The sequence below is a fragment of the Pleuronectes platessa genome, chromosome 9 (genome assembly GCF_947347685.1).
Source record: "Pleuronectes platessa chromosome 9, fPlePla1.1, whole genome shotgun sequence".
NCBI lineage: Eukaryota > Metazoa > Chordata > Actinopteri > Pleuronectiformes > Pleuronectidae > Pleuronectes > Pleuronectes platessa.
The window spans coordinates 15777634-15849467 of record NC_070634.1 but is presented as its reverse complement, the minus strand read 5'-3'; the positions used below and the strand labels follow the sequence as shown (position 1 = coordinate 15849467).

General features: G+C 42.8%; 2 protein-coding genes and 3 long non-coding RNA genes across 8 annotated transcripts in view; 1 reads left to right on the top strand and 4 right to left on the bottom strand.

Moving 5' to 3' along the window:
• The window catches only part of LOC128448263 (ceramide synthase 2), a 14609-nt gene extending 467 nt beyond the window's left edge, over positions 1–14142 (top strand). For both annotated transcript variants that reach the window (XM_053430843.1, XM_053430842.1), the window contains exons 2-11: positions 1024–1200; positions 4404–4521; positions 6824–6942; positions 7345–7402; positions 7680–7730; positions 9142–9234; positions 10078–10206; positions 11315–11421; positions 12102–12258; positions 12342–14142. In XM_053430843.1, the coding sequence (XP_053286818.1) occupies positions 1025–1200; positions 4404–4521; positions 6824–6942; positions 7345–7402; positions 7680–7730; positions 9142–9234; positions 10078–10206; positions 11315–11421; positions 12102–12258; positions 12342–12542 (1209 nt within the window). In that variant the 5' untranslated portion in view covers position 1024 and the 3' untranslated portion in view covers positions 12543–14142. The remainder of the gene's footprint in view (positions 1–1023; positions 1201–4403; positions 4522–6823; positions 6943–7344; positions 7403–7679; positions 7731–9141; positions 9235–10077; positions 10207–11314; positions 11422–12101; positions 12259–12341) is intronic.
• Positions 3729–6246, bottom strand: LOC128448264 (uncharacterized). Its single transcript, XR_008339719.1, has 3 exons — positions 6144–6246; positions 5836–6013; positions 3729–4619 (listed from the first exon to the last, which is right to left on the bottom strand). It is a non-coding gene; the product is annotated as an uncharacterized LOC128448264 (long non-coding RNA).
• Positions 14143–41505: 27363 nt separating the features above from the next.
• LOC128448382 (uncharacterized) lies at positions 41506–46005 on the bottom strand. 3 transcript variants are annotated; one of them, XM_053430993.1, is made up of 9 exons: positions 45948–46005; positions 45575–45872; positions 44430–44702; positions 43994–44326; positions 42712–42765; positions 42511–42621; positions 42382–42406; positions 42198–42291; positions 41506–41760 (listed from the first exon to the last, which is right to left on the bottom strand). In XM_053430993.1, the coding sequence occupies exons 5-9, from the start codon at positions 42746–42748 to the stop codon at positions 41740–41742; spliced, it is 288 nt and encodes a 95-aa protein (XP_053286968.1). In that variant the 5' UTR covers positions 42749–42765; positions 43994–44326; positions 44430–44702; positions 45575–45872; positions 45948–46005; the 3' UTR covers positions 41506–41739. The 3 variants fall into 3 exon arrangements, 2 of the variants coding, with proteins under 2 accessions (XP_053286968.1, XP_053286969.1); XR_008339735.1 differs by lacking the exons at positions 41506–41760; positions 42198–42291 and having other exon boundaries at positions 42303–42406; XM_053430994.1 differs by lacking the exons at positions 44430–44702; positions 45575–45872; positions 45948–46005 and having other exon boundaries at positions 43994–44353.
• A 7938-nt stretch (positions 46006–53943) lies between these two features.
• Positions 53944–54964, bottom strand: LOC128448679 (uncharacterized). Its single transcript, XR_008339784.1, has 3 exons — positions 54844–54964; positions 54531–54739; positions 53944–54093 (listed from the first exon to the last, which is right to left on the bottom strand). It is a non-coding gene; the product is annotated as an uncharacterized LOC128448679 (long non-coding RNA).
• Positions 54965–70283: 15319 nt separating this feature from the next.
• LOC128447572 (uncharacterized) lies at positions 70284–71297 on the bottom strand. Its single transcript, XR_008339641.1, has 3 exons — positions 71177–71297; positions 70863–71071; positions 70284–70426 (listed from the first exon to the last, which is right to left on the bottom strand). It is a non-coding gene; the product is annotated as an uncharacterized LOC128447572 (long non-coding RNA).
• Positions 71298–71834: the final 537 nt, after the last annotated feature.

The following is a 71834-nucleotide window of genomic DNA, read 5'->3' as shown; positions in this document are numbered from 1 at the left end:
AGTGAAAGGGTTAGCGGGAGTTAGGCAAATAACTGGTTAATTATTTACATCAATTTAATGTCCCCTGAAGTTGTCAAGACAGGACTGTGTATGCAGGTGTGTGCGTGCCCGCGCGTGTGTTTGTGCGCGCTCTCATTTTTGTTTCCTCTTTTGTCGATAAACACAAACCTTGTCAGGACCAGTGGACCTCATGGGGACCAAACCTCGGTCCAGCTCAGGCAAAACTTAACTTCTCCGGTAATTTGTGGTTAGGTTAGGGTTAGAGTTAGAGTTAGGTATGAATTTGTCATGGTTAAGGTTAAGGTTTTGGTTTGGCTCTCCACAACGAATGGAAGTCAATGCAAAGTCCTTATAAGGATAGCTGCACAAACCTGTGTGTGTGAAGTACTCCTTCCATGCATGCATTGCTGAGTTTATGTGTATTTGTTGGATACTAATTAGTTAAATGACTGAAAATAAGCAATTCATTGTTTCTCTCATTTTTCCAAGCAAAGCAAAAAATGTGTAGCATGCAGAGCCTCGGTTTCCCTCAGTCACAAATAAGTGTCTTTCGGTTCAGGACTAATTTAAAACCTTGGTCTGTGGGAAATTATAATTTAATTTCACTTCATTTCTGATACTTTTTAGACCAGGGGTGTCCAAACTACGGCCCGCGGGCCATCTGCGGCCCGCTATCCATTTGAAAGTGGCCCGCCTCAAAAAAAAAAAAATTAAAATAAATAAATAATAAAAAAAAAAACTAACAATTTAGTAGTACTCTAATGGCACTAACTTATAGCACTCTGTAGTTTAGCTCTATTTTTGAATATATTGTACTTTCTTGATTCTTGTTGTTCTGGGTTTGTACTCAAATGCACTTATTGTAAGTTGATTTGGATAAAAGCGTCAGATAAATGAAAGGTAATGTGATTGACTATGGCCCACTGTATTGCAGCTGTCCCAAAAAATACGAAGGTCCGGGCCACTCACCTCTCACTCACCTCTCCTCCTCTCCTCTCCACTCCTCTCCTCTCCTCTCCTCAGGATGGAGGCCCTGTTAAACGAGTGGCTGTGGCAGGAAAAGTACTGGCTTCCTCCTGGTATCCGCTGGCGGGACATTAAGATGAAGGTGGAAGACGGGCACTTCCCTCTACCCAGGGATCTGATCTACACCTTGCCTCTGGCCTTGGCCTTCATAGCCCTCAGATATGTCTTTGAGAGGTGAGATACAACTGCCTGATCTCTGTTGGACCAAGAAATCACAGCTTAATCTCACTTCCTAATTGTCTTCATAAACTTTGACGTGTGCTATGCCCCATTTAGTGGAGCATCAGTTTGTGAATATAGTCGTTTTCAGACATGAACTAAGGATAATGTCCTCGAGGGGGTCAAGGCTTCTCCGGAGTTTGCATTCCAGGAGATTCTCCACTCAGATGAGTTCAATACAGAAATTACTGGAGCGTTCAGGCGAGGGATTGTGCAGCATGCAGGAGGAAGGACTGTGGAAATCACTTGTGTCGTGTGTGTTTACAGCACTGACTCTGGCGTCGGCTCTTATCACCAAAAGCTCTTGAATTCCGCATTTGCTCTAAATTGACATCTTTGTGGGCGTCTCCTCCATGTTTGCCTCTTTTTTGTCCTTTGCCTGTTAGGGACATCATCAGTGTGTCCACTTGCTTGCAGTCAATCCTCAGGATAATCTCCTGCTGTATTCTCACATGGGCTCAATCTGACATTAACCAGATTTCTTATTCGGGCGATGGCAGGAGAAACTCCAGAGAATGTCCTCTTCAACTTAGTTAGACATTTGCATTCTCACATAGAGCCACTTCAGATACTTTTTGAGATTATCCAGAGTTCTCTGCAGGTCTTTTTCATGATAGGCCTGCAAGCTTGAAATTAAGTATTACAATTTTATAAGAGTCAGTTGGAGTCAAGTGTGATGCTGCTATTTTGAACTGTCTCCACGTGAATGAAAACATTTTAAAACATTAATTTCCTCTGATTTAATCTCATGTTGTTTTACTGACTGGCTGGTTTGCTGCTTGTAAAACTGCTTGTGTGGCTCAGGATAATGACTCCTCTCCTCTTCATTAGTCCTCAGAGTGCACGGAGGCTGCAGATCAGACTTGCAGCAGGAGACCGGCTTCATGAGTAGACAGTTTTAGCTGCTGACAGGGTAAAAACCCTTTCCCCTCCCAGAGGGATTGGACTGTACTGAGCAGATAACAAATGTGTGTGTGGTTTTTGAGGAAAAGGAGGATAGCTACTGTGATATGTGGCCGATGGGCCGAGATAAGGTTAAGGGGAGCTTTTTATTGTCGGTGACAAACTGATTAAACAACAGCCTATGAAGCCTTTTATAGTTAAAACTACCAGCAGAAGTCACGAGGTATAAAGACAGATGGGAAAAGGCTAATGTGAATCCCCAGTTGTGCTTTTATGAGAATCCTGCTCCTGAAGCATCGAGAGATTTCAAAATTAAACGTCAAAGCACGTCTGTGGTGACAATAAGAGGGAATTCAACCGTATCCTCTGTAAGAGATGGTGACGAGAGGCATGACAAAATGATGGGACTGGTTTCTGAATATTTGCGGATTAGCTTTGTAAAAGTAATTAATAGCATTTAAGGCTGCAAAGATAAAAAGAATATAAATCTATTCAACCTTCATATATTTTAGATTTTCTAGTGTTTTCTATCTATTTTGTGCATTCGATTGAAGTGCATTTTTGACTGTTGGTCAGGAAGATTTACGACATTTTATCAAGTCACCTTGAGGATTATATTCTGATGGGCAATAATCTTTAAGTGCAGCCCTCGAAAGACTGGTACAACACTTGGGTGATGCATGTTTCCAGGAACAACTTGATTCACCTGAGCACATGAAGGAGGTTTTCAGATATGTGATCATTTGATGACAGTGCATTTTCTGTTTACACCTTTATCACCTTCCCGCACCAGTGTATAAAAAAAAAGATGGTGGGATGTTATTGAACTGGAAAATGAAATCAGATATATTGAACCCCCAACATAATGATAATTTACTTATGTTATAACAAATTTCCGAATCTCATTATATTGAAAGCAAATACCACAAACAAGTCCGAAATTAGTCATCATTATTTATACAAATCGTATGCTTATACATTAGAAACAAGTAGTTGTGTAAGCTCATGCCTGTAAAGCTGGAAGACCCAACCTTAGAGTCTGCATGCCTGCACATTTACAGTTACTCGTTCTGCTGGTAAGTAGACAGGAATTGGAATGATGGAGACAATGTGCAAGAACATATGAGGGATGGTCTGATAGACTTGTTTTTGCAATCTGTCCCCTTATCAGCTATCTGTTCAAACTACGTGAGCATTTTTGGCTGAAAGATTAGTGCTACTGTTTGATTTAAAGCAAATTGTCATGTCGCCCGTTTGCTCGTATGAGTGGTAACATTCGTTCAGTCAGGAACCCATTGTCATGATTTAAACATTTATTGCAAAAATGGGAATACAGTTATGCTCCATTCTTTGGATGTTCCCTGGATAAGGCCAAGCAGCATGCTTAGATAAAACAGGGAACATGTGCAAAACCCCCCAGTGGGCATGGCAGGCCATATACATTTGTTCAAGATGAACACCATTTACCACAACCATGTTTGATGGTGTGTGCTGAAAGGCGGAGACTGGGGTGGTGGAGGCAAGTTGCCGGCAGCAGGGCGTGAGTGGCGGTGTAGCCGAGCAGTGATCAGTGAGGAGGAGGTCATATTTAAAGTGTGTGTGTGTGTGTGTGTGTGTGTGTGTGTGTGTGTGTGTGTGTGTGTGTAATGTGTGTGTGTAATGCGTGTGCATGTTATATGATGTTGTAACCTGAGACTGTGTTTGTCTCTGTCAAAGCTTTCCTGACCTTCTCATTCTCTCTGGTCTCCCCCCTCCCCGCTGACTTCAGGGAGATTATCACTGAGATAAATTTACTGTACACACGTGATCATGCACCTGCACATGCACACACACACACACACACACACACACACACACACACGCACACACACACACACACACACACACACACACACACACACACACACACACAGACACACACACAGACCCACACCCACACACACACAGATCAAAAAATCTCACCGGTACATTTACACTCACACACATGCAGATCAAATGTCTCTTGATGCCATATCACTTAATGACAAAGGCCGCTGGGCAAATGTCTCAGTGTGTCCCATACGAGCGACTCCACGGGCTGTCGGCAGCAGAATAATGAGCTATCTTGTGTCATTACTGTGCATTGTACTGTGATAACAACACACTGGAGAGCTGTTGATGTCACCTCACACTAATTCTATAATCTGTCAGAGAAAGATTGGATGTTTACGTAGAAAATTCATTTTCACTCTCTCTGCTGCTCTCTGTCCTCTCAGGCTCGTCGCAGTCCCACTCAGCAGAGCTGTAGACGTGAAGGATCCGATTCGGATCCGAGCTGCTTCCATCCCTAAGCTGGAGATCTTCTACAAGCAGAACAGTCGGCAGCCATCGCAAGTTTGTATTTTTCTTCCTCCTTCCCTTGTTTAGCTGATGACGGAAAATCCCTCTTGTCTCAAAGCAGTAATCTCCAACACCCGCTTTCCGACCAGCACCTGTGATTAAGACGTTGCAAACACGTGAATAAACTTTACAAGTAGCAGCAAAATGTCTTTCAGATGTTATCCCCCCAAATTAGCCTCTTAGACTAAATACAGGCAGCCTAATCTTGCTGGGGGCTACATGTAAGTACTTACATGTAAACATTTAGTATGTTTAATTACTAAGTACTTCACATTTCTGTCCAAACAACCTCCTCTGCATATTTCTGATGTGTAATATTTTCTTAAAAAGAAAATAGAATTTACATTTTTGTCGTCATTATTCAAAACCAAAATTATTAAAGTTAGACAAATATACACTTATTCTGAGGTAATTCTTGGAGCAGTAGAAAATCACAAATAGAATTCATTAGTCGAAACAATAAGTAGAGAGGAGGATTGTGATGTAACTATAGGACTTCTCTTTCATGTGGATGTGTTTTCATTGTCTCAGAACAAGGATCCTTTTGAAAAGAGAAGGAAGTCTCCACTGAGCTTCTGTAAATTCATGAGTCACGCTGAGGTAGATAAGTGGAAGATGTGTGACGAAGGTAAAATGATTATTCAACGCAGGAATTTTGGATGAGTTGTGTAAGGTGTGTTTACTGTGTCACTTTCTAATGTTCTAAAGTTTCCTCCTTTGAAGCGGCTAACGATAAAAGTAAATGAGCCTCTGCATCGGGGAAAAATAATTAGAAGGTTATTGCAGTTTTTTCCTCCTTTCCTCATACCAGTCAACAGGTGTGCACCAGTAAAAGAAGTGTTAGGTTCACATGGGAATTCTCCACCCTTCGTTTGGCGTTGTGTCACTGTGAGGACAAGCAGTGACATGATATGTCAAGTGAAAATCCACAGCTCCACTTGAGCAGATCTGTGCAGTGGTCCTGTGTGCATGCATGCATATGCGTTTATTCACATGCATGTGCGCACATTTCAGTTTTTTGTTCCTGCTGACTTATTTCCAACTCTTCCTCAACTCGCAGTAGGTCAAGTGTGATTCTTCTGCTGCTCCATGTAAATGTCAGGTCACAGACACAGAAAAATGGGATACCCGACCTGAGACCATTGGGACTCGTCGGTCAGGTCGGGCTAGGACAAAAACTTTGGAATGAAATCCTGGTTTTGGTCTGGCTTGGTTATGTTGGCTGGGATATCTACTTTTATTTTTTTTAACTGCACGTTCCAGTGATCAGGGAAAATTTCAGGGACGGGCTGGCACACACAAAAATACCTGAATGCCTGTTGGGTTCAGGGCGGTTTCAGCTCGGGTTCAGGTCGGGTTCAGGACGGGTTCAGGTCGGGTTCAGGTCGTGTTCAGGTCGGGTTCAGGTCGGGTTCAGGACGGGTTCGGTTAATTTTCTCTCAGGCTCGGACGAGCTGGGACAGAAAATCGTGGCCTGAGCCGTCCTCTACCACACATAGCAAAATGAAAATATTTTTGTTGTTAGGTCAGGCAGCTCGGGCTGCGCTGCTCCAATCATGTGACACACATCATGTGACATACCTCACTTGGCACAACCATCTATAATACACACCCACCTTATTAGGTTGTCTAATTAAGCAGAGAAAATATCTTGCCCCGCTGTTGCGTCAGCATTGCTCTCAGTTGCTCCAGCCCCTCCATCCCCTCAGCATCCACCTGTAGGCTCCAACTGGGGGGTTACAAGTATTTACTCCCATATCTATGTAATCATATCTGGGGGAGGGATTAGGTCGGAGCCTCGAAGCCAAACACTAAACCTGTTCGACTGTTGCTATAACCATTTGAACGTGAGTTGTCTGACTGAATAACACACTCTTCATTCAGTACAAGGATTCTTTCCACGGTAACACAACACTGGTTGCAGAAAGGGAAAGCAGACAGCGTCAGATAAACAGTCATCTGGTTACAGGCTCATCAGGTCAGAACAAACTGTTGTTCTATTAAGCACATGTAACATCGTAGGAATCGTTCATGTTGACGTTGGACAATGTGCTGCTTGTGCTTGCTAATGAGTTTTCCTGGGATGATATTAAAACACAACTGACAGAGACATCAGCATGTTGCTCCGGCCAGTGATAAATCAAATGTGAAATACTGCATCTCAGAAGTGAGAGGACAGGTCGCAGCTTTGCAGAGTCTTGAATCAGGATGAACATGTGAATAAAGTGCTGCATTCACCCTGAACCCACACCTGATGTGTAACCATGTGTGATTGTGTGTTTGTGTGTGTGCTCAGCGTGAGCTGCTGAGTCTGGGGAAGCAGTGTGGCCTCTCTCAGAGAAAAATACAGACGTGGTTCAGACACAGACGGAACCAGGATCGACCCAGCAACACCAAAAAGTTCTGCGAGGCCTCGTGAGTTCCTTTACCTAAACACATAAATGAAACAAACTAAGGCTGTTGTGGGTTAAATGTTTTGAAAGGGTTCACTGAGTGGATTTGTAGCTGAGACGAAGCATCACAACATTCAAACTCTTATTGTGTAGATATGCTCACAACAAACCGCAGGAACTGAGTCATTTTTTGAAAAGGAAACTTTCTGAAGTTTAATCACCTCCTCTTTCAGATGTTAAGCTTCAAACTGTTGTTGCTGCTACATTTTTTTTTAATTCTTTTGAGTCATCTATCCTTTTAAAATTGAAGCAAATTTTCACATTATATAAAATGTATATGTATGATCATCTAATATTTTTCCTATTGTATCTATTCGTTAATGATTATTTTCGGTCTCTAACATGTTCATGTTTATCTCTGCAGTTGGCGGTTCGTCTTCTATCTGTTTGCATTCACCGCTGGGCTCGCCTCTTTAATTAATGTAAGTCTGTTGGTCGCCTGCTTCTCATCTCACACATTAACATGTTCTTGTCCTGAATTGCACTTGTGAACAATTTATTCAATGTCTATGAATATAAATGTGACGATGTTGTTGTTGGTTGTGAGTGTGTTGGATTTAGTTTTTTACATATATGCTCTACATGTAAGTGTTTCATAATCCTAAACCTATATGTCCATTGTGAATGACCTTCTGTTTCCTCATGAGGTTTAAATCATGTCCACGCTACAACTGAATTGTTGTTTCCTTGATTCTGCAGAGTGCGTGGCTGTGGGATCACAGAGAGTGTTGGAGGGGATATCCCAAACAGGTGAGCAGGAAGCACTGGGATATGAGGGGAAAGTTTTCTTTGAAAAACAAGTTTGGTAACCAAATGATTTCAACTGAAGGGGATTTGTGTGATTGACATCAAAGAGTCAGTTAGACGCGGATATTCTGTTCTGGAATTTGTTTACAACAGAACTGAATTGCATCATTTTAGCTGGAAATGTTTTTGGGGATTAGTTAGATGTGCTCAACAGAAAATGAATGATCATCAGTCAACTAGAATGGAACTAAATAGAGCACATACCTTTGCCAAGTTCCAACAGTCCCCTTAAACTCAATTAGGCCTCAGGATGTTGCACATACTCATAGATATCAGTTCCCTAAACGAGCCTGATTTTATTCATCAAGATCAATGAATTGTTCCCTGGGATATTAGCGGAAATATCAACCCCTTCGCAATGTTAAAGCAAATAAAAAAAATCCTGGATCCTCCCTTTAAACTTTAATGGGTTCTTTCTTGGACCATGTGTCAACCAAGTTTTGTGAAAATTCCATCTCAACACTAATGCTAACAAAAAGTCAGCAGAACAAACAATAGCTGGGCGTGAACCAACATAACAAAGTCCTGAGTCTCCGCCGCAGATTTAGATTTCTATCACAGATTGGTGAGAGCTCTCCCTTCACCCACTAACACTCTCTCCATTCTCCATTCCTTTCACTTTCTTTACAGTCGGCCCGAATGCTTCTGTGTTTCTAGATGTTTTCCCCACAACTTATATCTCCGCGCTGATGACAGTTAGGTATGCCTGCAGGTTAGCATTCCTCAGGGGAGACCTGCCCTCCCCTGAGGGGTCATGACCACAAACGGAAAAAGAAAAAAAAAACAGTAGAAAAGAAAAGTGCAAAGCCACATATCTCTCTATCTGCTGTTGGACTGATTACAGCTCCTGCAGGCAATTCTGCTGCTGACCTTTTTTCCTTTTCTGAGCACTGTGGTCTCTGAGGATGTGTTTTCGGGGTTAAACGCCTCAGTCAACTTCCTGTCATTGTGTTGCTGCAGACTGAGTGCTCTGTGTTCTGCAAGAGGTGTTTGGATTTGAGATAGCACACCACCACTTTCTCTGAATCAAAACACTTCCAAATTTAGCTGTTAAACTGATTTGTTTAAGTCTCTATAGGAATGTTCAGGTGGTTTTTTTATATGACCATCCAGAGCTTTGGAAACACTGAACTGTGCATGTTGAAGGGGCCAAAATCAGTTCCAATGTCAGTTCATTCCATTCCTGTAGCGTTCACAAAATGCAGTGAGACAGTTCTGCTGCGCAAAAGCTCCAGGAAACTTCCACAATGGGTTTTCCTGAGGCGACGCAGATGTTGGAAATGCTCCTGCTGCAGCCACATAGCGCTGCACGTAGACTCTGGCTCATTGATTCTCTCTTCCTCTCATTTTTCAGCCCGTGGCCGAGGCTCATTACTGGTATTACATCCTGGAAATGGGTTTCTATTTGTCGCTGCTGATGTGCGTCTCTGTGGACGTCAAGCGAAAAGTGAGTGTGATTTTCCAAATCATGCACAACACACACACACACACACACACACACACACACACACACACACACACACACACACACACACACCGCTGAGTAACATCTACTTCAGTTTCCTCTGCATCTTCTCTTCTCTTTAGTCAAATAGTCAAAACCTAAAAAAAGCTAAATGTCATCACCTGCTCACTCAGTGTGATCCAAACCCTGTTTTTCTCTGGCCTGATTAAAGTTAATACGGATTATGTGTTGGATTATCTGCTGTTACGTGGTAACTTTGAGTTCTTTGCATTTGCAGGATTTGAAATAAAACACAGCAGAAGACAAAAACACAGCAACTATTCAGGAAACATTTGCTGTAGTTGCTGAACCTTGTTTTTGAAAGAACACCTTTAGCTTTTTGGGGCATTTTTTGAATTTACTGAGCGGACAGCCCCCTTGAGATGTGGCATCTCATTTTTGAGGGGGTCCTATCAACACAAATGCAAAGAAAAGAACGCATGTGAACACAGAATTTTATACGTTGCAAATATACAAATACAGATAACTCGCTCACCCTCTCCCCAAGACCTCAGCTGCTGTACAACAACAACAGCAACCACAACACAATTACAGAAAATGCAGCATATCGAGATTAGAAAATAAGGTAAAAAAAGAGTATGATTATTCCAATCAGAGGAAGCTTTGTATTTGAATGATCTACGTATTATTTCTCTGGAAATTCTAGGTACAAAGACACAGGAATATTGCAGTTATCTGAGTGGATATGAAGACCTTCAAATAAGAAGGACAATTATAATGACCACATGTGCTTCTCTCTCATGCTGTGTGATGTGTGTGTTCCAGGATTTCAGGGAGCAGGTCATTCATCACATCGCCACCATATTCCTCATTGGCTTCTCCTACTGTGCCAACTATGTGAGGGTTGGCACTCTGGTGATGCTGGTGCACGACTCCTCTGACTTCCTGCTCGAGGTAAAACACCAAGCTGTAATTTTCAGAATTTACCCATGATGCAGCTTTTCCACCCTGCTCCTCCCTCTTTCCATTGTCATCTATTAATGGTGGGTCATTGTATACATGTGTACTTTATAAGTTGAAGGAAAAGCAAGCAGGAAATACTGTTCTTCATTAGAATACATTTAAATGTGCAAGGCTTTGCCATTTCAGAAAGGAGGTTTTCTTCCTTTTACAACTCTACTCATTACACCCCTGTGTCTGGTATAACACACAGAAAGCATTATGGTCTGTGCTAAAAATACCCTTTAGCTGTAATATAATTCTTACCTCCTCTTTGCCCGCTGATACAACTGGCCCATTGTTTCTTGGTTTTATGATAGTGATTGTCTTGGTTGTCGCATTTCACTGATAACATCTGAAAAACCAAGATTGCCAGCATGATGTCAGAGCAGAGGAAATATGTGGAGCTCGTTATGTGAGCACAGACGTGACTGGGTGTCGTCTTGCATCTGATAAGTCATAGAGGGGCAATAATGTGGATTTCTAACCTCAGTCAGTGACTCCGCACAGACAGGAATATGTTTCTGATAATAATATCTTCAATAAAGTTTAAATAAATCCCACTGTGGCCTTTACTGTGGAAAGTCTATTTTCAACCCATCTGATTTCATAATTCAGACGTACAGATGATAAGCTTCAGAAATCTGAGGAAAAGCAATACATTTCATTTGTCGCTTTTGTTGCTACTAAAGCTTTAACTCCAGGTTTGAGTTGTATATTTAGAATATAAACAGTTACATTGCTCTCATTATTAAATTAAACATTTGAACATTTAAATAGTGGAGAAAATTCCTAAATAATAACAAATCCAGACTGATTGAAATCTTAGGGTAGGTACTGGAGACAGACAGCGAGCTTATCGTGAGATGATTGTGGATTGTGCTTAAAATCATGGGCGTCACTAAGGGGGAGGAACCCTCTTAAATTCTATGATCGGGGGCCCCAAAGTCCCTTGAAACATTCCTGCTTGAAATAGATTTGAACTCTTAATACAGTAAGTAGTCACATTTTCTGTGATTATTTATTCTTAACAAGAACTCTATCTTTCTTTTTCATATACAAGTCTGCTAAGATGTTTCACTATGCCGGTTGGACGAGGACGTGTGACTCACTGTTTGTCGTCTTCGCTCTCGTTTTCCTTTACACGAGGCTGGTGGTGTTTCCTAGCAGGTAGGATATTTTACTATCAGAGTATAATTATCTTTGCAGAAATATTCAACTAGATTTTTAGTTAATTTACAGGAGAAATTACGAGGTAAGTCCACCAGAGGGGACTGACGAGTTGATTTGTCCTCCGTCAAATGTCCACCTTGGTGAGTAACGTGGTCAGAGATTTTTGATTGATCAAAATTTTGATTATATAAGTTTATGTTTTTACCGAATTGTATTGGTGCAAATTCTTTTAGATTTGGAGTTGGATTGGTGTTACCCATTGTTGGAATTTGCTGCGTCAAACAAGTCATATCACACATTACCTCAAACTTGCCAAATTGTTTTTGTTGTGGTCATTTGGTTAAATAACTGGTTTAAAATGACCAGGCAAAATGTGTTTGTGCTCCATCATCCACCATCACGTTTTAAAACATGGTTTTTGTCATCTCTTCAGTCTGAACTTGTTGTGGATCTGCTCCTTTGTTCTGGATCATCACCAAAGTGTATCTCATATTTCCAACATGCATCTTCTCTCTCTTTCTCCCAAAAACTTCACACCACTGGTTTACAAAGAGTTTATTTGGTTACTTCGAGAAACAGAACGTCGGAGGTCGAAATGGTCTCAACTTCTCAAGTGTTGAACTACACTGGGAGCAGGTCAAAGCTGACTGTGTCTTATCACTGTTCCTTTTGTACAGAGTGGTCCACACAACCCTGGTGGTGTCTTCAGAATTCTTCCAGCCCTTCTTCGGTTATTACTTCTTCAATGCTCTGCTGTTAGTGCTGCAAGCCCTGCACGTCTTCTGGGCGTATCTCATCCTGCGCATGGTCTATAAGTTTGTGTTCTCGGGCAAGGTAAGAGGAGCACTTTGTTTAAACAGCTCCTTATGGGGCCTGGGATTACAAAATCATTCATAATCCTTTGCTTTTCTGCAAAGGTGGAGCGTGATGTACGCAGCGATGAAGAGAGCGAAGTGGAGGATGAAGAGGAGGAGCCTGAGGAGGAAGGGGACGAATGCAGCTGGGAGCAAAGGAAGGGTGCCATCAACTCCAAACTGGCATCACTGGCGAACAACTGTGTCCTGAACAACCTGACCCACCAGAGGAATATAAACAGCAGACTGCCTAAAGCCAGATAGTTGAGAACCCCCCCTCCTCCTTGTCCACCAAGCCTCACTGGATAACCAGTTGTTTCACCCATCGCTGATTGGAAATGAACTTGTTTGTGATGTATGATACACACACGTGGCTTGTGAACACATCACAAGGTCCATTGAAGATTTTAGATCAGGGTAGGTCTGCATCCTACTTATCTCTAAAAAATAAAGAGGGCAAAGCACCGATGATTGTAAATCTTAGGAAGATACACCATCATGACTGTCACCCTGACTTTTGTAAATTGGCAAGACAAGGAGAGAGTTTGTTTTAGTGTTGTTTTTCCAGATTTTATATTTTTTTGTTTTCATTGAAGGAAATCAATTTGTTTGTAAATACCTAAGTGTAGAAAACCGGCTATGATTATTTTATCCTTTCTTTGGTCAACAAGAGAAACTGAATATTTTATACAAAATCAAGCTTTTCTAATATGTGTTATAATGTTATGCACTCTCCCAGCTTTCACATGCACATAATGGTTGATTATACTGAGGCTGTTTAAAACATTGATTGTAATAAATGTCGACAAACCACTTAAAAGAATATTTATATGAACCACTAACCCAACAGATTTTTATTTTGTTTTAATCAGTGGCTGAATCCATAAAAGCTCTTTAGGAATGAAACAAAAAATGTTAATGGCATGGTTTAACTTGCTCTGTGGATTTAGCCTGTCTTTTTGAAGATAGATTTAGAAGAGATGTGGTGCCCCCTTGTGTGCAAAGAAGAACATAGATTAGTAGAGACTGCACTCCCCCATGTCTCAAAATGATGCCTTTGGAAAAAAAGTACCTAAATCAGGTGTATGTGTGTGTGTGTGTGTGAGTGTGTGTTAGTGTTTGTGGCACCACGAATTCTCAAAGATGCCTTGGCTGTTGTTTTTATACTGTTCTGTGACGAGCACTCGATATATGACGCTCTGTGTGTTGGTAGGATTGCGTTTACTGGACAAACACATGGACCAGGCCTTACTGTGACTGCTTTCAATGTTACTGAGCTGGTGGTGACACCTGGTTAAGCCATTATAAAGACTATATGGGAAAGACACAAGGGAAATGTTAAATACTTTGGGTAGAGAAGTTGTCTCCAAAGGTCAAATAGTTTAAGGCTCAGCTGAAGGAAAGCCTTGTTAAAATGTAAAGATTTAGTTGTTTTTATAAAAGCTTGTTTGGATACGACTAGCCAGACACTAACACTTTACTTGGAAAGAGGGATTGCTTGGTTTTACTTTTCCAACACACTGTAACAACGAGCTGACATCAGTCATGTTATATAACATGTAAATCATGTTGTTTGGCTCCAGGTTATCAATTCACTGCTCTTCTCGTGCACAGTTTGTCATCCACTACCATAAACTAAACTGGTACAGGACCTTAAAGGGCTGATCCACTGTGTGACACACCTGTGATGCGACAAAGATACTAATATTTATTACAGAGAGAAATATAAAGTGCATAACCAGAAAATGGGAGGAGACATGTCATGTTTCCATCTTTTGAGTTACATTTGGCTGTTCTCTTATGATTGTACAAGGATGCTCTATTGATCTGTGGAAGGTTTTAATAAATTCTGATGAAGAAATAAGCACTGGGCCCTTTCTGTTATCTTGAATATCTTTTATTTCAGTCCATATTTGTTTTTATTTGATTATGTTTTGGGTTTCCCAAACCCTCTTGTACCTCAAGTATGCCCATATACTATCTTCCCTCATGAAATTGTTATCATAAGAACTCCTTAATTCGGCACAAATGTTCCCTTACACTCGTGGATTAACCGAGTAGATTTGGGTGGTCAAAGATCAAAGTATAAGGTCTAAGTGGCCTGACACAAACCATGTTTTTTCCTCTTGAACATAAAATGAAACTGATTAGATTTCAGTGGTCAAAGGTCACAGTGATCACATATGAGTCTGGGGAAATAAACATGTAGACTGAAACTGCAAGAGTTGGCGGCAAGATGGTTTTCTTTATTTCACCAAGAAATCCCAACCTGTTACATTCTACTACTACTACTTGTTCTCTTCAATGCAAGAATGGTATTTGTATTATACAGAACTGCACACAGAGTATTTCATTCAAGTTACTATTCTCATGGTGACACACCCTCTGATAGGCACGGGGCAGGGTATGGCATCGTCTATCTCAATGCATGTGTCTATGTAAGGGTCCATCAGCACCATGTTGGGAAACGCTTTGTTACTCCTCCTCTCGCTGACCAGGTACACCTGTCCGCCCACTGTGGTGCAGCCACAGAAAAACTTCCTGTCCAGAGATTCCTCCTCCAGCAAAGTCCACTCATCTGTCTCCACGTCAAAACATAAGCTTTGGCCTCCAAACAGGTAGAGGGCACCGTTGAGCTCAGTGGCAACCAGGTCATACCTAGAAAGAGGTTCAAAATAAGGTTTATTAAAGAACAGGGCGTCATAGCGAAGAAGTGAGAAGTCCTTGCTTTATTGAAAATCAACTCACCGTGGAAATGGAGAATAGGAGACCACATACCTCTGAATTCCACTGTACACCTCCCTGTTATCATCTAGGCCGCACGCCACATAAATACATGACCCCAGAGCAGCAGTGGCCGCCCTCTCCACGGCCCTGACCAATGGGCTGACCCCCTCCCAACCCTCCTCTGACCCCAGGACCAGCCTTTCCACATCAGCCACAAGCCCTTCCTCCATGCTGCCACCCAGGACGTACAGGACTGAGTCCAGCCCTACGGAGCAGTGGCTGTGCCTGGACCTCTGCAGGGCCGGTGCATCCACCCATCGCTGGTTCCCACATTCGTACATCCTGACCCAGTCCACACTGAACCACAGCACATCCCGGAAGTAGCCGCCTGTCACAACCACATTGTCCCCTACGTAATGAGAATATCAACAAAATCAATACTTGAGGATTTCCTTGTCCAATGTGCTATGTTTGTTTATTTTTAGAGCTGTGAAAAATAACGCGTTAACGCGTTATGATTAAATTACAGGATTAATTCAGGTTTTTTTTAACGCATTTAACGCATGCGCAGAAGGACCTTCCAATTCCGCCGCCTCTGCACTAGTCGCCGCTCTAATGCAGTCAGACAGCAGCTGCCATTCAAACAAACAAACAACATGGATAATTCTGATGAACCGGAGGACCTTCTGGATGGGAAGATCGTGTTCCATAAAAACAAAGATCGAACATTCAGTAAAACAAAGGTGATATGCACACTCTGCGAGAAGACGTTATCGTTTCACCGTAGCAATACCCGCCTAACCACCGCCACGCGAAGCATGCGTTGGCGTTCAAGTGGAATGCGACAAACCAGACTCACTCGCAGGACACATTGTGCAAAGGAAGCGGTCAGCTTTACTGTCAGAGAATTTGAACAAGTTAGTTTGCCTCGCCAACTGGCTAAAGAACGACTAGCTAAGAGGGCCTTTAGAGGCATTAGATTGTGTCATGGTGTGGTTAATGGTTGTTTGACAACAAATATAAAAAATTTCAACCATCCTATGGCTAAGAAGCTCAAATAATTTCTGTTTGATTTAAAAAAAAAAAAGATTTATTCAACCACACAATGGCTAAGGAGCCCGAATTCTGTTTAGGATGAAGATTATATTAATGTTCCATATGGAATAGCAAAGATAACTGCTAAAGAACTGCTGAATTGCAGCACCGTTGTTTTGTTTATTTATGAATATAAAAAGAAAACATGTTTAATGTATATATCCGTCTTTTGTCATAAATAGTTTTGTTTTGCCAAAAATATACCGAGAAAATCGGTAATGTGATTAATCATGATTAATCCATAGAAACCTGTGATTAATTTGATTAAAAATTGTAATCATTTCACAGCCCTAGTTTTCACAGGATTCACCATGATGAGTTTATGTTTTATGGTTTAACATTCCATTTAATAGGGAATTTGAATGTTAATGTTATTGTATTCCCCAGCATTACATTGTACTGAAGGGAGGATGAAATTTTTCTGGGAAAGATAATAATGACGACACATTTCAAGTATGTAAATCAGCTTATATTGTATAAATAAGCAAAGTAAATAAATACAAAAACTGCAGCAGGTGATATACCTATTTTTCTTTATAAAAGGAACTTGAGGATTTTATATTATGAGAGGGAAAGCTCATTTCTAAACGATTCCACGGGAGCACTGATGCTGCACAGGGACATGTTCAGATATGTTCCCTCAAATTGGTGCCCCCCAACAAACACACACAAACTGTCATGCATCCCCAAGAACTTTTTGACTGTATACAGATGCACACACAGGCAGACAAAATTGTAAGCTATAAAAAACAATAATCCAGGAGGATGTTTTAGATGCTAGCTTGCCTGTCCACGGAGCCACGGGTGGTGACATCAGCAAATGTCCCTACTATGCTGCCAAAATGGGTAGGTTTTTATACTTCTCTTTGTATGCACCATGCTGCTATGAGGAACTGTTGTGAGGTTGTTGTTGTTCAGGTTTGTTTTTCTCTTTTTGTGCATCCAGCGGCGTCGAGCGGAACGGCATATGCCAGTCAACTTGCCATGGCCGTACTCCGACACCCAACGGGACAGGTTCTGTTTGCGACCTGGATTGCTGCTCTGGCTGGATTCGCTGCATGGTATCTGATGTGATCCCACCTCCAGCCTGTCATTCTGCTGCTGAGAGAGGGAGAGGGAGGAGAAACATTGAGGGAAGGCGAATACGGAGACTATTTCATAGTTTAATACAGACATTCTTTAGGGGTCCAAGCTAATTCAATATTGCACATTGCAAAAGACGGAAGCTGACAGGAAAAGTATTTGGTTTTATTGGACTATTAGCTCATCAGCTCATCCATCTCTCATGCTCTGCCTTCATGTGTTGTTTCTCTGCTTCCTTTGGACTATCCCTCCATTTTATGTCCCTTCAGAGTATCTGGTCGTACCTCAAAACCTTCTGGAGCTGTTAGCTGATATTGGCACAGGAGCACATTGTGTGAATAGTTGAATTTTATAATTTTTTTCAACTTTACTTGAAATTACTTTTGATGCGACCCACGTAAAAACTGTAACTGGCTATACAACTGACAATGATGCACCTATATACAATACACTGTTACACAAGTAATGTTCTTTTTAATTCTCTGCTTTGGGATTTTAAGCTATATTAGGATTAAGGTGTAAACAGAGACAGTTTCTCTGTTATAGAGGGAAATTCTCATCTTCTAATATTAATTGTTTATCTAAATTCTTCTAATAGACCTGTAGTTTATCTACTTGACAGTTAGCTATGTACGAGGTAGTTCTTTTAACAGCTCATTTGTTTTGAATACACAAGTATCCACCATCGCTACAACTGTGTACCCATCATCCATATCGTGTTGTGTTCGACTTTGACGGAAGTTTTCTCCTGTTAGTACAACACGTTTGTGTCGCTTGTACTGTATGTAGTGTAATTCATCTTAATTTTCACCCTGGCTCAGTATGATTGATGCACACATTGTACCAAAGGAGTTGTGTTGGTAGTAACATTTAAACCAGGATGCTGTGATCTCAACGCATACTGCATGTGACTATGCAGTATTCTTTCATTAGCAAAGCAGGACAACAGCTGGGGTGCAGCTGTTTGGTCACAGCCATGGAAACCTAAGTAATGATACTGATGTGTTATGTATTCTCATTTCTCAGGTTTGTGCTGCAGAAAGATTATAATATAGTATGTTGGGCATGGACTGCCTGATATACCCCTGTAGTGTCCATGTTTAATTCATGGACACTACACATACTGGAAATTAAAAGTAGAATGAAATGTTTCTAGAATATCTAAATAGTTGATGGGGAATTTACTGTTAGTCAACTTATCAATTCATTTATTAAAAGCTCATTTCCCCCTGCTACTTAGTTTATACGGTTTTTATATTGTGTTTTATTTACATTATATATGTTGGCTTATTTTTGTCGTGCACTGGTTGCACATCAAATTGCCCTTGAAGGATAATAAAGATTTTCTTTTATGGACAACTTTTGTTAATCACAAGCTGCACAAACCAAGCAGGAGCAGCAGAGGAACCCAGCAGCCAGCAGGGGGCAGCCTCAGGACATCAGATGGAAAGAAGCTGCAGCAGACTGTGATTCTTGTAAGGCGTCAGAAGACGAAGAAGGTTGGAAACTACTCTAACAATAGGTTTTTAAAGCATGTTAAATCATACAGTATCTAAAATCCCAAAAAGTAACTTCTAAATAAGGCTGTCAAATATAGACACACACACACAAGACGATAATATTTCCATCTTCTTCTTTGCTAAGTTCCTCGTCCAAATCAGCAGGCGGTGTGGCCTAGTCGGTAGAGTAATAGTCTTTAAATACATGTGCGCAATGGGCTTCTGCGCAGGATGTGCGCAATGGTCTTCTGCGCACATGTGCGCAGTGGGCTTCTGCGCAGGATGCTTTTTTTTTAATTTAATTTAATTTAATTTAATTTAAAAAAAAAATGAACTAATTAAATTAATTTTTCTGCAAAATAATAATAATCATTACAATTTCAATAGGGCCTCATTGTCTGTCAGTTCTCGGGCCCTAATAAATAAAATAGTGTGACATTTTTATCCCTCTCTCAGTCCATCACTTTGATTCAGATTAAAAGATTTCTGGTGAAGGATATCTCATGAATGCTGCAGAGCATTAGAGTGAAGTGTAATTTCCCTATTTTAAAGTGGAAAGAGTTTGAATTGTAGTAAACTAACAGAGTGAGAGAGTGTATTTTTTAAGGATAGGTGGAATTATGCTCAGTTTAATAACTGTAAACTGAACTACTTTATAAGACTGCTATAAGAATATTTGAAAATATGCACCGTTATCCCCAGGAAGACGAGACATAGTGTTGCATTCAGTTGTGCTTTTGAAAAGTGTTTGGTGATAAATGAATAAAAATAAAGCAAACTAAAAACAACCTTAAAAGACTGCGTGAAATGTGTTTGAAGATCGAATTGTGAAAGTTAAGTTACAAAGCTGGTTTTACCGTAATGAGTCAAACAGCGCGGTTCCATTTGAAAAGATTCCCTGAATACAGTCGAGATGGCGAATCTCTCTTTTGAAATGTTAGTGACACAACTGGTGCAACAGTTGTTTCGCCCTAATCCAAATCAGTTATGAGTTCGGACCCAGCTCCTGGGTCCACTGGTGTCCTGGTTCCACCCATGGCAGCGTAGTGGCGTGGGGCTGGCTCATCCCTGTGGCCCAGGGAACGCATTTCTCCGCGCTGGTTCAGGGGTAAATGATGCTGGTCTTCACAGGTGACTGAGCTACGCAAGCCTGTAGCCGCAGCCCCTGCACAGTAGATTATGTGCTTGTGTGTGTGTGTGGCCGCGGCGCTTCCCGGTTCTTCCCGGTACTACGCTGCCGGTGTGAACAGCCCAAGGATTAAGAGTATGATGGTGTGACGTTAATGTATTGTTTTACATTGCATGTGTCATGATAACTCAGTCTCTTGTGCCGCCATCTCGGTATTTTGTACAAGGAGCTGTCCCTCCCTAGCCTGGATGCCAGACGAATTTAGCCCCGCCCACAACATTTTTGGTCGGGCAGTTCGGTCTGGAGCATAGGTCTGGAGTCGCTCCGTTTGGGAAAAAATCATGGGGCGTGTTTCAACTGACCAGGAAGTAAAATTCCTCTTCGCTCAATTGGATAGACCTACAACCAATCAGAGCAACGTAGTATGTGACGTATGCTAAGCAACGCATTGTGAGTTATTTACTAACGCCGGGTTCACACCGGACGCTTCAGCGCAGCGCCAAGCCTTAAATAACAGCTGGCTCCCATCCACTCCCATGTTAAAACTTTGTGCCGGTCACACCGGAGGCTGAAGCACCGCGAGGCAGTCTTGGCGCAGCGCGGTGCTTCAGCCTCCGGTGTGACTGGCACAAAGCCGTGCAGCGATCTACTGGATCAACGGGTGATATTATTAGCGCTGCCCGGCGGTTCAGCGTCGCCTCAGTGTCCGTTGTGAACAGCCAAGCGCCGGGGAGATAGGGATTAGCGCGGTGCTTCGGCGTCGCCTCCACGTTCTGTGTTCCTCTTTCAAAATGAATGCGCTGTCGATGTCTTCTAAAACAGACTCAATGGCAGCATCTACACATCGCCAGTGGCAGGCATGTTTGTTGAAAACGAATTCAACCCAAGTGCACTTTGATGACGTGGTTGATTACGTCACCATTGATCATCTGTCAATCATCGTATAAAGCCCGCCCTGACAATCTGATTGGCCCGGTCGGGCCATAATTTTTTCCCAATGGAGCGACTCCAGACCGAACTGCCCTACCAAAAATGTTGTGGGCGGGGCTAAGTTCGTCTGGCATCCAGGCTAGGAGAGTACGACACCGTGGTCAGAAACCCCCCTAACAAGGCCTTCTGTCACCAACTTCCTGCCAAAGCTGAGATATGGTTTGCCCTTTAACTTTACTATTATTTATGTGAATGCACATTATGTGTCATTTGAGCTGGGACGACTGAACTAGGACTGCGAAATTCCAAGGTGGAGCACCTGTTCAGACCTGGTATGAACATCCTTCCTGAGTGACTCAATCACAAGTTCAGGTCTGAACACATCAAAATTCTTCTTCTTCAATGCATGTGGCCACATTATTTTCATTGTGTGGATACAAATGCATCCTGGGACATATATGAAGGACCGCCCACTCAGTTGACATCTCTGACCTGCTACAGTTTCACTTTGAATCAAATGTATTTTTACTCTTCTCAGTTACAATGTATTGATTTGTTTGTGGCTACATCAACACTGATCACCACATGATGAGCGATACTTTTCCTAAATTGGTCAAATCTTTCTTCAACAGCTGCACGAGATTCCTTCAGCCCCTGGACTCGTCTCTCTCTCTTGCTCGTGCCAACACACAATAATTGTCATCAAACCCATCTGTAAATCTGACGAGTAAGAACAACTACATAAAGTATTAAGTATGATATTATACATATAAATGTGGGAAGTGACATCTGATCACAAGTCACACATTCAGGACTCATAAATACAAGGTGTGAAGCGACGAACTGTTCACTTCTCATGGATCTCTCAGGACGCAGCTGCTCAAAAGAAAGTTTACTTGTAGCTCTTCAAGAAACAAACTTTATTCTTTTATATATACAAACTTTATCAGTGTCATGGAATGCATGAAAGACTTTAACTTGTTCCATTAACACATTAACACATGTTTAAAAAATTAAGAGTGCATATTTACTACACACATAAAACCAGCATGCATATTAGAGCAGGGGTGTCCAAACTTTTTATCCCGAGGGCCACATACAGAAAATAATTTGAAGGTCTGGACCACTCACGCCGCCACGGCCCCTTGCCCTGGAGCGGACTGTTGACAGTGCGCCTCAATCACGTCGCTCAGGGCGGGGGGCGTGGCGGCGTTCTGAGGGACAGCTGGCAGGTCAGGGGTGAGTTGGGCGCCAATTTAAAATGGATGGCGGGCCACAGATGGCCCGTGGGCCGTAGTTTTGACACCCCTGATTTAGAGGAATCTCTTGAGACGTTGAGAGGATCTGTTCACGGGGCAAACAATTAGTTTCTGAGGTCGCAGAGAGCTTGATCTTTGATTTCAGGTCATCCCTGAGTCCAAGAGAATGTTTGGCACAGATGTAATGAAATTCACTATGGGTGTTTCTGTTCACAAGAACATGATGTCACGTGACCTTTAACCAACCAAAATCAAATCAGTTCATCGTTGATTGCTGTTGGGCCAGAGCCCAGCGGGGTGCTAGCAGACACTGGAGCCGAGAGGAACAAAGGGTTGTTAAACTTTGGGCGGGAAAACATCCTCCTGCAGGCTCAAGAATCTCCCCCTGGTGGTGGAAAAATGTCCTGGGGTTTTTCCCAGAAACCCTTGCTCAGTTCCAAGCCCCGCCCACTCAGATCCATTTCTGACACTCAATTGGCTTAAAGCCAGCATCATCCTATGACCAACTCCTCAAGGAGGAGGACCTCTCAGGTAGAACAAAACCACTGAGACCCCAAACATCGCTGCCATTTTACCCTGCTCTGAAGACAACACCAGGCCCCCTTCGGGGCCTCCTAGCTGATTTAGTGGCTAAAGGGGGCAACCAGAGTTATTTTCTTACATTTCTTTCATTGTCTTTTATCTCAGTCGACGTTTTTATTTTCAAAAGGACTTTTGCTCTTTTAACTTGAAAAGACCAAACAGGAAATTGCACGCGGAACAATCTCAGACTGTTCCATTTTCCCCACTTTACTTTTCTTTTCCCAACGATCTACAAACGGCTTCCACAGCCGTCCCCTGCAGAAGCGCGAGATTCATTCCGCAGAGGAGCACGAGCTCCACATCCCTGAAGAAGAGACGAAGCTGAATTCCATTCCAAGAGCAAGAGAAGTTCGCTCGATTCGGCCCAGCGCTGATCTCCGTTGCAACCACGAGACCCACCGGAGCACCGCTTAAGAGGCCAGGACACTGATTTTGTTTTCCAGGAATCCGCCCGTTCGCACGCATCCTGGGGTTTAACGAGACATTCACTGGACTCCCGGAAATCCGCGCCCCACGCGCAAGCAACACCGCGGAGGTCACAGTAAGAGGCTTTATTGTCTGGGCAGATGTTAATCTAATACGTAGCGTATTGTTTTAATACTTGAACGTATTTGTTTTGTATGAGACCGCCGAGTCTCTAATGTTTAGCGGCGATTCGCCACTTCCGGTTTCCGGTTACGGCCTTGTGCCACAGTTTTTAAGCGCCGTGAGCAGCGTCTCCAGCTCATTGCGACCGTTTGAACAACTTTAAAGAGACTTTACCGTTCAAACCTCAGCACACAACGCCACTTGGGTGCTGAGTGGTAAAGTAAATGTAACTTGTCTCTGACGGTGCTTTTAAGAGCTTTGCTCTCTCCTTGTATGCTCTCTCTCTCTCTCTCTCTCTCTCCTTCTAAACCGACCTATACACACATACGATCTGTATTTAGAATACAGTTCATGTAACGTAGTTAAATCTATATTCAGAGAGGCTGGACACATCTGGAAGCCATGCGGCCGAACGCCAAAGCAGAGACAAAGAATTCTCTTTGTCTGAAAATCCCTTGGTGTAATTCATGTGACGACCACCAGTGTGAGCTCCGGCCACATGGTGTCATTAACATAGACTCCATTTTGAATAACGCAAGTTAACCCACCATTTTGAATCTGTTATTGCCACGCCTCCTCTCTCCCTCTCCTCCCATTCTGGCTCTAATTTCATAATGGCTCCGCCATCTTGTTTTGTAGTCAATCCGCCATTTTGAGAGTTTTTAGGCCTTGATTCCACGAATCATGATCGGCCGCCATCTTAGATGTGACGTCACCAAGTGACTGCGTCATCGCCACGCCCCCTTTCTTTTCTCTCTCGCTCTCGCTCTCTCACACACACACACCCACACAGACACAGAGACACATTGATAGACACAGACAGATACACACACATAGATGAATACATGTGTTTTTCTAAATTGTGATAAGCGGCTGCTGTTGTTATCTTTGAAATATGGGAGTTTGTTAAAATGATGAATCATTAAATAACACTAACTTTATTTCACATGCATACACATAGACACACACACACAGAGAGATACTTTGACACAGACACACACACACACACCGAGACAGACATACATAGGTAGACCGCCGGTTTTACATGTATTTTCTGAATTGTGATAAGTGCTGCTGCTGTGTTTATCTTTGAAATATCGGAGCTTGTTAAAATGATGAATCATTGAATAACATTAACTTTATTTCCCCTTTTTAATAAATGCTTTTGTAATTAAAGTATCTGTAGTCTGTGATTATTTGTGCATATGTATGTGATTGCAGCTGGATTATGATTGCCTGTGCTCGAACTTAGTAGCCTTCACTGTTAATTAAATAATTATTAATATTAAATATTGAGATTATTGATTTGACATTTATCATTATGAGACTGATAACTATAGTTTGACTCATTGGTCCCTGTAACCAGGGTGGTGCCCCGCAACAATAAGCAATGATTACAGATTTGTATTATTCTTAATTGATAATTTTATTGTTTTCATTAATTATTTTAACTATTATTAATGGATAACCGTATCATTTCTAATTAAATGTGTTACATTTCTTAATTAATAGCTTTATCATTTTTGATTATTTTTAAGAAATAATTGTTATTTTAATAATCATATTTCATGATTATTAATAATTAGCCAACGTCAATTCTACTCCTACTATTGCACAACATAAATGGTGCCCCGTGTGAGGGATTCTAACTCCAGCTGTATCATAATACTGTACAATAATCCAGATTCATTTTCCCCCAGAAATTAATTTTTGAAGAAAAAGATATTAATTAATTTTTTTCCTTCCAAAACTTTTTTTTTATCCCTCACAACATAAATGGATCCCCGTGTGAGGGCGGAACGCTTCACGCATGCAACATAAATGGTGCCCCTGCGTGAGGCTATCTAACTCCAGCTGTATCATAATACTGTGTACAATGATCCAGAAACAATTTTGAAAATTATTTCTCTGCAAATAATTTTTTTTTTTAATTTCTAAATTCCCCTGCACCTTTGCAACACAGGTATACTCGTGCCTTGCGTATCTGTGGTTGGCTGCAGAGTGCAATCGGTGGTTGTGTATTCGCGATGCACAATATTTATGATTAATCTCTTAAAGAGAAAAATAATTTTGGAAATTTATTTCTCTTTGAATTTTTTATTTGTAATCCCTTTGCACCTGTGCCAAACAGGTATACTATTGCCTTGTGTATCCGTGGTTGGCTGCTTATTGCATATTAGTGGTTGTGTCATCTCAATGCACAATAATTATAATTAATTTTCTTAAGAGAAAAATAATTTTGGAAATTTATTTCTCTTGTTGAATTTTCTTTATTCTTAATTCCCTTTGCTAAGCAGGCGTTGTGTATAGCTATGGTTGGTTGCTGACTACGTTTCAGTAGGTTAGTAATATTTTTATAGGAGATTTTCTGCATGCTTTTTAATTTTAAGGAAACAAACTAGATTTGAGAGACTAGTTTTGTTGAGACTTGTTTGTTAACCAACTAGGTCTTAAGGATTGAGCCATCGAGCAATCCTACATAGCGCTACTATATAGACACAGAGTGAAGCTCACCTGTGCATCTTGTGTAGTGTTTATTACATTTTTATCCGCTTTTAACCTAAGCAAGCTTGAGCGGCCCACCAGGCTCTTTTCGCACTCAGAAGATGAGTAGCATGGACCATCCTGGGGCAAGGGCTCCCTCAAGGCCAGACGACCTGTCAGAGACAGTCGCCAGTCTGAGCAATTTTTATAGAAATGCTATAATTGAGTTTTTGTCCGCTTTTATCTAAGCAAGCTTGAGCAGTCCACCAGGTGCCTTTTTGCACTCAGAAGATGAGTAGCATGTAACAACATGGGGCAACTGCTCCCTCAGGACCAGACGTCCTATAAGAGACTGTAGCAGTCTGATAAATTTTTCTAATGATGCGGTGAGTGAGTTGAGTGAGTATGATCTAAGTACCTGCGATCGTAAGATTAAAGAACTGTCCATTCACCTGATCAACCCCACTGGCCCGCATCCAAAAATACCCCATGCTCTGGGTCAACTGACACTCCTCTACCAGCAGAGAGCCGAGCTGCAGGCCCAAGAACATGCGAAGGAGCTCCAGGCCATGCCAGCAGCATGTCGAGCGGAGCAGGAGAAAAACTCCCACCTGCGGCATATCATCGAGACCCGCACAGAACAGGACCAGGCGGTGCAGGAGCACGAAGCTCTGCACGGAAGGTCAAAGGTCAGCAGAAAGGGGGGCACAGTCAAACAGAGCTGCCCCCCCTCGAGTTGATATCCCTGATGACAGGGCCAGGAGCTGACGTCATTCCCGGTGAAGCCAGCGGAACAGAGACACTGGGAGAAAAGCTGCGAGCACAGCTACGCAACCCTCTTGCAGAGGAAGCTTTGCTCTGGAGAGCCAGACACACCCAGCAGTCGACCGCTCCAACCCCCTCAACACCAAAGGGGGGGCCGGACTCAACCCCTAGACGTGCAGTGACCTGGGACCGCTATGAGGCACTCCAAATGCCTTTCCAGCGGACACACAGCATCCACTCCAGCCAGAAGGAACACATCCTGCACGGAGCCATGCTGATCCACACCACAACGACGGAAGGAATCCGTCCTGGAGGGCTGAAGGAGATTTCCCAGTCTGCCACTCAGGCAGGGGCGCACCATGACTCACGGTCGCGTCCTGGAGGGTCCTCCACTCCCGGTGCAAGAGATGGTGGCCACAAAGATGAATACTGTGGCACACACAATTCAGAAGACCCTGATGACTCAGCACCCCCTCAAAGAGAGGAAATCTGCACCCGGCAGCTAGAGCCCCTTAAAAAAGACATTTATCGCTTCGACCCAGACAACCGAGGGTTCAACGAAGACGACACCGTGGTTCTGGCAGTTCAAATCCAACTAAATGTGGACCCGGCGCTGGAAGATGACAACTTCCCCCACGCCAAGATGAACCCCAGCAAAGAGAACCAGGAACAGCGACCCTTCCAACAGGGCGCCCCACAAAACCAAGGGGGTGAGGATTTCAACCAGCCCCACAAACAGTTTCGACCTCAGCACCTGAATCCCTCTCAACAGAGGAGTAGGGGCTGGAACAGACGGAAACCCTATCAGTACCAGGAGTATAGATGTGGTGACCGAAATCCAACACATGGGATGCATCCTGGGACAGAGGAGTAAATACGGAGATGTGTGGATGAAGCAATGAGAGACATTGTGCCACATGTTCCTCCAGGCTCCACTGAGAGACCAGACACTGAACCCCATTGGCGAAACTAGGAGCAGACGCCCTCCTTCTCCACTCCCAAAGATGACTTCAATGACGGGGAAGGACCAAGGCGCTGCCAGAAACCCCCTCTCACCTCCACATCTGAAAAGGGGGGGAAGAAATCCCAACTTTAAAACAAAAAAACGCTCAAACCACTCACTCCATCAATAGCTGCATGCTTTAGACCCTCTGTCAGTAAATTGTATAACGTAGTTCAGGTAGTGAACCTCCTTAGACCTCGTTGAGGATTTTGAAGTCGTTACCACTACGGTTGTGCAGCCCTCACGGGTACACTTGGCAATTCAGTCTTGGCAGTGAAATTCCAATATCTGTAGATCTGAAAACCTAGAAATAGATTTATCATAAATTCACAGATTAGCGAACAACAGAACGTGACTCGCCGTTCTAAATGTTTTGGTTTGACAGGATAACACACATGTTTACCTCAAAACACCAGCACCTACTCAAACATTTTCTTCTGTTCGTGTTTCCACTTTTCTTTCATTTCACTCTTCACCGAAATTCATTGGTATTTTAACAATAACTGCCGATAAGTATTATGTGAAATTGAAAGTGTGTGCCGTGTTTTAGAATATATGTTATTTAGCCTGTCTGCCCAGACAATTACCTCTCTCTGTTTAGACTCATGCCTCGAAGACATTTATGCCTCTCTGCCTCATAATGAACTAACTTTCACTGCTTCAACTCCACTCAAGGATTACCTCTCATGGATTATCACTGGACTCTCGACCATAGTTTGCCCTGGAGACCGGGGTCACAGCCCACTCTCCAGACCAAAAGGGGGACTGTTGGGCCAGAGCCCAGCGGGGTGCCAGCAGACACTGGAGCCGAGAGGAACAAAGGGTTGTTAAACTTTGGGCGGGAAAACATCCTCCTGCAGGCTCAAGAATCTCCCCCTGGTGGTGGAAAAATGTCCTGGGGTTTTTCCCAGAAACCCTTGCTCAGTTCCAAGCCCCGCCCACTCAGATCCATTTCTGACACTCAATTGGCTTAAAGCCAGCATCATCCTATGACCAACTCCTCAAGGAGGAGGACCTCTCAGGTAGAACAAAACCACTGAGACCCCAAACATCGCTGCCATTTTACCCTGCTCTGAAGACAACACCAGGCCCCCTTCGGGGCCTCCTAGCTGATTTAGTGGCTAAAGGGGGCAACCAGAGTTATTTTCTTTCATTTCTTTCATTGTCTTTTATCTCAGTCGACGTTTTTATTTTCAAAAGGACTTTTGCTCTTTTAACTTGAAAAGACCAAACAGGAAATTGCACGCGGAACAATCTCAGACTGTTCCATTTTCCCCACTTTACTTTTCTTTTCCCAACGATCTACAAACGGCTTCCACAGCCGTCCCCTGCAGAAGCGCGAGATTCATTCCGCAGAGGAGCACGAGCTCCACATCCCTGAAGAAGAGACGAAGCTGAATTCCATTCCAAGAGCAAGAGAAGTTCGCTCGATTCGGCCCAGCGCTGATCTCCGTTGCAACCACGAGACCCACCGGAGCACCGCTTAAGAGGCCAGGACACTGATTTTGTTTTCCAGGAATCCGCCCGTTCGCACGCATCCTGGGGTTTAACGAGACATTCACTGGACTCCCGGAAATCCGCGCCCCACGCGCAAGCAACACCGCGGAGGTCACAGTAAGAGGCTTTATTGTCTGGGCAGATGTTAATCTAATACGTAGCGTATTGTTTTAATACTTGAACGTATTTGTTTTGTATGAGACCGCCGAGTCTCTAATGTTTAGCGGCGATTCGCCACTTCCGGTTTCCGGTTACGGCCTTGTGCCACAGTTTTTAAGCGCCGTGAGCAGCGTCTCCAGCTCATTGTGACCGTTTGAACAACTTTAAAGAGACTTTACCGTTCAAACCTCAGCACACAACGCCACTTGGGTGCTGAGTGGTAAAGTAAATGTAACTTGTCTCTGACGGTGCTTTTAAGAGCTTTGCTCTCTCCTTGTATGCTCTCTCTCTCTCTCTCTCTCTCTCCTTCTAAACCGACCTATACACACATACGATCTGTATTTAGAATACAGTTCATGTAACGTAGTTAAATCTATATTCAGAGAGGCTGGACACATCTGGAAGCCATGCGGCCGAACGCCAAAGCAGAGACAAAGAATTCTCTTTGTCTGAAAATCCCTTGGTGTAATTCATGTGACGACCACCAGTGTGAGCTCCGGCCACATGGTGTCATTAACATAGACTCCATTTTGAATAACGCAAGTTAACCCACCATTTTGAATCTGTTATTGCCAGGCCTCCTCTCTCCCTCTCCTCCCATTCTGGCTCTAATTTCATAATGGCTCCGCCATCTTGTTTTGTAGTCAATCCGCCATTTTGAGAGTTTTTAGGCCTTGATTCCACGAATCATGATCGGCCGCCATCTTAGATGTGACGTCACCAAGTGACTGCGTCATCGCCACGCCCCCTTTCTTTTCTCTCTCGCTCTCGCTCTCTCACACACACACACCCACACAGACACAGAGACACATTGATAGACACAGACAGATACACACACATAGATGAATACATGTGTTTTTCTAAATTGTGATAAGCGGCTGCTGTTGTTATCTTTGAAATATGGGAGTTTGTTAAAATGATGAATCATTAAATAACACTAACTTTATTTCACATGCATACACATAGACACACACACACAGAGAGATACTTTGACACAGACACACACACACACACCGAGACAGACATACATAGGTAGACCGCCGGTTTTACATGTATTTTCTGAATTGTGATAAGTGCTGCTGCTGTGTTTATCTTTGAAATATCGGAGCTTGTTAAAATGATGAATCATTGAATAACATTAACTTTATTTCCCCTTTTTAATAAATGCTTTTGTAATTAAAGTATCTGTAGTCTGTGATTATTTGTGCATATGTATGTGATTGCAGCTGGATTATGATTGCCTGTGCTCGAACTTAGTAGCCTTCACTGTTAATTAAATAATTATTAATATTAAATATTGAGATTATTGATTTGACATTTATCATTATGAGACTGATAACTATAGTTTGACTCATTGGTCCCTGTAACCAGGGTGGTGCCCCGCAACTATAATCAATGATTACAGATTTGTATTATTCTTAATTGATAATTTTATTGTTTTCATTAATTATTTTAACTATTATTAATGGATAACCGTATCATTTCTAATTAAATGTGTTACATTTCTTAATTAATAGCTTTATCATTTTTGATTATTTTTAAGAAATAATTGTTATTTTAATAATCATATTTCATGATTATTAATAATTAGCCAACGTCAATTCTACTCCTACTATTGCACAACATTGCAAATGAGCAATTGTATCAAATTTGAAATATTTCCCTCAAGGCTGTCTTGAGATATGATGTTCACAAGAATGAGACACACAACCATAAAACATAATGCCTCATGCCGCTGGCTGTCGCCGGTGCAGATGCATACCAATGTGAATATTAAGCCTGACTCGTTTTGAAGTGATGTAGTCAAGCATTCATTTTATTTCACTGGTTTTATAAAAACACAACAACATTTAGAAGTAAACCTTTTATTGGAATACAAAAAACTTGACAGTATTCAGTGGTTATGCTGTAAAATAGAATCTCTCTGTGTGTTTTTAACTGAATTTTTCACCAGTCTCTTATAAGTAACTTTACAAGTCAGGAAAAGTACTGAATGCATAGAACAAGTTGCAATATTCAAATTAAATATTTGCACAAAGTGATGGATGTGATGATTCGAGAGGTGCAGGATCTTCATGCCGTGTCATACTGTGATCTCCATGGTCTGAAACAGGGAGACACAAATAATTATATCATTATATCAATACCTGGTCTGTTTGTCATAAGAAAAAGCAGTTTTTATCTTAAAGCTTCTGATGGAGAGGTTGAAAGAGTTGCTCCATTAAAAGCTAAAAAATGTAAAAATAAAATTGTGGTGCTCTTAAAATGTCTTAATAGAATAATGCTTTATATCATGGGTCCATACATACAAAATCAGGAGAATAGTAGATTGGGATAAATAGTGAGAAATGTTTAACTGTTTAAATGTAAATGTTCTCTCAATTACATTAAAAGGTTTCAGTTATGGCTTATATGAAAACCAAACACATAAAATAACTTTAAAATCTTCACTTTAGTATGAAATTCTTAGACCCGTTGAGTAGAGTCACATCAATGATTTAAAATCATTACGCCAGTTGAAAACCCATGCTCTACAGTCTTATTACTTTCATTTGAGTGATGATCTTTTTACCTGTGACTCAGACCAGCACATCTCCACTCTCCACCCAGGGCCCGGAGTCATCATAGCTGTTCCTGACCCTGCAGCGGTAATACCCAGACTCCTCTGAGGTGAGCTTAGTGAGGACGAGTGTCTGTCCACGGTTGGCGAGGGCAACGTGAGTCAGGTCATCCTGAGACTGGGCGTCCACATGTGTCGCGGAGGCAAGGACTGAGTCGTTCAGGAGCCAGGAGATTTGGGGAAAGCTTCCTCTGCTGACCACACACCTCAGCCTGGCGGCGGCAAGCTTGGAGTCGGCTCTGTAGAGATATTCCACCTCCGCTGTCACGTCACCTCCAACTGGGACTGGGAGCAAACGTGAAGGAGAGAAAAACATTCATGAGGAGGAGGAGGAGGGGAATTAGAGGAAGGTAATGACAGAACCATCACATGTCTGTGTAGCTCATACCCACTTCCAGAGTCACAGGTTCACTCAATAACTCCTGCGTCTCAGTTTTCACCCAGCATCGCGCCACACCCATGTCCATCCCGGGTATCATGGCGACGAGGAACCAGACAGTGAGGGATTGGTTGGCTGTGAGGGATCCCACCTCTTTGTCATCTACTGAGAGAGAAAAGTTGACCGGATGGCTCCCTCTGGTTGACCAGCAGGTTATGTTGCCTTGGTAACCGTCTCCCTCTTTGAAGATGGAGAAGGAGATGTTTGGCTTTGATACATAAGCTGTGGAGGCAAAAAACGAGAATCAATCAAATTTTATTGTATTCACAAATCACAATTTGTTTCAAAGGGCTGAACAAGGTGCAACATCCTCGGTTCTTAACCCTCAACAAGAGTCAGGAAAAACTACCAAAAAATTACTTTTAATCATGACCGTTTGGCCAAAAGTATGTGAACAGCGATTGTATACTTATTATTTACATGTTTGGGCAAAACGCTTTATATCCAATGAAGCGTTCTCTTAATGCTTCAGATATTTTAGACTGACAGAGGTTCCTTTCCTGTTTCATCATGGCTTTGCTCTCATAAATCCATGTCCATGAAGAAAAGTTTTTTTCATTTAGCATGGTGTGGTAACTGGCTGCACTGGGCCTTGACCTCAACTCCATACAACTCCTTTGGGATGAAATGGAGTCTGAGTTTCACCCAACTTCCGTCCTGAATGGGAAATACATTCCTGCAGCCAGGTTCAACACCTTTGTACAGAAGTCCCCTTCTGAAAAGAGGGCCATGCTGTGGCAGTAGTTTGTATTTACATGATTTTGGAAAAGAGATGATTGTAAAAGAATTTATGCAATAACTTTGGTGTAAAGATTCCATGTGGTTCAGCATGTTAGCATACTTCTATTTAAGCTCAATCGAGGCTGATGGGAATTTTGGAGCTATTTGGTCATAAAGCAGATTCAAAATAAGTCCAAATTAATATTTGTAATGACCAACATGGTTAAAACCATGAACTACAATGACCCTCAGAAGAGGGCAAACCTCCGCCAAGGCAGAACATAATTATTATTTTGGTCATGAAACCTTCTCCTAAACATTGGAAAATAGACATTTTATTGAATATAATTAGAAAAAAAAAAACCTTTATATATCTGTAGATTTGTACCTTTGACTGTCACCTTGACCTCGGCGCTGCCTAAAAACCTGCTGCTGTCCTGAACCATGGACCAGGCAATGCAGGGGTAGTTGCCAGCATGCTCTGGAGTTGCCTGCTCCATCACCAGCTCATTACCAGTGAGATGGAAAAGAGGAGAGGTTGAAGATGTTACTTTTTATCCTGTTGAAAAACCAGATGTAGGACAGGTGGGAGCCCCTTGTGACAGTGCATTTCAGAACGATGCGTGACCCCTCGTATGCGACTGGGGGGAAAGGTTCAGCGGCCACTCTGGTATTTGATGCTGGAACTATAGATGGGAGGAAATGAGAAAGTTACTTTTGCGAATATTTTTTCTTTCTAACAACAAATGTATGGTACTCACTGACAACACTCAGCGTGATGATGTTGCTGACTCCTGTGCTTCCTTCAGCCGTTGCCTTATGATGACTGTCCTTATCCTTCTAGACCTCTCTGCTGCATTTGACACAGTGAACCACCAGATCCTTATTTCCTCCCTTCAGGACCTGGCTGTCTCAGGCTCTGCTCTTTTCCTGCTCTCTACCTACCTCAATGACCGCACTTATAGGGTAACTTGGAGAGGATCTGTGTCTGAACCTTGTCCTCTCACTACTGGTGTCCCTCAAGGTTCTGTCCTGGGTCCTCTCCTCTTCTCGTTGTACACCAACTCTCTCGGCTCTGTCATTCACTCACATGGGTTTTCCTACAATAGTTATGCCGATGACACCCAACTAATCCTGTCTTTTCCCCGATCAGAAACACAGGTAGCAGTACGAATCTCTGCCTGTCTGACCGACATCTCTCAGTGGATGTCTGCACACCACCTGAAGATTAACCTTGACAAGACTGAACTACTTTTCCTTCCAGGGAAAGACTCTCCCACCCACGACCTGACTATTAACTTTTACAACTCCGTGTTAACCCCCACTCAGACTACTAGGAACCTGGGTGTGACGTTCGATAGTCAACTCTCCCTTACTGCCAACATTACTGCAACAACACGGTCCTGTAGATTCATGCTGTACAACATCAGGAGAATACGCCCCCTTCTCACTCAGAAGGCGGTGCAGGTCCTTGTCCAGGCTCTGGTCATCTCCCGCCTAGGCTATTGTAACTCCCTCCTGGCAGGTCTACCTGCTACTGACATCCGACCTTTGCAGCTCATCCAGAATGCAGCAGCTCGACTGGTTTTTAACCAATCTAAATTCACTCACACTACTCCGCTCCTCCGCTCCCTTCAATGGTTACCAGTGTTTACCTGCATCCGGTTCAAAACACTAGTTTTATGCTGTGAATGGATCAGGTCCAGTCTACATCCAGAGCATCGTTGAACGTTACACCCCAGCTCGTTCACTCCGCTCTGCTTCGGCTAATCGACTCGTTGCTCCCTCACTGCAAGCTTAACACTCATCAAAATCACGACTGTTTGCTGTCCTGGCTCCTAAATGGTGGAATGAGCTCCCCATTGACATCCGGACATCAGAAAGTTTACAAATCTTCTGCCGAAAACTAAAAACTGACCTCTTCCGACTATACCTTGAATAAAAAAAATATATATATACTAACAACTTTTGAAACTAACACTTTTAGTAGCACTTAAATGGCACTTACTTATAGCACTCTGTAGTTTTGCTTTATTTTGAAGAAACTGTACTTTCTTGATTCTTGTTGTTCTGGGTCTGTACCCTCGGGGTTGAATGCACTTATTGTAAGTCGCTTTGGATGAAAGCGTCAGCTAAATGAAATGTAATGTAATGTAATGAACACTTGATGCCAGAATGTTTGTAGTATCAGTTGGGAGTGGGCAATACACACACTCAAACACACAGGCGAAATCAATACATGGAGTCCCCCATCAGATGATCTGGGCCCATAGAGCCATGATCTCATCATCAAGGGGTCAGTGGGAACATTTGAAGAGACACAAACACTGAACACGTGTTTTAAAAATGTGTGCAAAGGAGAGCTGGTGGTCTCTTAATCAAATTTAGGTTTTTTTCCATGACTGATAAATACATACTGTTCATGGCATTATTTCTAGAGGTGCTGAGCAGTACTGTAAAGATATATAACTAAATATAATATTTGATATTAATGATCAAATACATATTATGAAATAAACGGAGGGAAAGCTTAAAAGTTAGCAGTTAGTTAAAAGTTAGCAGTTAGTGCTTCATCTCTGTATGTACAGGATGCCTTCAGATACTGGGCTGACTGTAGATCATCTGCACTTTGGCCTGACTAAGAGCTCAGTGCTCAGGTGTAAATATATGGATGTGTATTCTTTATGCAGCACACTTGTTGTAGAGTCACTGAACAAGAAGCTGATCTCAGCAAAACAAGGAGTGTCATCAACATTTCAATTGATCATTGATAAAAACGGTGTGTAATGTTTGCTAGGCCTGTCAATCACTTTAGGATCAATTAACCATGTTTTCAATATTAAAAGGTAAGCATCTTTCTTTTTTCTTTTTTTTTCACTTTATTTATTGGTTTTCACAATTGAACAGGAAATCTCATACATACAGACGTATATGAACAAATTCCCCCCCCCCCCCCCCCCCCCCCCAGGGGACAAACAGAAAAGAAAAGGGAAGCATCTTTTAATGTTAAAATTTTAATCACAGATTTTTATTTAGAATGTAAACAATGCAAAGAAGATCATAGAAGAATTGAATACTCTAAGATTAAAGACAATGTGTCTTTGATGTGTCATGCAGCTCTTGACTTAATCATTGCCTATAAGCCAGCGTTTGATCATTCTGAGCATCTCACAGCTTTGAGAGAGAAAGCCTATTGATAAATAATATCAGGCATCTGCTCAACGACAAACTCAAACAGCAAGATTACTGCTGATTCAACTGATTCAACCCCAGGAAGAAAGAGCAAGTTGTCCCACCATGTCACGATTCAAGTTGACCTCTGAAAAGAGAGAGAGAGAAACATATTGGTACACCAGGAATGAGTACCAGGGCCTTCAAAAAGAGATCAGACATCTGAAAGACCTGTTGAACAACGAGAGGGACAACGCTCAATATGAACGAGGGCGGAGAGTCCAGGCCTGCAATGACCTGCTGGAGACCCAACAACAGTTGGAAAAAGAGAAATCCCTGAATGAACAGCTCATCAATAGGAAAGGAAGATCTAGGTCACCCTTATACAAGCAGAGGATGATGCACAGGGACTCTACAACTACCAGCTCCATGGAGGTGGTGAGTGAACCAAAAGCTGAGAAGGAAAGATACAAGATTCCCAGACTAGGACGGAAGAGACAGACATCTTCCCAGGCTCTTATCCCAGCAGGGAAGCAGCAGCACCTGACCACTGACCTTCGGAATAAACTCAGGGCTTCGAGAGAAGAAGAGCGAAAGCAACAAAAAGTTTCGAACTTCAGGATCAGGCAGGACGCTCGAAGCCAGGATTCAAATTTTGCTGCTAGGCAGGGAGCAGATAGGCTCTCATTGCTGGAGACCCAACAACAGTTGGAAAAAGAGAAATCCCTGAATGAACAGCTCATCAATAGGAAAGGAAGATCTAGGTCACCCTTATATAAGCAGAGGATGATGCACAGGGACTCTACAACTACCATCTCCATGGAGGTGGTGACTGAGCCAAAAGCTGAGAAGGAAAGATACAAGATTCCCAGACTAGGACGGAAGAGGGAGAGGGAAGAGGGAACATCTTCCCAGGCTCTTATCCCAGCAGGGAAGCAGCAGCTCCTGACCAGTGACCTTCGGAATAAACTCAGGGCTTCGAGAGAAGAAGAGCGAAAGCAACAAAAAGTTTCGAACTTCAGGATCGGACAGGACGCTCGGTGCCAGGATTCAAATTTTGCTGCTAGGCAGGGAGCAGATAGGCTCTCATTGCTGGAGACCCAACAACAGTTGGAAAAAGAGCAATCCCTGAATGAACAGCTCATCAATAGGAAAGGAAGATCTAGGTCACCCTTGTACAAGCAGAGGATGATGCACAGGGACTCTAGAACTACCAGCTCCATGGAGGTGGTGAGTGAACCAAAAGCTGAGAAGGAAAGATACAGGATTCCCAGACTAGGACGGAAGAGACAGGCATCTTCCCAGGCTATTATCCCAACAGAGAAGCAGCAGCACCTAAACAGTGACCTTCAAAATAAACTCAGGGCTTCGACAGCAGAGTGCGAAAGCAACAGAAAGTCTCGACCTTCAGGGTCGATCAGGACACTCGCTGAAAGGATTCAATTTTTGCTGCTAGGCAGGGAGCAGATAGGCTCTCATTCACGACTGACATAGAAGAAGACTCGGCTCCCAGACGTGAGGCTGCCAAGCGAAAGAGGTCTGCAGTTTACACTGAAACAAAACGTCGGCAGCAAGTCCCTTCTAAATATAATGAGGTGGAGGAATCCTTCAGAGATAGAAGGCACACCTGAAAGGATGCCAGAATGTATCAGCACTGAGGAAACAAGATATTGAAACCCAGACTAAGAGACTACATCAATATTTGCATATAAAATTATATTTCATATGCAAATCCTGAAAATTATTCCTGTGAGTGAAATCATTCGCACTCCGCTTCATCGTCTCAACCTCGTGTCATCTTTGATTGTACAATAAAGAAGCTTGAACTTTCCATTCTGCGTAGTGCTCTGTGTTCTGTCTCTGCGTTGGGGTTTGAACACGGTGTTAAACACGACACCTGTCAAATGTAGCACCTTGTCTCTCATAGTCAGGCTCTTACATGAAGGTACAGTTGTCACAGTAGATGGCGGTAATGCACCTTGACGTTAGTTTCCACCTGCCAATGAAGAAGAGATAATAAGAAGAAGATTAATGTGGAATGGTGATCTTTGCTAGATCTTAAGGAACAACATTTTATTATGTCGATTTTTAGAACATTGAGATGGAATAGTCGGCTTCGTCCACTCTACAGATAGTATTGAATGCACCTTGACGTTGGTTTCCATCTGCCAATAAACCGAAAGAAGAAGCAGAAACAAAAGACTGGGAACGGATCGAGCAACTGAAGCAGGATGTCCGCAGTGGCATTAAATGGATAGTTCACCCAAAATGAAAATTCCCTCATTATCTACTCACCACTTTGCCGATAGAGGGGTGGTTGGAGTGTTGAGTGAACAAAAGATTTTTTCACTGGTAGACAGCGTTGCAGCCAAAGTAAATGGCAACCACTAATTCAGACGTAAAAAACAACAGAAAAAAAACCTGACAATGTTTCCATATTGCTCCTGTGGTGTCATCCAAGTGCCTTTTGGCCCTGACATTTAAAAAGTTGTTTTAAGCCTAAATTCCCTCTGATATCCTCGACCTAGTAACTGCAGCAGTTAATTGCTGATTTCGTCTTGCGAGCACTCTTGACAGCAGTAAGTATAGGAGGCTAAGAACCTGGTGTAACTGAGGCTGTTTTGGATATTTCGGGTTTAAGACACATGGATGACACCACAGGAGCAGTATCGAGGCATCTTCTGTTTGTTTGACTTCAATGTATCGAATTCGGCTGCAACGTTGTTAACCCCTGAAACTTCAAAAGTGTTAAGAACAGAGATAGTTAATTTCCTAAACAAAGAAGTAGAGGACAAATGAAGAGAAGATGAGTGTGGCCAAGTAGTGAAATAGAGGAATACGGCTCTGAGGATCTTAAGAAGAACTCCTGCTATGCATAATTGAACAAAGTATAAACAAGTGCATCCAAACATTGAACAGTTATAAGTTAGTGTCGCATGCAGAAGATTGGCTGGGGTGCCGAGTTAAGAGCCCCCCCACAACAGCTGATTACATTAGCCAACAGCGATGAAAATGTTTGTCATGTGCTGCAGGAGAGTACTAGCCTGGATGCCAGACGAATTTAGCCCCGCCCACAACATTTTTGGTCGGGCAGTTCGGTCTGGAGTCGCTCCATTGTGAAAAAATTATGGGGCGTGTTTCAACTGACCAGGAAGTAAAATTCCTCTTCGCTCAATTGGATAGACCTACAACCAATCAGAGCAACGTAGTATGTGACGTATGCTAAGCAACGCATTGTGAGTTATTTACTAACGCCGGGTTCACACCGGACGCTTCAGCGCAGCGCCAAGCCTTAAATAACAGCTGGCTCCCATCCACTCCCATGTTAAAACTTTGTGCCGGTCACACCGGAGGCTGAAGCACCGCGAGGCAGTCTTGGCGCAGCGCGGTGCTTCAGCCTCCGGTGTGACTGGCACAAAGCCGTGCAGCGATCTACTGGATCAACGGGTGATATTATTAGCGCTGCCTGGCGGTTCAGCGTCGCCTCAGTGTCCGTTGTGAACAGCCAAGCGCCGGCGCGATAGGGATTAGCGCAGTGCTTCGGCGTCGCCTCCACGTTCTGTGTTCCTCTTTCAAAATGAATGCGCTGTCGATGTCTTCTAAAACAGACTCAATGGCAGCATCTACACATCTCAGCTCGCCAGCGGCAGGCATGTTTGTTGAAAACGAATTCAACCCAAAGGCACTTTGATGACGTGGTTGATTACGTCACCGTTGATCATCTGTCAATCATCGTATAAAGCCCGCCCTGACAATCTGATTGGCCCGGTCGGGCCATAATTTTTTCCCAATGGAGCGACTCCAGACCAAACTGCCCGACCAAAAATGTTGTGGGCGGGGCTAAGTTCGTCTGGCATCCAGGCTAGGAGAGTACGACACCGTGGTCAGAAACCCCCCTAACAAGGCCTTCTGTCACCAACTTCCTGCCAAAGCTGAGATATGGTTTGCCCTTTAGCTTTACTATTATTTATGTGAATGCACATTATGTGTCATTTGAGCTGGGACGACTGAACTAGGACTGCGAAATTCCAAGGTCGAGCACCTGTTCAGACCTGGTATGAACATCCTTCCTGAGTGACTCAATCACAAGTTCAGGTCTGAACACATCAAAATTCTTCTACTTCAATGCATGTGGCCACATTATTTTCATTGTGTGGATACAAATGCATCCTGGGACATATATGAAGGACCGCCCACTCAGTTGACATCTCTGACCTGCTACAGTTTCACTTTGAATCAAATGTATTTTTACTCTTCTCAGTTACAATGTATTGATTTGTTTGTGGCTACATCAACACTGATCACCACATGATGAGCGATACTTTTCCTAAATTGGTCAAATCTTTCTTCAACAGCTGCACGAGATTCCTTCAGCCCCTGGACTCGTCTCTCTCTCTTGCTCGTGCCAACACACAATAATTGTCATCAAACCCATCTGTAAATCTGACGAGTAAGAACAACTACATAAAGTATTAAGTATGATATTATACATATAAATGTGGGAAGTGACATCTGATCACAAGTCACACATTCAGGACTCATAAATACAAGGTGTGAAGCGACGAACTGTTCACTTCTCATGGATCTGTCAGGACGCAGCTGCTCAAAAGAAAGTTTACTTGTAGCTCTTCAAGAAACAAACTTTATTCTTTTATATATACAAACTTTATCAGTGTCATGGAATGCATGAAAGACTTTAACTTGTTCCATTAACACATTAACACATGTTTAAAAAATTAAGAGTGCATATTTACTACACACATAAAACCAGCATGCATATTAGAGCAGGGGTGTCCAAACTTTTTATCCCGAGGGCCACATACAGAAAATAATTTGAAGGTCTGGACCACTCACGCCGCCACGGCCCCTTGCCCTGGAGCGGACTGTTGACAGTGCGCCTCAATCACGTCGCTCAGGGCGGGGGGCGTGGCGGCGTTCTGAGGGACAGCTGGCAGGTCAGGGGTGAGTTGGGCGCCAATTTAAAATGGATGGCGGGCCACAGATGGCCCGTGGGCCGTAGTTTTGACACCCCTGATTTAGAGGAATCTCTTGAGACGTTGAGAGGATCTGTTCACGGGGCAAACAATTATTTTCTGAGGTCGCAGAGAGCTTGATCTTTGATTTCAGGTCATCCCTGAGTCCAAGAGAATGTTTGGCACAGATGTAATGAAATTCACTATGGGTGTGTCTGTTCACAAGAACATGATGTCACGTGACCTTTAACCAACCAAAATCGAATCAGTTCATCGTTGATTGCAAATGAGCAATTGTATCAAATTTGAAATATTTCCCTCAAGGCTGTCTTGAGATATGATGTTCACAAGAATGAGACACACAACCATAAAACATAATGCCTCATGCCGCTGGCTGTCGCCGGTGCAGATGCATACCAATGTGAATATTAAGCCTGACTCGTTTTGAAGTGATGTAGTCAAGCATTCATTTTATTTCACTGGTTTTATAAAAACACAACAACATTTAGAAGTAAACCCTTTATTGGAATACAAAAAACTTGACAGTATTCAGTGGTTATGCTGTAAAATAGAATCTCTCTGTGTGTTTTTAACTGAATTTTTCACCAGTCTCTTATAAGTAACTTTACAAGTCAGGAAAAGTACTGAATGCATAGAACAAGTTGCAATATTCAAATTAAATATTTGCACAAAGTGATGGATGTGATGATTCGAGAGGTGCAGGATCTTCATGCCGTGTCATACTGTGATCTCCATGGTCTGAAACAGGGAGACACAAATAATTATATCATTATATCAATACCTGGTCTGTTTGTCATAAGAAAAAGCAGTTTTTATCTTAAAGCTTCTGATGGAGAGGATTGAAAGAGTTGCTCCATTAAAAGCTAAAAAATGTAAAAATAAAATTGTGGTGCTCTTAAAATGTCTTAATAGAATAATGCTTTATATCATGGGTCCATACATACAAAATCAGGAGAATAGTAGATTGGGATAAATAGTGAGAAATGTTTAACTGTTTAAATGTAAATGTTCTCTCAATTACATTAAAAGGTTTCAGTTATGGCTTATATGAAAACCAAACACATAAAATAACTTTAAAATCTTCACTTTAGTATGAAATTCTTAGACCCGTTGAGTAGAGTCACATCAATGATTTAAAATCATTACGTTATGTGCTGTCGTGACAGCCTGTATACCTGACTCAGGACACAGTCACAGTCTGCAGAGGAGACCCCGGCCTGCCTGTCTCCCGACTGGGACGAGGGTGCAGTCAGAAGAAGTGGATCAGAACTGACATGAGAAGGTACAAACAGGGTTTATCGGGTTGGTTTTAATCACAGAAACAATCAACTTTCTAAGGTCCATAGGGATAAAGCTTACTTTGTCTCAGCAATGTGGGCATGAGCTGAAAAAGAAGTCAGAGGTGGAGATATAGGGATATTTTAAATAATGCATTATATAGTGCAATGGTGTATAGTGAATTTATCCTTCACACATACACACACACACCTTGGTTGTGGTCGAACATCCTGTAAACACATGCCACACCAACTGCCAACATGAGAAGAAGGAAGCAGCAGAACGCTATGGTGATGATCTCTGTCTGGTTCATGAAAACCTCTGTGAAGGAGAAGGGACATATACAGTGAGCCATGACTTACTGTTGTGTCAGCATGGGAGTCATTTAAATATACAACATGTGCTGTTTACTTGGTGGTGTTTCAGTGGAAGATGTAGCTCGAGGCATGGAGTAAAGGATCCTGTCTGATTGAAAGTAACAAATACATGATAGTGCAGAGGCCCCCCACTCAGAAGGTATTTAAGAAAAGACACGCATTATAGGAACAGTTTGACATTTGGGGTAATATCCTCTTTTGCCATCTTGTCAAGAGCTAAATGAAAAAACCGATGCTTCCCTCGTGTGTGTGGTATATAATGCTCTACAGCAGAGGTTTTCAACCAGGGGTCCGCGGCCCCCTGGCGTTCCGCGACAGCATTGCAGGAGGTCCGCGAAATTAACTTAGATATTTCAACACATTTCCAGATTACTCTTGAATATCGTGAAAAATATCTAAACTAAGAAAAATATGTCTAAAATAATATAAAGGTGATGAGGGGAACCTTGAAACCGGCTTGGGGCTAGAAACTGCCAGTAGTTTTCCCCTGTGCATGCGTGTTAAAGGGAGATGTAGAAGAGCGGTTGACCTAGGTAGAAAAACTCTCAGGAGGTGTTGGAGACGTAGTTTGTGTGATGAGATTTTAATTTTCCCAAATAGAAGGCCTAAAGGGGAGAATTAATAATGAAAATATTAAATAAAACAAAAGAGCGAAAAACAAATACTTTGTAATGAGAAAAATAAATTGGCATAATAGCCAAAACAATTAATTGCAATAACAATCAACTTTACCACGTTCGCTGGTTGAGAAACAATTTCTTAGGAGAGTTATAACACATACGTCTATCCAGTAGCTTAAATCGGGCCTAAGCACGCCCCAACAATTAGCACAAACCATGATTGTTATTGATCACCGTTACTTTAACTTTCTCTCAACATGTCAGCCGCATGTCTGTACATTTAAGTCATAAACGTAATATATTGATGTACATATGGTTCTGAGATGCAGTACAACTACAAACTGCATTTTAATTTTGTTTTCAATTCTTAAGCACTGAAAATCAACCATTTTTGTTGTTTTTTACACAGATTTTCTAGATTTGTTAAGTACATATATCTAGATTTGTTTGAGGTTTTTAAATAAAACCAACATGGAAAACTGAATGTTAAAACTTCCTTCTATCCACATGCATGCACGCACACACACACACACACACACACACACACACACACACACACACACACACACACACGTAGGCACGCGCGCGTAGGCACATCAGTGGGCCGCGGATTACTTTCTAGTCAGAATGGTGGTCCCAGTTGAAAACCCATGCTCTACAGTCTTATTACTTTCATTTGAGTGATGATCTTTTTACCTGTGACTCAGACCAGCACATCTCCACTCTCCACCCAGGGCCCGGAGTCATCATAGCTGTTCCTGACCCTGCAGCGGTAATACCCAGACTCCTCTGAGGTGAGCTTAGTGAGGACGAGTGTCTGTCCACGGTTGGCGAGGGCAACGTGAGTCAGGTCATCCTGAGACTGGGCGTCCACATGTGTCGCGGAGGCAAGGACTGAGTCGTTCAGGAGCCAGGAGATTTGGGGAAAGCTTCCTCTGCTGACCACACACCTCAGCCTGGCGGCGGCAAGCTTGGAGTCGGCTCTGTAGAGATATTCCACCTCCGCTGTCACGTCACCTCCAACTGGGACTGGGAGCAAACGTGAAGGAGAGAAAAACATTCATGAGGAGGAGGAGGAGGGGAATTAGAGGAAGGTAATGACAGAACCATCACATGTCTGTGTAGCTCATACCCACTTCCAGAGTCACAGGTTCACTCAATAACTCCTGCGTCTCAGTTTTCACCCAGCATCGCGCCACACCCATGTCCATCCCGGGTATCATGGCGACGAGGAACCAGACAGTGAGGGATTGGTTGGCTGTGAGGGATCCCACCTCTTTGTCATCTACTGAGAGAGAAAAGTTGACCGGATGGCTCCCTCTGGTTGACCAGCAGGTTATGTTGCCTTGGTAACCGTCTCCCTCTTTGAAGATGGAGAAGGAGATGTTTGGCTTTGATACATAAGCTGTGGAGGCAAAAAACGAGAATCAATCAAATTTTATTGTATTCACAAATCACAATTTGTTTCAAAGGGCTGAACAAGGTGCAACATCCTCGGTTCTTAACCCTCAACAAGAGTCAGGAAAAACTACCAAAAAATTACTTTTAATCATGACTGTTTGGCCAAAAGTATGTGAACAGCGATTGTATACTTATTATTTACATGTTTGGGCAAAACGCTTTATATCCAATGAAGCGTTCTCTTAATGCTTCAGATATTTTAGACTGACAGAGGTTCATTTCCTGTTTCATCATGGCTTTGCTCTCATAAATCCATGTCCATGAAGAAAAGTTTTTTTCATTTAACTGGCTGCACTGGGCCTTGACCTCAACTCCATACAACTCCTTTGGGATGAAATGGACTCTGAGTTTCACCCAACTTCCGTCCTGAATGGGAAATACATTCCTGCAGCCAGGTTCAACACCTTTGTACAGAAGTCCCCTTCTGAAAAGAGGGCCATGCTGTGGCAGTATTTTGTATTTACATGATTTTGGAAAAGAGATGATTGTAAAAGAATTTATGCAATAACTTTGGTGTAAAGATTCCATGTGGTTCAGCATGTTAGCATACTTCTATTTAAGCTCAATCGAGGCTGATGGGAATTTTGGAGCTATTTGGTCATAAAGCAGATTCTAAATAAGTCCAAATTAATATTTGTAATGACCAACATGGTTAAAACCATGAACTACAATGACCCTCAGAAGAGGGCAAACCTCCGCCAAGGCAGAACATAATTATTATTTTGGTCATGAAACCTTCTCCTAAACATTGGAAAATAGACATTTTATTGAATATAATTAGAAAAAAAAAACCTTTATATATCTGTAGATTTGTACCTTTGACTGTCACCTTGACCTCGGCGCTGCCTAAAAACCTGCTGCTGTCCTGAACCATGGACCAGGCAATGCAGGGGTAGTTGCCAGCATGCTCTGGAGTTGCCTGCTCCATCACCAGCTCATTACCAGTGAGATGGAAAAGAGGAGAGGTTGAAGATGTTACTTTTTATCCTGTTGAAAAACCAGATGTAGGACAGGTGGGAGCCCCTTGTGACAGTGCATTTCAGAACGATGCGTGACCCCTCGTATGCGACTGGGGGGAAAGGTTCAGCGGCCACTCTGGTATTTGATGCTGGAACTATAGATGGGAGGAAATGAGAAAGTTACTTTTGCGAATATTTTTTCTTTCAAACAACAAATGTATGGTACTCACTGACAACACTCAGCGTGATGATGTTGCTGACTCCTGTGCTTCCTTCAGCCGTTGCCTTATGATGACTGTCCTTATCCTTCTAGACCTCTCTGCTGCATTTGACACAGTGAACCACCAGATCCTTATTTCCTCCCTTCAGAACCTGGCTGTCTCAGGCTCTGCTCTTTTCCTGCTCTCTACCTACCTCAATGACCGCACTTATAGGGTAACTTGGAGAGGATCTGTGTCTGAACCTTGTCCTCTCACTACTGTTGTCCCTCAAGGTTCTGTCCTGGGTCCTCTCCTCTTCTCGTTGTACACCAACTCTCTCGGCTCTGTCATTCACTCACATGGGTTTTCCTACAATAGTTATGCCGATGACACCCAACTAATCCTGTCTTTTCCCCGATCAGAAACACAGGTAGCAGTACGAATCTCTGCCTGTCTGACCGACATCTCTCAGTGGATGTCTGCACACCACCTGAAGATTAACCTTGACAAGACTGAACTACTTTTCCTTCCAGGGAAAGACTCTCCCACCCACGACCTGACTATTAACTTTTACAACTCCGTGTTAACCCCCACTCAGACTGCTAGGAACCTGGGTGTGACGTTCGATAGTCAACTCTCCCTTACTGCCAACATTACTGCAACAACACGGTCCTGTAGATTCATGCTGTACAACATCAGGAGAATACGCCCCCTTCTCACTCAGAAGGCGGTGCAGGTCCTTGTCCAGGCTCTGGTCATCTCCCGCCTAGGCTATTGTAACTCCCTCCTGGCAGGTCTACCTGCTACTGACATCCGACCTTTGCAGCTCATCCAGAATGCAGCAGCTCGACTGGTTTTTAACCAATCTAAATTCACTCACACTACTCCGCTCCTCCGCTCCCTTCAATGGTTGCCAGTGTTTACCTGCATCCGGTTCAAAACACTAGTTTTATGCTGTGAATGGATGAGGTCCAGTCTACATCCAGAGCATCGTTGAACGTTACACCCCAGCTCGTTCACTCCGCTCTGCTTCGGCTAATCGACTCGTTGCTCCCTCACTGCAAGCTAAACACTCATCAAAATCACGACTGTTTGCTGTCCTGGCTCCTAAATGGTGGAATGAGCTCCCCATTGACATCCGGACATCAGAAAGTTTACAAATCTTCTGCCGAAAACTAAAAACTGACCTCTTCCGACTATACCTTGAATAAAAAAAATATATATATACTAACAACTTTTGAAACTAACACTTTTAGTAGCACTTAAATGGCACTTACTTATAGCACTCTGTAGTTTTGCTTTATTTTGAAGAAACTGTACTTTCTTGATTCTTGTTGTTCTGGGTCTGTACCCTCGGGGTTGAATGCACTTATTGTAAGTCGCTTTGGATGAAAGCGTCAGCTAAATGAAATGTAATGTAATGTAATGAACACTTGATGCCAGAATGTTTGTAGTATCAGTTGGGAGTGGGCAATACACACACTCAAACACACAGGCGAAATCAATACATGGAGTCCCCCATCAGATGATCTGGGCCCATAGAGCCATGATCTCATCATCATGGGGTCAGTGGGAACATTTGAAGAGACACAAACACTGAACACGTGTTTTAAAAATGTGTGCAAAGGAGAGCTGGTGGTCTCTTAATCAAATTTAGGTTTTTTTCCATGACTGATAAATACATACTGTTCATGGCATTATTTCTAGAGGTGCTGAGCAGTACTGTAAAGATATATAACTAAATATAATATTTGATATTAATGATCAAATACATATTATGAAATAAACGGAGGGAAAGCTTAAAAGTTAGCAGTTAGTTAAAAGTTAGCAGTTAGTGCTTCATCTCTGTATGTACAGGATGCCTTCAGATACTGGGCTGACTGTAGATCATCTGCACTTTGGCCTGACTAAGAGCTCAGTGCTCAGGTGTAAATATATGGATGTGTATTCTTTATGCAGCACACTTGTTGTAGAGTCACTGAACAAGAAGCTGATCTCAGCAAAACAAGGAGTGACATCAACATTTCAACTGATCATTGATAAAAACGGTGTGTAATGTTTGCTAGGCCTGTCAATCACTTTAGGATCAATTAACCATGTTTTCAATATTAAAAGGTAAGCATCTTTCTTTTTCTTTTTTTTTCTTTTTTTTTCACTTTATTTATTGGTTTTCACAATTGAACATGAAATCTCATACATACAGACGTATATGAACAAATTCTCCCCCCCCCCCCCCAGGGGACAAACAGAAAAGAAAAAAAAGGGAAGCATCTTTTAATGTTAAAATTTTAATCACAGATTTTTATTTAGAATGTAAACAATGCAAAGAAGATCATAGAAGAATTGAATACTCTAAGATTAAAGACAATGTGTCTTTGATGTGTCATGCAGCTCTTGACTTAATCATTGCCTATAAGCCAGCGTTTGATCATTCTGAGCATCTCACAGCTTTGAGAGAGAAAGCCTATTGATAAATAATATCAGGCATCTGCTCAACGACAAACTCAAACAGCAAGATTACTGCTGATTCAACTGATTCAACCCCAGGAAGAAAGAGCAAGTTGTCCCACCATGTCACGATTCAAGTTGACCTCTGAAAAGAGAGAGAGAGAAACATATTGGTACACCAGGAATGAGTACCAGGGCCTTCAAAAAGAGATCAGACATCTGAAAGACCTGTTGAACAACGAGAGGGACAACGCTCAATATGAACGAGGGCGGAGAGTCCAGGCCTGCAATGACCTGCTGGAGACCCAACAACAGTTGGAAAAAGAGAAATCCCTGAATGAACAGCTCATCAATAGGAAAGGAAGATCTAGGTCACCCTTATACAAGCAGAGGATGATGCACAGGGACTCTACAACTACCAGCTCCATGGAGGTGGTGAGTGAACCAAAAGCTGAGAAGGAAAGATACAAGATTCCCAGACTAGGACGGAAGAGACAGACATCTTCCCAGGCTCTTATCCCAGCAGGGAAGCAGCAGCACCTGACCACTGACCTTCGGAATAAACTCAGGGCTTCGAGAGAAGAAGAGCGAAAGCAACAAAAAGTTTCGAACTTCAGGATCAGGCAGGACGCTCGAAGCCAGGATTCAAATTTTGCTGCTAGGCAGGGAGCAGATAGGCTCTCATTGCTGGAGACCCAACAACAGTTGGAAAAAGAGAAATCCCTGAATGAACAGCTCATCAATAGGAAAGGAAGATCTAGGTCACCCTTATACAAGCAGAGGATGATGCACAGGGACTCTACAACTACCATCTCCATGGAGGTGGTGACTGAGCCAAAAGCTGAGAAGGAAAGATACAAGATTCCCAGACTAGGACGGAAGAGGGAGAGGGAAGAGGGAACATCTTCCCAGGCTCTTATCCCAGCAGGGAAGCAGCAGCTCCTGACCAGTGACCTTCGGAATAAACTCAGGGCTTCGAGAGAAGAAGAGCGAAAGCAACAAAAAGTTTCGAACTTCAGGATCGGACAGGACGCTCGGTGCCAGGATTCAAATTTTGCTGCTAGGCAGGGAGCAGATAGGCTCTCATTGCTGGAGACCCAACAACAGTTGGAAAAAGAGCAATCCCTGAATGAACAGCTCATCAATAGGAAAGGAAGATCTAGGTCACCCTTGTACAAGCAGAGGATGATGCACAGGGACTCTAGAACTACCAGCTCCATGGAGGTGGTGAGTGAACCAAAAGCTGAGAAGGAAAGATACAGGATTCCCAGACTAGGACGGAAGAGACAGGCATCTTCCCAGGCTATTATCCCAACAGAGAAGCAGCAGCACCTAAACAGTGACCTTCAAAATAAACTCAGGGCTTCGACAGCAGAGTGCGAAAGCAACAGAAAGTCTCGACCTTCAGGGTCGATCAGGACACTCGCTGAAAGGATTCAATTTTTGCTGCTAGGCAGGGTGCAGATAGGCTCTCATTCACGACTGACATAGAAGAAGACTCGGCTCCCAGACGTGAGGCTGCCAAGCGAAAGAGGTCTGCAGTTTACACTGAAACAAAACGTCGGCAGCAAGTCCCTTCTAAATATAATGAGGTGGAGGAATCCTTCAGAGATAGAAGGCACACCTGAAAGGATGCCAGAATGTATCAGCACTGAGGAAACAAGATATTGAAACCCAGACTAAGAGACTACGTCAATATTTGCATATAAAATTATATTTCATATGCAAATCCTGAAAATTATTCCTGTGAGTGAAATCATTCGCACTCCGCTTCATCGTCTCAACCTCGTGTCATCTTTGATTGTACAATAAAGAAGCTTGAACTTTCCATTCTGCGTAGTGCTCTGTGTTCTGTCTCTGCGTTGGGGTTTGAACACGGTGTTAAACACGACACCTGTCAAATGTAGCACCTTGTCTCTCATAGTCAGGCTCTTACATGAAGGTACAGTTGTCACAGTAGATGGCGGTAATGCACCTTGACGTTAGTTTCCACCTGCCAATGAAGAAGAGATAATAAGAAGAAGATTAATGTGGAATGGTGATCTTTGCTAGATCTTAAGGAACAACATTTTATTATGTCGATTTTTAGAACATTGAGATGGAATAGTCGGCTTCGTCCACTCTACAGATAGTATTGAATGCACCTTGACGTTGGTTTCCATCTGCCAATAAACCGAAAGAAGAAGCAGAAACAGAAGACTGGGAACGGATCGAGCAACTGAAGCAGGATGTCCGCAGTGGCATTAAATGGATAGTTCACCCAAAATGAAAATTCCCTCATTATCTACTCACCACTTTGCCGATAGAGGGGTGGTTGGAGTGTTGAGTGAACAAAAGATTTTTTCACTGGTAGACAGCGTTGCAGCCAAAGTAAATGGCAACCACTAATTCAGACGTAAAAAACAACAGAAAAAAAACCTGACAATGTTCCCATATTGCTCCTGTGGTGTCATCCAAGTGCCTTTTGGCCCTGACATTTAAAAAGTTGTTTTAAGCCTAAATTCCCTCTGATATCCTCGACCTAGTAACTGCAGCAGTTAATTGCTGATTTCGTCTTGCGAGCACTCTTGACAGCAGTAAGTATAGGAGGCTAAGAACCTGGTGTAACTGAGGCTGTTTTGGATATTTCGGGTTTAAGACACATGGATGACACCACAGGAGCAGTATCGAGGCATCTTCTGTTTGTTTGACTTCAATGTATCGAATTCGGCTGCAACGTTGTTAACCCCTGAAACTTCAAAAGTGTTAAGAACAGAGATAGTTAATTTCCTAAACAAAGAAGTAGAGGACAAATGAAGAGAAGATGAGTGTGGCCAAGTAGTGAAATAGAGGAATACGGCTCTGAGGATCTTAAGAAGAACTCCTGCTATGCATAATTGAACAAAGTATAAACAAGTGCATCCAAACATTGAACAGTTATAAGTTAGTGTCGCATGCAGAAGATTGGCTGGGGTGCCGAGTTAAGAGCCCCCCCACAACAGCTGATTACATTAGCCAACAGCGATGAAAATGTTTGTCATGTGCTGCAGGAGAGTACTAGCCTGGATGCCAGACGAATTTAGCCCCGCCCACAACATTTTTGGTCGGGCAGTTCGGTCTGGAGTCGCTCCATTGTGAAAAAATTATGGGGCGTGTTTCAACTGACCAGGAAGTAAAATTCCTCTTCGCTCAATTGGATAGACCTACAACCAATCAGAGCAACGTAGTATGTGACGTATGCTAAGCAACGCATTGTGAGTTATTTACTAACGCCGGGTTCACACCGGACGCTTCAGCGCAGCGCCAAGCCTTAAATAACAGCTGGCTCCCATCCACTCCCATGTTAAAACTTTGTGCCGGTCACACCGGAGGCTGAAGCACTGCGAGGCAGTCTTGGCGCAGCGCGGTGCTTCAGCCTCCGGTGTGACTGGCACAAAGCCGTGCAGCGATCTACTGGATCAACGGGTGATATTATTAGCGCTGCCCGGCGGTTCAGCGTCGCCTCAGTGTCCGTTGTGAACAGCCAAGCGCCGGCGCGATAGGGATTAGCGCGGTGCTTCGGCGTCGCCTCCACGTTCTGTGTTCCTCTTTCAAAATGAATGCGCTGTCGATGTCTTCTAAAACAGACTCAATGGCAGCATCTACACATCTCAGCTCGCCAGCGGCAGGCATGTTTGTTGAAAACGAATTCAACCCAAAGGCACTTTGATGACGTGGTTGATTACGTCACCGTTGATCATCTGTCAATCATCGTATAAAGCCCGCCCTGACAATCTGATTGGCCCGGTCGGGCCATAATTTTTTCCCAATGGAGCGACTCCAGACCAAACTGCCCGACCAAAAATGTTGTGGGCGGGGCTAAGTTCGTCTGGCATCCAGGCTAGGAGAGTACGACACCGTGGTCAGAAACCCCCCTAACAAGGCCTTCTGTCACCAACTTCCTGCCAAAGCTGAGATATGGTTTGCCCTTTAGCTTTACTATTATTTATGTGAATGCACATTATGTGTCATTTGAGCTGGGACGACTGAACTAGGACTGCGAAATTCCAAGGTGGAGCACCTGTTCAGACCTGGTATGAACATCCTTCCTGAGTGACTCAATCACAAGTTCAGGTCTGAACACATCAGAATTCTTCTACTTCAATGCATGTGGCCACATTATTTTCATTGTGTGGATACAAATGCATCCTGGGACATATATGAAGGACCGCCCACTCAGTTGACATCTCTGACCTGCTACAGTTTCACTTTGAATCAAATGTATTTTTACTCTTCTCAGTTACAATGTATTGATTTGTTTGTGGCTACATCAACACTGATCACCACATGATGAGCGATACTTTTCCTAAATTGGTCAAATCTTTCTTCAACAGCTGCACGAGATTCCTTCAGCCCCTGGACTCGTCTCTCTCTCTTGCTCGTGCCAACACACAATAATTGTCATCAAACCCATCTGTAAATCTGACGAGTAAGAACAACTACATAAAGTATTAAGTATGATATTATACATATAAATGTGGGAAGTGACATCTGATCACAAGTCACACATTCAGGACTCATAAATACAAGGTGTGAAGCGACGAACTGTTCACTTCTCATGGATCTGTCAGGACGCAGCTGCTCAAAAGAAAGTTTACTTGTAGCTCTTCAAGAAACAAACTTTATTCTTTTATATATACAAACTTTATCAGTGTCATGGAATGCATGAAAGACTTTAACTTGTTCCATTAACACATTAACACATGTTTAAAAAATTAAGAGTGCATATTTACTACACACATAAAACCAGCATGCATATTAGAGCAGGGGTGTCCAAACTTTTTATCCCGAGGGCCACATACAGAAAATAATTTGAAGGTCTGGACCACTCACGCCGCCACGGCCCCTTGCCCTGGAGCGGACTGTTGACAGTGCGCCTCAATCACGTCGCTCAGGGCGGGGGGCGTGGCGGCGTTCTGAGGGACAGCTGGCAGGTCAGGGGTGAGTTGGGCGCCAATTTAAAATGGATGGAGGCCACAGATGGCCCGTGGGCCGTAGTTTTGACACCCCTGATTTAGAGGAATCTCTTGAGACGTTGAGAGGATCTGTTCACGGGGCAAACAATTATTTTCTGAGGTCGCAGAGAGCTTGATCTTTGATTTCAGGTCATCCCTGAGTCCAAGAGAATGTTTGGCACAGATGTAATGAAATTCACTATGGGTGTGTCTGTTCACAAGAACATGATGTCACGTGACCTTTAACCAACCAAAATCGAATCAGTTCATCGTTGATTGCAAATGAGCAATTGTATCAAATTTGAAATATTTCCCTCAAGGCTGTCTTGAGATATGATGTTCACAAGAATGAGACACACAACCATAAAACATAATGCCTCATGCCGCTGGCTGTCGCCGGTGCAGATGCATACCAATGTGAATATTAAGCCTGACTCGTTTTGAAGTGATGTAGTCAAGCATTCATTTTATTTCACTGGTTTTATAAAAACACAACAACATTTAGAAGTAAACCTTTTATTGGAATACAAAAAACTTGACAGTATTCAGTGGTTATGCTGTAAAATAGAATCTCTCTGTGTGTTTTTAACTGAATTTTTCACCAGTCTCTTATAAGTAACTTTACAAGTCAGGAAAAGTACTGAATGCATAGAACAAGTTGCAATATTCAAATTAAATATTTGCACAAAGTGATGGATGTGATGATTCGAGAGGTGCAGGATCTTCATGCCGTGTCATACTGTGATCTCCATGGTCTGAAACAGGGAGACACAAATAATTATATCATTATATCAATACCTGGTCTGTTTGTCATAAGAAAAAGCAGTTTTTATCTTAAAGCTTCTGATGGAGAGGATTGAAAGAGTTGCTCCATTAAAAGCTAAAAAATGTAAAAATAAAATTGTGGTGCTCTTAAAATGTCTTAATAGAATAATGCTTTATATCATGGGTCCATACATACAAAATCAGGAGAATAGTAGATTGGGATAAATAGTGAGAAATGTTTAACTGTTTAAATGTAAATGTTCTCTCAATTACATTAAAAGGTTTCAGTTATGGCTTATATGAAAACCAAACACATAAAATAACTTTAAAATCTTCACTTTAGTATGAAATTCTTAGACCCGTTGAGTAGAGTCACATCAATGATTTAAAATCATTACGTTATGTGCTGTCGTGACAGCCTGTATACCTGACTCAGGACACAGTCACAGTCTGCAGAGGAGACCCCGGCCTGCCTGTCTCCCGACTGGGACGAGGGTGCAGTCAGAAGAAGTGGATCAGAACTGACATGAGAAGGTACAAACAGGGTTTATCGGGTTGGTTTTAATCACAGAAACAATCAACTTTCTAAGGTCCATAGGGATAAAGCTTACTTTGTCTCAGCAATGTGGGCATGAGCTGAAAAAGAAGTCAGAGGTGGAGATATAGGGATATTTTAAATAATGCATTATATAGTGCAATGGTGTATAGTGAATTTATCCTTCACACATACACACACACACCTTGGTTGTGGTCGAACATCCTGTAAACACATGCCACACCAACTGCCAACATGAGAAGAAGGAAGCAGCAGAACGCTATGGTGATGATCTCTGTCTGGTTCATGAAAACCTCTGTGAAGGAGAAGGGACATATAATTAACTTAGATATTTCAACACATTTCCAGATTACTCTTGAATATCGTGAAAAATATCTAAACTAAGAAAAATATGTCTAAAATAATATAAAGGTGATGAGGGGAACCTTGAAACCGGCTTGGGGCTAGAAACTGCCAGTAGTTTTCCCCTGTGCATGCGTGTTAAAGGGAGATGTAGAAGAGCGGTTGACCTAGGTAGAAAAACTCTCAGGAGGTGTTGGAGATGTAGTTTGTGTGATGAGATTTTAATTTTCCCAAATAGAAGGCCTAAAGGGGAGAATTAATAATGAAAATATTAAATAAAACAAAAGAGCGAAAAACAAATACTTTGTAATGAGAAAAATAAATTGGCATAATAGCCAAAACAATTAATTGCAATAACAATCAACTTTACCACGTTCGCTGGTTGAGAAAAAATTTCTTAGGAGAGTTATAACACATACGTCTATCCAGTAGCTTAAATCGGGCCTAAGCACGCCCCAACAATTAGCACAAACCATGATTGTTATTGATCACCGTTACTTTAACTTTCTCTCAACATGTCAGCCGCATGTCTGTACATTTAAGTCATAAACGTAATATATTGATGTACATATGGTTCTGAGATGCAGTACAACTACAAACTGCATTTTAATTTTGTTTTCAATTCTTAAGCACTGAAAATCAACCATTTTTGTTGTTTTTTACACAGATTTTCTAGATTTGTTAAGTACATATATCTAGATTTCTAAACCCATGCTCTACAGTCTTATTACTTTCATTTGAGTGATGATCTTTTTACCTGTGACTCAGACCAGCACATCTCCACTCTCCACCCAGGGCCCGGAGTCATCATAGCTGTTCCTGACCCTGCAGCGGTAATACCCAGACTCCTCTGAGGTGAGCTTAGTGAGGACGAGTGTCTGTCCACGGTTGGCGAGGGCAACGTGAGTCAGGTCATCCTGAGACTGGGCGTCCACATGTGTCGCGGAGGCAAGGACTGAGTCGTTCAGGAGCCAGGAGATTTGGGGAAAGCTTCCTCTGCTGACCACACACCTCAGCCTGGCGGCGGCAAGCTTGGAGTCGGCTCTGCAGAGATATTCCACCTCCGCTGTCACGTCACCTCCAACTGGGACTGGGAGCAAACGTGAAGGAGAGAAAAACATTCATGAGGAGGAGGAGGAGGGGAATTAGAGGAAGGTAATGACAGAACCATCACATGTCTGTGTAGCTCATACCTACTTCCAGAGTCACAGGTTCACTCAATAACTCCTGCGTCTCAGTTTTCACCCAGCATCGCGCCACACCCATGTCCATCCCGGGTATCATGGCGACGAGGAACCAGACAGTGAGGGATTGGTTGGCTGTGAGGGATCCCACCTCTTTGTCATCTACTGAGAGAGAAAAGTTGACCGGATGGCTCCCTCTGGTTGACCAGCAGGTTATGTTGCCTTGGTAACCGTCTCCCTCTTTGAAGATGGAGAAGGAGATGTTTGGCTTTGATAAATAAGCTGTGGAGGCAAAAAACGAGAATCAATCAAATTTTATTGTATTCACAAATCACAATTTGTTTCAAAGGGCTGAACAAGGTGCAACATCCTCGGTTCTTAACCCTCAACAAGAGTCAGGAAAAACTACCAAAAAATTACTTTTAATCATGACTGTTTGGCCAAAAGTATGTGAACAGCGATTGTATACTTATTATTTACATGTTTGGGCAAAACGCTTTATATCCAATGAAGCGTTCTCTTAATGCTTCAGATATTTTAGACTGACAGAGGTTCCTTTCCTGTTTCATCATGGCTTTGCTCTCATAAATCCATGTCCATGAAGAAAAGTTTTTTTCATTTAACTGGCTGCACTGGGCCTTGACCTCAACTCCATACAACTCCTTTGGGATGAAATGGACTCTGAGTTTCACCCAACTTCCGTCCTGAATGGGAAATACATTCCTGCAGCCAGGTTCAACACCTTTGTACAGAAGTCCCCTTCTGAAAAGAGGGCCATGCTGTGGCAGTATTTGGTATTTACATGATTTTGGAAAAGAGATGATTGTAAAAGAATTTATGCAATAACTTTGGTGTAAAGATTCCATGTGGTTCAGCATGTTAGCATACTTCTATTTAAGCTCAATCGAGGCTGATGGGAATTTTGGAGCTATTTGGTCATAAAGCAGATTCAAAATAAGTCCAAATTAATATTTGTAATGACCAACATGGTTAAAACCATGAACTACAATGACCCTCAGAAGAGGGCATACCTCCGCCAAGGCAGAACATAATTATTATTTTGGTCATGAAACCTTCTCCTAAACATTGGAAAATAGACATTTTATTGAATATAATTAGAAAAAAAAAACCTTTATATATCTGTAGATTTGGACCTTTGACTGTCACCTTGACCTCGGCGCTGCCTAAAAACCTGCTGCTGTCCTGAACCATGGACCAGGCAATGCAGGGGTAGTTGCCAGCATGCTCTGGAGTTGCCTGCTCCATCACCAGCTCATTACCAGTGAGATGGAAAAGAGGAGAGGTTGAAGATGTTACTTTTTATCCTGTTGAAAAACCAGATGTAGGACAGGTGGGAGCCCCTTGTGACAGTGCATTTCAGAACGATGCGTGACCCCTCGTATGCGACTGGGGGGAAAGGTTCAGCGGCCACTCTGGTATTTGATGCTGGAACTATAGATGGGAGGAAATGAGAAAGTTACTTTTGCGAATATTTTTTCTTTCTAACAACAAATGTATGGTACTCACTGACAACACTCAGCAGACCTCTCTGCTGCATTTGACACAGTGAACCACCAGATCCTTATTTCCTCCCTTCAGGACCTGGCTGTCTCAGGCTCTGCTCTTTTCCTGCTCTCTACCTACCTCAATGACCGCACTTATAGGGTAACTTGGAGAGGATCTGTGTCTGAACCTTGTCCTCTCACTACTGGTGTCCCTCAAGGTTCTGTCCTGGGTCCTCTCCTCTTCTCGTTGTACACCAACTCTCTCGGCTCTGTCATTCACTCACATGGGTTTTCCTACAATAGTTATGCCGATGATACCCAACTAATCCTGTCTTTTCCCCGATCAGAAACACAGGTAGCAGTACGAATCTCTGCCTGTCTGACCGACATCTCTCAGTGGATGTCTGCACACCACCTGAAGATTAACCTTGACAAGACTGAACTACTTTTCCTTCCAGGGAAAGACTCTCCCACCCACGACCTGACTATTAACTTTTACAACTCCGTGTTAACCCCCACTCAGACTGCTAGGAACCTGGGTGTGACGTTCGATAGTCAACTCTCCCTTACTGCCAACATTACTGCAACAACACGGTCCTGTAGATTCATGCTGTACAACATCAGGAGAATACGCCCCCTTCTCACTCAGAAGGCGGTGCAGGTCCTTGTCCAGGCTCTGGTCATCTCCCGCCTAGGCTATTGTAACTCCCTCCTGGCAGGTCTACCTGCTACTGACATCCGACCTTTGCAGCTCATCCAGAATGCAGCAGCTCGACTGGTTTTTAACCAATCTAAATTCACTCACACTACTCCGCTCCTCCGCTCCCTTCAATGGTTGCCAGTGTTTACCTGCATCCGGTTCAAAACACTAGTTTTATGCTGTGAATGGATGAGGTCCAGTCTACATCCAGAGCATCGTTGAACGTTACACCCCAGCTCGTTCACTCCGCTCTGCTTCGGCTAATCGACTCGTTGCTCCCTCACTGCAAGCTAAACACTCATCAAAATCACGACTGTTTGCTGTCCTGGCTCCTAAATGGTGGAATGAGCTCCCCATTGACATCCGGACATCAGAAAGTTTACAAATCTTCTGCCGAAAACTAAAAACTGACCTCTTCCGACTATACCTTGAATAAAAAAAATATATATATACTAACAACTTTTGAAACTAACACTTTTAGTAGCACTTAAATGGCACTTACTTATAGCACTCTGTAGTTTTGCTTTATTTTGAAGAAACTGTACTTTCTTGATTCTTGTTGTTCTGGGTCTGTACCCTCGGGGTTGAATGCACTTATTGTAAGTCGCTTTGGATGAAAGCGTCAGCTAAATGAAATGTAATGTAATGTAATGAACACTTGATGCCAGAATGTTTGTAGTATCAGTTGGGAGTGGGCAATACACACACTCAAGCACACAGGCGAAATCAATACATGGAGTCCCCCATCAGATGATCTGGGCCCATAGAGCCATGATCTCATCATCATGGGGTCAGTGGGAACATTTGAAGAGACACAAACACTGAACACGTGTTTTAAAAATGTGTGCAAAGGAGAGCTGGTGGTCTCTTAATCAAATTTAGGTTTTTTTCCATGACTGATAAATACATACTGTTCATGGCATTATTTCTAGAGGTGCTGAGCAGTACTGTAAAGATATATAACTAAATATAATATTTGATATTAATGATCAAATACATATTATGAAATAAACGGAGGGAAAGCTTAAAAGTTAGCAGTTAGTTAAAAGTTAGCAGTTAGTGCTTCATCTCTGTATGTACAGGATGCCTTCAGATACTGGGCTGACTGTAGATCATCTGCACTTTGGCCTGACTAAGAGCTCAGTGCTCAGGTGTAAATATATGGATGTGTATTCTTTATGCAGCACACTTGTTGTAGAGTCACTGAACAAGAAGCTGATCTCAGCAAAACAAGGAGTGACATCAACATTTCAATTGATCATTGATAAAAACGGTGTGTAATGTTTGCTAGGCCTGTCAATCACTTTAGGATCAATTAACCATGTTTTCAATATTAAAAGGTAAGCATCTTTCTTTTTTCTTTTTTTTTCTTTTTTTTCACTTTATTTATTGGTTTTCACAATTGAACAGGAAATCTCATACATATAGACGTATATGAACAAATCCCCCCCCCCCCCCCCCCCAGGGGACAAACAGAAAAGAAAAAAAAGGGAAGCATCTTTTAATGTTAAAATTTTAATCACAGATTTTTATTTAGAATGTAAACAATGCAAAGAAGATCATAGAAGAATTGAATACTCTAAGATTAAAGACAATGTGTCTTTGATGTGTCATGCAGCTCTTGACTTAATCATTGCCTATAAGCCAGCGTTTGATCATTCTGAGCATCTCACAGCTTTGAGAGAGAAAGCCTATTGATAAATAATATCAGGCATCTGCTCAACGACAAACTCAAACAGCAAGATTACTGCTGATTCAACTGATTCAACCCCAGGAAGAAAGAGCAAGTTGTCCCACCATGTCACGATTCAAGTTGACCTCTGAAAAGAGAGAGAGAGAAACATATTGGTACACCAGGAATGAGTACCAGGGCCTTCAAAAAGAGATCAGACATCTGAAAGACCTGTTGAACAACGAGAGGGACAACGCTCAATATGAACGAGGGCGGAGAGTCCAGGCCTGCAATGACCTGCTGGAGACCCAACAACAGTTGGAAAAAGAGAAATCCCTGAATGAACAGCTCATCAATAGGAAAGGAAGATCTAGGTCACCCTTATACAAGCAGAGGATGATGCACAGGGACTCTACAACTACCAGCTCCATGGAGGTGGTGAGTGAACCAAAAGCTGAGAAGGAAAGATACAAGATTCCCAGACTAGGACGGAAGAGACAGACATCTTCCCAGGCTCTTATCCCAGCAGGGAAGCAGCAGCACCTGACCACTGACCTTCGGAATAAACTCAGGGCTTCGAGAGAAGAAGAGCGAAAGCAACAAAAAGTTTCGAACTTCAGGATCAGGCAGGACGCTCGAAGCCAGGATTCAAATTTTGCTGCTAGGCAGGGAGCAGATAGGCTCTCATTGCTGGAGACCCAACAACAGTTGGAAAAAGAGAAATCCCTGAATGAACAGCTCATCAATAGGAAAGGAAGATCTAGGTCACCCTTATATAAGCAGAGGATGATGCACAGGGACTCTACAACTACCATCTCCATGGAGGTGGTGACTGAGCCAAAAGCTGAAAAGGAAAGATACAAGATTCCCAGACTAGGACGGAAGAGGGAGAGGGAAGAGGGAACATCTTCCCAGGCTCTTATCCCAGCAGGGAAGCAGCAGCTCCTGACCAGTGACCTTCGGAATAAACTCAGGGCTTCGAGAGAAGAAGAGCGAAAGCAACAAAAAGTTTCGAACTTCAGGATCGGACAGGACGCTCGGTGCCAGGATTCAAATTTTGCTGCTAGGCAGGGAGCAGATAGGCTCTCATTGCTGGAGACCCAACAACAGTTGGAAAAAGAGCAATCCCTGAATGAACAGCTCATCAATAGGAAAGGAAGATCTAGGTCACCCTTGTACAAGCAGAGGATGATGCACAGGGACTCTAGAACTACCAGCTCCATGGAGGTGGTGAGTGAACCAAAAGCTGAGAAGGAAAGATACAGGATTCCCAGACTAGGACGGAAGAGACAGGCATCTTCCCAGGCTATTATCCCAACAGAGAAGCAGCAGCACCTAAACAGTGACCTTCAAAATAAACTCAGGGCTTCGACAGCAGAGTGCGAAAGCAACAGAAAGTCTCGACCTTCAGGGTCGATCAGGACACTCGCTGAAAGGATTCAATTTTTGCTGCTAGGCAGGGTGCAGATAGGCTCTCATTCACGACTGACATAGAAGAAGACTCGGCTCCCAGACGTGAGGCTGCCAAGCGAAAGAGGTCTGCAGTTTACACTGAAACAAAACGTCGGCAGCAAGTCCCTTCTAAATATAATGAGGTGGAGGAATCCTTCAGAGATAGAAGGCACACCTGAAAGGATGCCAGAATGTATCAGCACTGAGGAAACAAGATATTGAAACCCAGACTAAGAGACTACATCAATATTTGCATATAAAATTATATTTCATATGCAAATCCTGAAAATTATTCCTGTGAGTGAAATCATTCGCACTCCGCTTCATCGTCTCAACCTCGTGTCATCTTTGATTGTACAATAAAGAAGCTTGAACTTTCCATTCTGCGTAGTGCTCTGTGTTCTGTCTCTGCGTTGGGGTTTGAACACGGTGTTAAACACGACACCTGTCAAATGTAGCACCTTGTCTCTCATAGTCAGGCTCTTACATGAAGGTACAGTTGTCACAGTAGATGGCGGTAATGCACCTTGACGTTAGTTTTTTTAGTTTTTTTCTTTTTTTTTCTTTTTTTTCACTTTATTTATTGGTTTTCACAATTGAACAGGAAATCTCATACATATAGACGTATATGAACAAATCCCCCCCCCCCCCCCCCCAGGGGACAAACAGAAAAGAAAAAAAAGGGAAGCATCTTTTAATGTTAAAATTTTAATCACAGATTTTTATTTAGAATGTAAACAATGCAAAGAAGATCATAGAAGAATTGAATACTCTAAGATTAAAGACAATGTGTCTTTGATGTGTCATGCAGCTCTTGACTTAATCATTGCCTATAAGCCAGCGTTTGATCATTCTGAGCATCTCACAGCTTTGAGAGAGAAAGCCTATTGATAAATAATATCAGGCATCTGCTCAACGACAAACTCAAACAGCAAGATTACTGCTGATTCAACTGATTCAACCCCAGGAAGAAAGAGCAAGTTGTCCCACCATGTCACGATTCAAGTTGACCTCTGAAAAGAGAGAGAGAGAAACATATTGGTACACCAGGAATGAGTACCAGGGCCTTCAAAAAGAGATCAGACATCTGAAAGACCTGTTGAACAACGAGAGGGACAACGCTCAATATGAACGAGGGCGGAGAGTCCAGGCCTGCAATGACCTGCTGGAGACCCAACAACAGTTGGAAAAAGAGAAATCCCTGAATGAACAGCTCATCAATAGGAAAGGAAGATCTAGGTCACCCTTATACAAGCAGAGGATGATGCACAGGGACTCTACAACTACCAGCTCCATGGAGGTGGTGAGTGAACCAAAAGCTGAGAAGGAAAGATACAAGATTCCCAGACTAGGACGGAAGAGACAGACATCTTCCCAGGCTCTTATCCCAGCAGGGAAGCAGCAGCACCTGACCACTGACCTTCGGAATAAACTCAGGGCTTCGAGAGAAGAAGAGCGAAAGCAACAAAAAGTTTCGAACTTCAGGATCAGGCAGGACGCTCGAAGCCAGGATTCAAATTTTGCTGCTAGGCAGGGAGCAGATAGGCTCTCATTGCTGGAGACCCAACAACAGTTGGAAAAAGAGAAATCCCTGAATGAACAGCTCATCAATAGGAAAGGAAGATCTAGGTCACCCTTATATAAGCAGAGGATGATGCACAGGGACTCTACAACTACCATCTCCATGGAGGTGGTGACTGAGCCAAAAGCTGAAAAGGAAAGATACAAGATTCCCAGACTAGGACGGAAGAGGGAGAGGGAAGAGGGAACATCTTCCCAGGCTCTTATCCCAGCAGGGAAGCAGCAGCTCCTGACCAGTGACCTTCGGAATAAACTCAGGGCTTCGAGAGAAGAAGAGCGAAAGCAACAAAAAGTTTCGAACTTCAGGATCGGACAGGACGCTCGGTGCCAGGATTCAAATTTTGCTGCTAGGCAGGGAGCAGATAGGCTCTCATTGCTGGAGACCCAACAACAGTTGGAAAAAGAGCAATCCCTGAATGAACAGCTCATCAATAGGAAAGGAAGATCTAGGTCACCCTTGTACAAGCAGAGGATGATGCACAGGGACTCTAGAACTACCAGCTCCATGGAGGTGGTGAGTGAACCAAAAGCTGAGAAGGAAAGATACAGGATTCCCAGACTAGGACGGAAGAGACAGGCATCTTCCCAGGCTATTATCCCAACAGAGAAGCAGCAGCACCTAAACAGTGACCTTCAAAATAAACTCAGGGCTTCGACAGCAGAGTGCGAAAGCAACAGAAAGTCTCGACCTTCAGGGTCGATCAGGACACTCGCTGAAAGGATTCAATTTTTGCTGCTAGGCAGGGTGCAGATAGGCTCTCATTCACGACTGACATAGAAGAAGACTCGGCTCCCAGACGTGAGGCTGCCAAGCGAAAGAGGTCTGCAGTTTACACTGAAACAAAACGTCGGCAGCAAGTCCCTTCTAAATATAATGAGGTGGAGGAATCCTTCAGAGATAGAAGGCACACCTGAAAGGATGCCAGAATGTATCAGCACTGAGGAAACAAGATATTGAAACCCAGACTAAGAGACTACATCAATATTTGCATATAAAATTATATTTCATATGCAAATCCTGAAAATTATTCCTGTGAGTGAAATCATTCGCACTCCGCTTCATCGTCTCAACCTCGTGTCATCTTTGATTGTACAATAAAGAAGCTTGAACTTTCCATTCTGCGTAGTGCTCTGTGTTCTGTCTCTGCGTTGGGGTTTGAACACGGTGTTAAACACGACACCTGTCAAATGTAGCACCTTGTCTCTCATAGTCAGGCTCTTACATGAAGGTACAGTTGTCACAGTAGATGGCGGTAATGCACCTTGACGTTAGTTTTTTTAGTTTTTTTCTTTTTTTTTCTTTTTTTTCACTTTATTTATTGGTTTTCACAATTGAACAGGAAATCTCATACATATAGACGTATATGAACAAATCCCCCCCCCCCCCCCCCAGGGGACAAACAGAAAAGAAAAAAAAGGGAAGCATCTTTTAATGTTAAAATTTTAATCACAGATTTTTATTTAGAATGTAAACAATGCAAAGAAGATCATAGAAGAATTGAATACTCTAAGATTAAAGACAATGTGTCTTTGATGTGTCATGCAGCTCTTGACTTAATCATTGCCTATAAGCCAGCGTTTGATCATTCTGAGCATCTCACAGCTTTGAGAGAGAAAGCCTATTGATAAATAATATCAGGCATCTGCTCAACGACAAACTCAAACAGCAAGATTACTGCTGATTCAACTGATTCAACCCCAGGAAGAAAGAGCAAGTTGTCCCACCATGTCACGATTCAAGTTGACCTCTGAAAAGAGAGAGAGAGAAACATATTGGTACACCAGGAATGAGTACCAGGGCCTTCAAAAAGAGATCAGACATCTGAAAGACCTGTTGAACAACGAGAGGGACAACGCTCAATATGAACGAGGGCGGAGAGTCCAGGCCTGCAATGACCTGCTGGAGACCCAACAACAGTTGGAAAAAGAGAAATCCCTGAATGAACAGCTCATCAATAGGAAAGGAAGATCTAGGTCACCCTTATACAAGCAGAGGATGATGCACAGGGACTCTACAACTACCAGCTCCATGGAGGTGGTGAGTGAACCAAAAGCTGAGAAGGAAAGATACAAGATTCCCAGACTAGGACGGAAGAGACAGACATCTTCCCAGGCTCTTATCCCAGCAGGGAAGCAGCAGCACCTGACCACTGACCTTCGGAATAAACTCAGGGCTTCGAGAGAAGAAGAGCGAAAGCAACAAAAAGTTTCGAACTTCAGGATCAGGCAGGACGCTCGAAGCCAGGATTCAAATTTTGCTGCTAGGCAGGGAGCAGATAGGCTCTCATTGCTGGAGACCCAACAACAGTTGGAAAAAGAGAAATCCCTGAATGAACAGCTCATCAATAGGAAAGGAAGATCTAGGTCACCCTTATATAAGCAGAGGATGATGCACAGGGACTCTACAACTACCATCTCCATGGAGGTGGTGACTGAGCCAAAAGCTGAAAAGGAAAGATACAAGATTCCCAGACTAGGACGGAAGAGGGAGAGGGAAGAGGGAACATCTTCCCAGGCTCTTATCCCAGCAGGGAAGCAGCAGCTCCTGACCAGTGACCTTCGGAATAAACTCAGGGCTTCGAGAGAAGAAGAGCGAAAGCAACAAAAAGTTTCGAACTTCAGGATCGGACAGGACGCTCGGTGCCAGGATTCAAATTTTGCTGCTAGGCAGGGAGCAGATAGGCTCTCATTGCTGGAGACCCAACAACAGTTGGAAAAAGAGCAATCCCTGAATGAACAGCTCATCAATAGGAAAGGAAGATCTAGGTCACCCTTGTACAAGCAGAGGATGATGCACAGGGACTCTAGAACTACCAGCTCCATGGAGGTGGTGAGTGAACCAAAAGCTGAGAAGGAAAGATACAGGATTCCCAGACTAGGACGGAAGAGACAGGCATCTTCCCAGGCTATTATCCCAACAGAGAAGCAGCAGCACCTAAACAGTGACCTTCAAAATAAACTCAGGGCTTCGACAGCAGAGTGCGAAAGCAACAGAAAGTCTCGACCTTCAGGGTCGATCAGGACACTCGCTGAAAGGATTCAATTTTTGCTGCTAGGCAGGGTGCAGATAGGCTCTCATTCACGACTGACATAGAAGAAGACTCGGCTCCCAGACGTGAGGCTGCCAAGCGAAAGAGGTCTGCAGTTTACACTGAAACAAAACGTCGGCAGCAAGTCCCTTCTAAATATAATGAGGTGGAGGAATCCTTCAGAGATAGAAGGCACACCTGAAAGGATGCCAGAATGTATCAGCACTGAGGAAACAAGATATTGAAACCCAGACTAAGAGACTACGTCAATATTTGCATATAAAATTATATTTCATATGCAAATCCTGAAAATTATTCCTGTGAGTGAAATCATTCGCACTCCGCTTCATCGTCTCAACCTCGTGTCATCTTTGATTGTACAATAAAGAAGCTTGAACTTTCCATTCTGCGTAGTGCTCTGTGTTCTGTCTCTGCGTTGGGGTTTGAACACGGTGTTAAACACGACACCTGTCAAATGTAGCACCTTGTCTCTCATAGTCAGGCTCTTACATGAAGGTACAGTTGTCACAGTAGATGGCGGTAATGCACCTTGACGTTAGTTTCCACCTGCCAATGAAGAAGAGATAATAAGAAGAAGATTAATGTGGAATGGTGATCTTTGCTAGATCTTAAGGAACAACATTTTATTATGTCGATTTTTAGAACATTGAGATGGAATAGTCGGCTTCGTCCACTCTACAGATAGTATTGAATGCACCTTGACGTTGGTTTCCATCTGCCAATAAACCGAAAGAAGAAGCAGAAACAGAAGACTGGGAACGGATCGAGCAACTGAAGCAGGATGTCCGCAGTGGCATTAAATGGATAGTTCACCCAAAATGAAAATTCCCTCATTATCTACTCACCACTTTGCCGATAGAGGGGTGGTTGGAGTGTTGAGTGAACAAAAGATTTTTTCACTGGTAGACAGCGTTGCAGCCAAAGTAAATGGCAACCACTAATTCAGACGTAAAAAACAACAGAAAAAAAACCTGACAATGTTCCCATATTGCTCCTGTGGTGTCATCCAAGTGCCTTTTGGCCCTGACATTTAAAAAGTTGTTTTAAGCCTAAATTCCCTCTGATATCCTCGACCTAGTAACTGCAGCAGTTAATTGCTGATTTCGTCTTGCGAGCACTCTTGACAGCAGTAAGTATAGGAGGCTAAGAACCTGGTGTAACTGAGGCTGTTTTGGATATTTCGGGTTTAAGACACATGGATGACACCACAGGAGCAGTATCGAGGCATCTTCTGTTTGTTTGACTTCAATGTATCGAATTCGGCTGCAACGTTGTTAACCCCTGAAACTTCAAAAGTGTTAAGAACAGAGATAGTTAATTTCCTAAACAAAGAAGTAGAGGACAAATGAAGAGAAGATGAGTGTGGCCAAGTAGTGAAATAGAGGAATACGGCTCTGAGGATCTTAAGAAGAACTCCTGCTATGCATAATTGAACAAAGTATAAACAAGTGCATCCAAACATTGAACAGTTATAAGTTAGTGTCGCATGCAGAAGATTGGCTGGGGTGCCGAGTTAAGAGCCCCCCCACAACAGCTGATTACATTAGCCAACAGCGATGAAAATGTTTGTCATGTGCTGCAGGAGAGTACTAGCCTGGATGCCAGACGAATTTAGCCCCGCCCACAACATTTTTGGTCGGGCAGTTCGGTCTGGAGTCGCTCCATTGTGAAAAAATTATGGGGCGTGTTTCAACTGACCAGGAAGTAAAATTCCTCTTCGCTCAATTGGATAGACCTACAACCAATCAGAGCAACGTAGTATGTGACGTATGCTAAGCAACGCATTGTGAGTTATTTACTAACGCCGGGTTCACACCGGACGCTTCAGCGCAGCGCCAAGCCTTAAATAACAGCTGGCTCCCATCCACTCCCATGTTAAAACTTTGTGCCGGTCACACCGGAGGCTGAAGCACTGCGAGGCAGTCTTGGCGCAGCGCGGTGCTTCAGCCTCCGGTGTGACTGGCACAAAGCCGTGCAGCGATCTACTGGATCAACGGGTGATATTATTAGCGCTGCCCGGCGGTTCAGCGTCGCCTCAGTGTCCGTTGTGAACAGCCAAGCGCCGGCGCGATAGGGATTAGCGCGGTGCTTCGGCGTCGCCTCCACGTTCTGTGTTCCTCTTTCAAAATGAATGCGCTGTCGATGTCTTCTAAAACAGACTCAATGGCAGCATCTACACATCTCAGCTCGCCAGCGGCAGGCATGTTTGTTGAAAACGAATTCAACCCAAAGGCACTTTGATGACGTGGTTGATTACGTCACCGTTGATCATCTGTCAATCATCGTATAAAGCCCGCCCTGACAATCTGATTGGCCCGGTCGGGCCATAATTTTTTCCCAATGGAGCGACTCCAGACCAAACTGCCCGACCAAAAATGTTGTGGGCGGGGCTAAGTTCGTCTGGCATCCAGGCTAGGAGAGTACGACACCGTGGTCAGAAACCCCCCTAACAAGGCCTTCTGTCACCAACTTCCTGCCAAAGCTGAGATATGGTTTGCCCTTTAGCTTTACTATTATTTATGTGAATGCACATTATGTGTCATTTGAGCTGGGACGACTGAACTAGGACTGCGAAATTCCAAGGTGGAGCACCTGTTCAGACCTGGTATGAACATCCTTCCTGAGTGACTCAATCACAAGTTCAGGTCTGAACACATCAGAATTCTTCTACTTCAATGCATGTGGCCACATTATTTTCATTGTGTGGATACAAATGCATCCTGGGACATATATGAAGGACCGCCCACTCAGTTGACATCTCTGACCTGCTACAGTTTCACTTTGAATCAAATGTATTTTTACTCTTCTCAGTTACAATGTATTGATTTGTTTGTGGCTACATCAACACTGATCACCACATGATGAGCGATACTTTTCCTAAATTGGTCAAATCTTTCTTCAACAGCTGCACGAGATTCCTTCAGCCCCTGGACTCGTCTCTCTCTCTTGCTCGTGCCAACACACAATAATTGTCATCAAACCCATCTGTAAATCTGACGAGTAAGAACAACTACATAAAGTATTAAGTATGATATTATACATATAAATGTGGGAAGTGACATCTGATCACAAGTCACACATTCAGGACTCATAAATACAAGGTGTGAAGCGACGAACTGTTCACTTCTCATGGATCTGTCAGGACGCAGCTGCTCAAAAGAAAGTTTACTTGTAGCTCTTCAAGAAACAAACTTTATTCTTTTATATATACAAACTTTATCAGTGTCATGGAATGCATGAAAGACTTTAACTTGTTCCATTAACACATTAACACATGTTTAAAAAATTAAGAGTGCATATTTACTACACACATAAAACCAGCATGCATATTAGAGCAGGGGTGTCCAAACTTTTTATCCCGAGGGCCACATACAGAAAATAATTTGAAGGTCTGGACCACTCACGCCGCCACGGCCCCTTGCCCTGGAGCGGACTGTTGACAGTGCGCCTCAATCACGTCGCTCAGGGCGGGGGGCGTGGCGGCGTTCTGAGGGACAGCTGGCAGGTCAGGGGTGAGTTGGGCGCCAATTTAAAATGGATGGAGGCCACAGATGGCCCGTGGGCCGTAGTTTTGACACCCCTGATTTAGAGGAATCTCTTGAGACGTTGAGAGGATCTGTTCACGGGGCAAACAATTATTTTCTGAGGTCGCAGAGAGCTTGATCTTTGATTTCAGGTCATCCCTGAGTCCAAGAGAATGTTTGGCACAGATGTAATGAAATTCACTATGGGTGTGTCTGTTCACAAGAACATGATGTCACGTGACCTTTAACCAACCAAAATCGAATCAGTTCATCGTTGATTGCAAATGAGCAATTGTATCAAATTTGAAATATTTCCCTCAAGGCTGTCTTGAGATATGATGTTCACAAGAATGAGACACACAACCATAAAACATAATGCCTCATGCCGCTGGCTGTCGCCGGTGCAGATGCATACCAATGTGAATATTAAGCCTGACTCGTTTTGAAGTGATGTAGTCAAGCATTCATTTTATTTCACTGGTTTTATAAAAACACAACAACATTTAGAAGTAAACCTTTTATTGGAATACAAAAAACTTGACAGTATTCAGTGGTTATGCTGTAAAATAGAATCTCTCTGTGTGTTTTTAACTGAATTTTTCACCAGTCTCTTATAAGTAACTTTACAAGTCAGGAAAAGTACTGAATGCATAGAACAAGTTGCAATATTCAAATTAAATATTTGCACAAAGTGATGGATGTGATGATTCGAGAGGTGCAGGATCTTCATGCCGTGTCATACTGTGATCTCCATGGTCTGAAACAGGGAGACACAAATAATTATATCATTATATCAATACCTGGTCTGTTTGTCATAAGAAAAAGCAGTTTTTATCTTAAAGCTTCTGATGGAGAGGATTGAAAGAGTTGCTCCATTAAAAGCTAAAAAATGTAAAAATAAAATTGTGGTGCTCTTAAAATGTCTTAATAGAATAATGCTTTATATCATGGGTCCATACATACAAAATCAGGAGAATAGTAGATTGGGATAAATAGTGAGAAATGTTTAACTGTTTAAATGTAAATGTTCTCTCAATTACATTAAAAGGTTTCAGTTATGGCTTATATGAAACCAAACACATAAAATAACTTTAAAATCTTCACTTTAGTATGAAATTCTTAGACCCGTTGAGTAGAGTCACATCAATGATTTAAAATCATTACGTTATGTGCTGTCGTGACAGCCTGTATACCTGACTCAGGACACAGTCACAGTCTGCAGAGGAGACCCCGGCCTGCCTGTCTCCCGACTGGGACGAGGGTGCAGTCAGAAGAAGTGGATCAGAACTGACATGAGAAGGTACAAACAGGGTTTATCGGGTTGGTTTTAATCACAGAAACAATCAACTTTCTAAGGTCCATAGGGATAAAGCTTACTTTGTCTCAGCAATGTGGGCATGAGCTGAAAAAGAAGTTCAGAGGTGGAGATATAGGGATATTTTAAATAATGCATTATATAGTGCAATGGTGTATAGTGAATTTATCCTTCACACATACACACACACACCTTGGTTGTGGTCGAACATCCTGTAAACACATGCCACACCAACTGCCAACATGAGAAGAAGGAAGCAGCAGAACGCTATGGTGATGATCTCTGTCTGGTTCATGAAAACCTCTGTGAAGGAGAAGGGACATATAATTAACTTAGATATTTCAACACATTTCCAGATTACTCTTGAATATCGTGAAAAATATCTAAACTAAGAAAAATATGTCTAAAATAATATAAAGGTGATGAGGGGAACCTTGAAACCGGCTTGGGGCTAGAAACTGCCAGTAGTTTTCCCCTGTGCATGCGTGTTAAAGGGAGATGTAGAAGAGCGGTTGACCTAGGTAGAAAAACTCTCAGGAGGTGTTGGAGATGTAGTTTGTGTGATGAGATTTTAATTTTCCCAAATAGAAGGCCTAAAGGGGAGAATTAATAATGAAAATATTAAATAAAACAAAAGAGCGAAAAACAAATACTTTGTAATGAGAAAAATAAATTGGCATAATAGCCAAAACAATTAATTGCAATAACAATCAACTTTACCACGTTCGCTGGTTGAGAAAAAATTTCTTAGGAGAGTTATAACACATACGTCTATCCAGTAGCTTAAATCGGGCCTAAGCACGCCCCAACAATTAGCACAAACCATGATTGTTATTGATCACCGTTACTT

Coding starts and splice junctions, on each gene's coding strand:
- LOC128448382 (XM_053430993.1), bottom strand. CDS start 42,748: ATGCCTCGAGCTACATCTTCCACTGAAACACCACCAA. Junction 42,407..42,510: donor GATGTTCGACCACAACCAAG/GTGTGTGTGTGT, acceptor CTTCTTTTTCAG/CTCATGCCCACATTGCTGAG. Junction 41,761..42,197: donor GTGACTGTGTCCTGAGTCAG/GTATACAGGCTG, acceptor TCCCTGTTTCAG/ACCATGGAGATCACAGTATG.